Source organism: Thalia democratica, chromosome 3, assembly GCF_965202585.1.
Source record: "Thalia democratica chromosome 3, ktThaDemo2.hap1.1, whole genome shotgun sequence".
NCBI classification, from domain to species: Eukaryota; Metazoa; Chordata; class Thaliacea; order Salpida; family Salpidae; genus Thalia; species Thalia democratica.
This window is the reverse complement of record NC_139167.1, coordinates 72842047-72914135: the sequence shown is the minus strand read 5'-3', so window position 1 is coordinate 72914135 and position 72089 is coordinate 72842047. Positions and strand designations below refer to the sequence as shown.

The window sequence follows — 72089 nt, the reverse complement described above, 5'->3', positions numbered from 1 at the left end:
AACCTGCCTTCTAGGTACGCACTTCCTAGGTACGAGCTGCCAGTAAAGTACATACTTTTAGCCGAAAAACGCTGTGTTCAAAGTGCTTTTTTACTTAAAAAAGAACTTGTAATTAAGATTAAAAATGGTTTCTTTTTAAGTGTTGTTATACATATTTATATTAAAATAGATAGAAACTAAAAAAACCAAAAAGTAAGTTTTGAACTTACAAATCGTTAAACAAACAAAATATTAAAAAATACTGTATTTTATTTTTTAACAAAAAAAAAACGAACATTGCAATTTAGATTTGCAACATAAATATAAATAACATAAAAGTAAACATAGAAGTAATGATATATAAAGTGATATTAATGAAACAAAGAACAATGCAATTGAGATTTTTTAGAACTAAATACTTTCGAAAACATGACTATTGATGTAGTTTGTCGTTTAGGTTCACATACACTTTTTGTTACTCACTAGCTTTCTTAATATTTTTTAAATTTATAAAGCTAAAAGTAGTTTTCTAAATTTGTTACCAGCAGATATTTGCGTATTTTTCGGAGACAGCTCTCCTTCTAGACTAGAATGACATACTTTGTGTAAATGTTATCAAGAATATTGGTAGTCGTAAACTTTGGCTATTTATACAAACATTCAATGGCTGATCCTCATCTGACGTATTGTTCTCTACCTCGTTTAATGACCATACAGCTTTTTAAAATATTAACCACACTAATTAACAATATATGATCAATTTTATTAATGTTAATTTATTTAAAAACAGTAACTAATTATATTTACCATATAAATTCAAAGGTATAAAAATACAAGATAAATTAAAAAACTTTGTTGCTTGAATACAAATATATTTAACTATATACCTAACTATAAATACATACACTAAATAAACTCACAAGCATAGTTGCCAGAATTTTTCTGCTATTTTTGCCCTCATTCAACTTCTATAGGAAAATTGACATATATAATTTTTTAACCGTTAAGTATCGCCCAAGAGCTAAGTTTGGCTTTCTTTGAATTTCAGTAAATGAATTAGTCTACAAATAAAACACTATACTATAGTGCTATTCTTATTAACTTTCAGTTTACTGAAATTAACTTCTTTAGACTAAAATACTAAAAGAATAATTCTTGCAAACTAAAAGTACAAATTCCGGTATTTAAAAGTTGCTTACAGTTTTTTGCTCATACTTAAAATTATTTTTAAATGCAGAAGTCTATAAGTTAGGTTCGAGTTTTTTGAGTTCGCACAGTCGGTTAAATTTGCAAGTATTGAGTTCGCACTGCTGTTTAATTTTGGATTTAGAATTTAAAAAAATTGCTTAGTATATAACTTTTTCAATTTTAAGTTAAGTGAATTTAAGTTTAATATTTACTTCAAAATATTATTATTAATGAGTTTTTTTTTTCTAATTTATTTAAATAAATGTATACAAACATTATAAAATTTAAGAAAAACAAAGAAAAAAAATTTTAAATGTACTAAATGTTCTAATCAAAGAAATCATTTCTTGATTAAGAACATTAATTATATATTTCTGTAAATTCAGTCTCAAAATAGCAGTAATAAACACTTTTTTTTTTTAAAAAAGCAAATTATAAGATTGTTTTTATATTTTTATTAAAAAACGATTCTTTTAAAAATATGTAAATGAAATGGTACTTAATGTTTAGACAATGTTTTTTTTATAACTTACAGTAACTTCAAAATATGTAACCTTTTTGTAATAAATTTTGGTTTAAATTTTAACGATAATAGTGGATAAAAGCTTTTTTTTCTTATTATTAGTAGAGTATTTAAAAAAATACATTAATTTATTATCTAACTGTAATATTTATATAGTTTTAGACTTTTATTTTGAATACAAAGTGAAATTTAGCAAGTGTACTTAATGAAAAGGTTATTTATCAGTTTTATAATAAATTTTATTAACAAAAAAATCTTTATTTATTTAGTTTGTCTATATTCCTACAGTGAACAGAATTTTTGGATAAACTTAAAAAAAAAGATATATTTTCTAATAATTGGACGTATACAAATTCATTACATTTACCTTTAGGATACAGAAAACTTTTAGATGTAAAAACTTCATTAGCTTAAAGTAGCTAGTTTAATTTTTGTAGCTAATTTAAGTATTTTTTCCAATACTTGAAATATATTAAGTAACTTGTTGAAAAAATTTGCAATAAACTAGCTAAAAAAAATATATTAAAAACTAAAGCTTTATCATAGTTAACATATAAAAAAAACAAATAATAAAAACAAATCAAAGTAATTGCAGAAATATTAATTGCAGAAATTGTAATAGTTCACTGTCTAAAATCCTGCAAAACTTTTTACATAACTAAAAATCACATCTTATAAACAGTAAAACTTATTTTACAATATAAAACACCTAGAAGAATTTATTTTAAATTTTAAGCTGGTCTTTTAATCTTTTTTGTTCATCATAATAATGAAAAACAAATGGATTAAAGCTATCAGAATTAAATTGCTTCTATTGGTACTCCTTAAAACTAAACCATAAAAATAATAGGTAGTACTATTTAAGCTTCATAACTAAATGTTTTATGTCATTATTTTAGGTATTTATTTGAAAAATTAATAAGAAAAAGGTCAAAAAACTTCAAATAATCTACTGTGAAATTAAAAAGACTAATCTAATAGATTTTAAAAAAATTCTACACTATTTTTTTTCTAAAAGGTAGTTTTCACATAAAAAGTAGAGCTTACATTTGTAGTTTCAAAATTTCATAAAAGCTTTTATGATAAAAAAAATTATGAATAACTTTAAATTTAGTATGAAGAAAATTAATAGAAAGATACAGCTTAAAAAGCATTTTAAGATCAAAACTACTAAATATCAAAATATTCTATTAAAAACAAAACTTCCAAGGTACGAGGTAAAAATTTAACTTAGTTTTAAACATTCAATTATTTTAAACATCTGAACGAAAATAGAGGTTTAATAAAAATACAATATAAATTTAAAAATATTTTAAAATGTTACATAAGCTTGGTTTATACAACTGATTTGTTTAAGCATTTCTAAAAAACTAGTAAATCAGAAATCAACAAGGCAAAGAAGTTTTAACAAAACCAACAATTCATAAGTTGAAACACTGAATAAAAAACTGTTTACTATTTCTAAAATTTTTAAAAAAGTTTGTATACTAAGTTAGTAAAATTTTACATTTAATGAAAAAATAGTTTAAATAGACTAAAACTAAATAAACTCTTAACTAATAAAAAATAAGTAGAAAAAACATCAGTAATAACATTGTAGATTGTAAAGTTGGCTTAAAACATAAAGAAACTCCAAAGCAATTAAAACAAATTGCTTTAAACAGTAACTGTTTTTTATTTTTAAGCCACTTAATTAATTTTTCTGTCTAAAAAATAACACCAAAATGTAAAAAAAACCATACAAGGAGGAATTTTTTATTGAAACTATCAATCTTTTAACATACATCACTTTAAAAAGTTAACTGCTACAGTATATAATTTTTAAAATGTTTGATCTTTTAATAAACATGACTATAAATAATAACCAAAAATTTATTTTTTTGTTCTAAACTAAACAAATTTAAAAGATCTAATAATACAAAAAAATATTTTTTTGAACACACTTTAATTAAAAAAGAAGTAGTTTATATAATTACTTAAGTTGTTTTGAAACTTTTAGTTCTATATCTTCAAAAAACACAAGAACAACATTTTGTGAACATTTAGAACACAACTAAATTTAATTAAGTGCAAAATTTGTTACATAAAACTGTTGGTAATAAAATAATAAATATGTACTGAACTAATTAAAAAGGTTAAAAAAAAATATTTTTTTAAAGTTTACCTGAAAAAACATTTAGAACAAATTACTTCAAGTTACCCTAGGAGTGAAGTATGTTATTTTTAATGTATTATAATTAAAATTGCAAACAATTAGGAAATGAAATACTTAGTATATAACAAAAATTTATATATTTATAGTTACAAAACATATATAAAACCAATTTATTTTTTTTTGCTTTTAGTTCAAACAATTATCTAAATCATTTTATTGTCTATCATTGTAAATTTAACATTTGTTAAATATTTTTAAAATTAAATGTGCTCTTAACTTCAAACAGCTATATTTAAAAATTAGTTAAATAATTTAAATAAACAACATATAATTTAGTTAAAAATCTACAAAGTAAGATCAAGCTATACATTTTTTCAAAATTCTTTAGCATCTATTAAACTTCAATTCAACCGATACAGTATTCATGAAGTAATATTAAAGTTAACTAAAAATAAAAATTACAGTTCTTTTGATCAGAAAGTTGTATTACATGCCACAAAACAAGAGCAAATTATAACAGAAAATAAAGCATTTTGAGTATTTTCAATCTCTAATGTTTACTTAAACTTGGATTAGCATTCTAATAAAAATAAAAAATTTTATACAAAAGTTTTAAAATTTGTTGATTTTTTTTTGCATTTTAGTAAATTTATATCTAAGTTTAATTGATATATTTTATGTTTTTCGTAATTGCAATAAAAAAAAAAAATTCAAGGATTTTTGCTTATTATTTGTTAAGAACATATAAAAGGTTGTGTAAATTAGTTAAAACTTTTAAAAAATTACTACAAAAGCTTTGTTTTACATATGTTTGTATTTGAAACTTTTTACAGAAATTAGAATTTCAAAAACTTGTTTATCACTCAAAAATAAATTTTTTAATATTTGAAAATCCATTGTAGTTAAATATAATAATATTATACATTTTAAAACGAAGAGTTAGAAAAACAATATAAGTATTATGAAGTGGAAAAATTGGAATCATACTTTTATTAAGTTGAAAAAAAAATTTGAAAGGTAAAAAACTTTTTTTTTTAACTTACTTAAAGACCAAAGTATCTTTTTAATTAGGGAAGATGGTCTAAAAATAAATAAATAGATAAATTACAAACACTGATGAGTTATTTAGAATAAATGAAATATTAAAAAAAACTAACTTAAAGAGATGAGTGCTCCTGGAACAATTAAAATGCTATTTGTTTTACAACTTTGACAGGCACTATCAAATTGGAACAGTCTCTCAAAATCTTAACCAACTTTTTGTGATTGGCTTTACTAAAATGTGCTTCAAGTGATATGAATTCCTGTTAAGCCAAAAAGGTTTTTTTAAATAGGTTGAACTAGAATAAACACATTAATACTAAACAAAAAATATCATTAAAAGTAGAAAGCTATAAAATTTATTCAAGTATAAAACATTAAAAATTAATCAATTTGTACAAATATTTTAATAAAAAAGTTAAATAAAAAATAAAAAACAACTTTGATACAAATACAAAATACACTTTATCAAACTTGATAGATTACTAGAAATAATTGGATGTTTACTGATAATACTTTTAATGTTTATAAAATGTTCGAATAGAATTTAGTTAGATTTAAATTGCTTTCATATGCAAAACATGTACGTGTAGTATATTATTCTTCAATATTAAACATTTTTATTAAATGAAAACTGTGGACTTTAACATACTTTGGAAGAAACAATCTCTCAGTAAAAAAAAATATAAAAGTACTGTTATATAAATATCTCACTAGTGGCCAGTGAATAAAATTAAATTATGTAAGCTTAAATGTAGCAAACTTTTACTTTTTAAATAGAGAAAAATAAGTTGAAAAAACCTAAAATTTTTGTCAAAATTAAGGCCAACATCAACTGCTAAAAAATACCTTAGAAGCTTTTATATAAAAACTTTTTTTAGGTTTTTTGTTTTCTTTGGTTTAGTGTTAAAAAATGTCAGAATTCTTTGAAAAGTTGAAAAAAAGTGTATATTTTCTCAATTTAAAACTTATAATCTTTTAAAAATTTCATTGATGTATTTATGGTAATTACAAAGTATTTCTAAAAGAGAATAAGTATTTCAAATGCTTGGTGCTAAAATATCTTCATTTTTTATGTTTTAGCAAATATGATAAAAATTCTATATACAATTTTACAAAATAAATTATCATTAGGAAATTAACTAATTTTAGGTTTATACAAGCAACATCCTGATGCGTATTTGCACTTTTTTCTTGAAAAAATATCAAATAAAAAAAATTAAGTTAAAAATTTTAAGTTTTTAAATAACTTATTGTGTTTACCAATACTATTTCAACAAAGTTTAAGAAAAATGCTAAAAAAGTTTCTCTAAATTAGTCTTACAGAAATTTTTCTCTAAGATTCTGCAAAAAAATTTTGTCAAAACTATGAAGAATTCGGAGTAGTTTTCAAACTGTATAGTCAAAAAATATTTGGATTTAAACTTACATAACTTCTTAAATACTTTAAGCAGAAAACCAACAAAACCAATTTTAAAACAAAGAAATCAAACTATGTTTAACACTTTGTACAATTTTTTTTTCAGCAAAATTATTTTATTATATCCAATGGCCGCTTTAATCCGTTTTCAGCTTACTGTGTTCAGGTAAAGTTTATACAAAATGATAATATTTTAGAAAACAAGCATGCATAGTCTAGTCCATTTATGAAAAAAATAATGAATAAAACCTGTTACTGAAGTTTTAATCATGAATATCTATAAAAACTACATGCTAATAGTAGATCAGTAGGAAAATTAACTTAGTTATTTTTAAAATCAAGCAGTACTAACAAAATTGTAATAAAAGTATTAAGGGAATAGGGGAGTTAAACACTTTTTCACATTTTGATCTTATTTTATTGAGTTTTTAAGCTACAAGATGATTTTTACTGATTTTAATAATAAAAAACAATTTTTGAGATATATCAGGTCAAAGTGGGAGGCAACAATAGGTTCCTTTTGGGAGGGGAAAACTAAAATAGCAAAAAAAGACTATTTCACTAAAAATCTATATTCTCTTACGTTCTTTGAGATAAATACCTCAAACTTTCAGGATATGTTGTTTAAAGTACTTTAAAAATTTTTCAGAAAGAATGTTTTTAAAATTGAAAAAATAAATTTATAAAAAAATAAACAAAAAACAAACAGTTTTTTTTTTGTTTTTTTGTCACAAATTATTTATTTTTATTTGTTTAAATTCTCTTCATACACAATTTTTTAAAAATTGCAAGGAGCATATTCTTTAAGTTTGTGGCATTTATCTCAAAAACGTAGAAGAAGATAGATTTTTAGTGAAGTAGTCTTTTTCGCTGTTTTAGTTTTCCCCTCCCAAAAGGAACCTATTGTTGTCGTCCAATTTGACCTGCTATATCTCAAAAAGTAATTTGATTTTTTTTAATTTGTAAAAAGCAACTTGTAACTTGTAGTACTTGAAATTCAATATTATAAGACTAAATTGTAAAAATGGTGATCTACATCCATAAGCCCTTAACATGTTTTTAATTGTTATTCAAAATTTTTGGTAGGATGATTAATTAAAATTAACTTTTTGCAAATGTTGGCTAGTATTAGCATGGTATTTAAGACTTGAGCATTTCGCTTGTAATCTCTTCTTACAATATCTACATCTTATGTGGTATGAACTAGAAACATCAGGCATAATCCAGTCTATTAGTAAAATCATATTCTGTATTTAATAGATAAGTCTTATTTATGTAAAGCAATAATCAACTACTTTACCTTTAAACTCAGGAACAGATTTCCATTTATAAGTCTATTTTTGTTTATTGTTCCTAGTAGGTGCTTCCATTTCGACTGTTATCATTTTTAACCAGCTGTGACAAATAAATGTTTAAGTGCTTTATATTAAATAGGCTGTTATAAAGTTAACTATCATAAAATAACAAATAATATTTTTTTAGTATTTTGGATTAAATAAATCTTGGGAATCATAGTTGTACATATTTTTTACTAATATTGTTACTTTTTTAAATTAATCAATTTAAAGTTCTTGACTTAAATGCCTATTTCAATATTTTGTTTTTAATTTTATTTTACTTCCATTTATTTGTTCAATTTTTTTTTCAGATTTGTTAACAACAACTGAGGATCTCCTATATGCAAATATAGGAGTAAAACATTGTTTTGTTAGTAATAAGGTATTAAAATAGATATTAAATATTTTTTTTTACTTAATACTTAGTAAAAATTCATTAGTTAGTTAGATAGATGTTTTTCCTACTTTTTAAACAACTTACAAATGTATACTTTGCTTTTAACTATTCTAACTAATAAGTTGAAGTAGTTATAATTTAGCTGAGTTAATAATAATCAGAATTGCCACTCTTTGAGGCAAAATAGTCAGCCTGTGTTACCTGAGACTAGTTAGAGTTTATAATAAAAAAGAAACAAAACGTTTTGGTTAGCAAATTTTCGAATAAAAATAATACTAGTTAAGTTTAAATACAAAAATATACCTAAATAATTACAAAAGAACTTTAAAAATCAATAATTGTAAGAAATAAAAACTGGTATGAGATACTTAAAAATCAACACTAGCATGAGATTTGAAAAAAAGTTCATACTAGCCTAAGAGTGCCACACACAGTATGTATCTGAAACTTTTTTAAACTGAATATATCTTAAAAGTTAATTGAAACTGTTTTGGTTGTATAAAAAATCTTACTATAGACTTTATGGATGATACTATAAAAAAACTAATCTACTGATGTGAAATTTCTACATGATACAAACAAATTTTAAAACTGAAACATTAATTTTTAGCACAATCATTTTATCTAAAGTCCACCACAAAAATTAATGTACATTTTCATTGACTATTTGAATGCTTTAAAAGACATAATTTTATTTTTTGCTCATATATTGTAGGATATGGGAAATGTGAGCTGAAAATTTTTTTAATGAAGCAAATCCATCAAATTTTTTTAATGAACATTTTATTAAAACTGTTCTTAATGATTCCTTTTGTAACAATTAGATGATTAAGGTCAATTATTTAACTACCATTTTAATATACTTATTACACAAAACTTATTTTTTAATTTTTTAGGATTATTTTACATAAAACTTTGTTAATTTTTTTTAGTTAATAAAAGACATTGTTTAGACTTTGATTTAAACACAGCTGTTTTTAGAAAAATTTGTACACTTCTAAACTTAAGCTATAAAATCATAACTTTCTAGAATTCTTGAAAAACATGATTTATCAAAACCAAAATTGAAACAAAAACATTTATCAAATAACAGAAGAACTTATTTAAGAAATCAAAGAAGAGCTAAATAGAGTAAATAAAGTGTTAAAAATTAAAAAGAAAACATTATATAACTGTTAAGTTCTAAAATAATACTTAAAATGTTTTTTACTAGTCTAAAGTCATTTAGCTAACTCTTGAATAATTAATAAGTATACAGTTAAAATATTTAGTTGTTACTAAAGGAGAGTTTTTGAAGATATTTTTAATAAGAGTTAGCTTATAAAACTGGACTAACTTAATAACACATGTTAACCAATTTTATTATTTTAATGGTTAACACAGTTATGCACATTTGTAGGCTACTTTGTATATGGCTACTATACAAACAGTCCTAGACTTTAAAAATGCGTGGCATTATTAAATTAAATTTTGCAGATAGGTTGTTTCAAGAAATCTTATTTACCCATTTCATTAATACTCAATATGTTGTTTTTTTTTTGAGTAAATAGTGACCAGCAAAAATGTGAAAAAATGATAAACTTATGTTTGAATAAATAGTAATTTGAAACTTAATCAAGTCATTTAAAAATTCATTATAACATTCAAATATATAAAATAGATTACAAAAATTAAACTAAAAAGAAAACTTTTTGATAAAAATCTTTAAGTATTTTAAGACTTTAATTACAATTTATTTTTTATTTCTGGGATATTTTAATTTTTTATGGTAGATAACCTTCAGATTTACTTCACCCTCTATTTTGCTTCTTAACATTAAATTGAACACTTTGTAAATTTAAAAATTTGTATTATCAGTGTAATTAAGAATTTGGAAATGTTTCATAGACAACTTACTAAGCTTAATATTTTGCTGAAAGTCTTATTTGTCTTATTTTCGTTAAACAATATAAAAAAGTTTATATAAGTTTAAATTAACATTTAAATAATTAATTTTCTACCTAAAATAATGAAAAATATATATAACTAACTGAAATTTACTGAATATACTGAATATACTTTTTAATACTGATGATTTTTTTTATAAAAGTTATGAGCATGAGCATTTTTTAAATATTTCCAAATTTAATTTATTTGAAGAGCAGTGTTCCTTTAAAACCTTTTATAATGTTTTAACTTGTCACAGTTTAAATTTATTATTTTAAGCCTTACAACTTGTAGTTACAAGCATTGTTACTACAGTTTATAAACTTTGATAAATTATTTTTCAAAATGTTTAGTACAACGAGATTCCCCTTTACGTTTACGTGACGCCCCTCAAGGCCGTTCTGCTATAAAAATCAAAATTTAGGTTAAAAGAGGTTTATGCTAAGCTAACAGCTATTGTGGAAAATAGCTCATTTTTGAACTAATTTTCCGCGTTTCAGCTACATTTGGCTTCTATGTTTAAGGCATACAAAAAGCTGTACCAAGAGCAAGAAAATTGTTAACTTTACACAAAATTATTTTGAACACTAAAACAACGTTAGTTTGTTTTCATTTAAAATGTCTTTCTCAATGAACTGTAAAACATTTTGCTCATAGAAATTCTGCACTTGAGACTCAAACTCTGTAATTTGAAATTGAAAATAATATCTAGAGAAAGTAAAAAGAAATCTATTCAACAATTAATAATGAAATTTTTAGTCATAAACTGTTCTAGTATCTACTCTAAAAGAACAAGTTTTGTTTTCTCTGTTCGTGCGAAATATATGTTTTGAAAAACTTAAAAGTTTCAAGTTAAAGTACAAAACTACAAGTTTTATATAATTTAATTTAGTACACAGAACTTGTTTTTAAATAATGCAAACTGTAAATATTGTTTAAACTGTTTTTAATTTATTCTATGAGTAATTACCACGTCTTATACATAGGCATATGACACTCTTTTAGATTTAAAAAACATTTAAACCTTTTTCATTAGCAAATATAAAAACACATAGTAGTACTTAACAATATAATAGTGTTTTTTAACATGCTTAATATTAGTTGAAACTCTTTGTAACAAAAAGATAAAGCTGATTTTTTTATAGCTTTGCAAAAAAAAAATTCTAAAAAGAAAAAAAACCTTTAATCAAGTTTAATTACTTCAAAATTAAATAACTAAAACAACATTGATTAAAACATGACTTAAAGCACAGAGTTTTAGTACTTCTCTTACTGATAACATATTTAAACTTTAAAAAAAGGTTTGAATATCTTTGTAGCTGCATCATAAAGTAAATCTATTCATACCTCCTCGAAGAAAAGACTTTAAGAACTTATTTTTGTTTGTTTTTCTGTTTATATTTAATTTTGATACATGCACAGTAGTGTGCACAATGCACACTGGAACAAAGATATGGTCTGAATGCTAGTTTATTTTAACTTAAAGTAGCTTTTTGGCTCAAATAAAGAAAAATTCTGTATGAGTAATATAAGATTAAATTTTCTAAATCATTTTTGACATAAGCATATTGTTTATACCTAATTACTAGTTTATTTAATCATTTACTAGTTGTTACTGCTATTGTTAGTAGTTTACACATAAAACTGTTTATGTAAAAAATTATTTGTATTTATTTGTAAATTTGTTAATGATTTGTAAACCTTAAATTATAGTTTTTAAATACCTTTTTTTTTACAAATTGTAAATAAATTTTAATTTTATCTGTTAAACTTTGAAATGTTCAATAAACAGGTAAAGACCAGGAATGTAGCGTGGGCGAGGTAAGGACAGTGGCGTACGTGTGCCTCCTAAAAAAAAAGACAAAAGAAAAAAGTAAATAATTTATTATCTTCATTTAAGCACTTAACTTCCTACGTATTTTTTTTTCATTTGTGTATATGTAATATTCGAAAATTTAAACAAAATTTTTGAATACCAAATACACAGATCCGGTGCGTAGACAGCATTGTGTACCGGCTTAAATGTAAAATCTTCACAATTATTTTTTTTTAATTTATAAACTCCGTGTAAATTAAGATTCAAAAAGTGCGCAGTGAATTATGTGCACCGTGGTAGTATAATAGTAATAATTATTTTTTTTACGAGGAAAAATATTTTTAAGTAAAGCTATCAATCTAAACCTTACTATAATAATGATAAAAGGGTAAACAAATTTTTATTAAAAAGTAGTTAATAACTTTTTTATATACCATTTGCAACTTAATATCAAAAGATTATTCATTTTGTTTTATATTTTATTACACAAAGCTTTTCAAAACTATACGAGTTTTATTGTCAAGTGATAAATTTTAAATGAAATTTATAAAATTTTTTGGTAAGCATACTATATAAACAGTGTTAAACCTATTTTACAAAAAGACTAAGTTAAACTTAAAATTTGGTAAAAGTAGTTTTTATTCACTTAAAAAGTAAACAAATCAAAAACTGTAAATGTATCAACCGATATAGTTGAAAAGTTCATCAATTTTTGTAACAAATTAATCTACTAGTTTTTCTCACTTGTTTTTATAAAAATTCTCCCTAAGACTCTTAGTTTCTATCAATTAGTTTTGAGTATTAGTTTATTTATTCACTTTCAGCCAATTTTTTTTTAAATCTACTAGTTTTGTGTAAAATACCTAGGTTAGAGTTTTCAATTTGTTTAGTAATTCTAGTACATGCAATTTTCATGTTTAATACTCAAAACTTTCTAAATATCATAAGTTACAATTGCTAATTTACTTGTTTTGTTTTACTTTATATAGTATCTTCCATGTTTTGTTTAACTTTTATTTTTCAGTTTTAAATTGTAACTGAAAATCCTTTAAAGGGTGAAACTTAGTTTTATAAATAAAATTTTGATTAGTTGTTGTTATATAAATAATTAACCTAATTAATAACATCAAGTGTTCTTCAAACTATTGGTACACAACTTTATTTTAACATCTTTATAATATAATTACTCGTTATTGACTCAATTCAAGCAACATTACATTGCATTCTTATCAAATTGTACTTTTTGCACATAACAGCTCGGAAAACAAAGCAGTGTGTTCGAATAACACGGTGATGAAGAGGAAAAGGTTATACAGAGTTATTACGAGCAGCAAAAATGAGCATGTACGGGCGTCCACGAAGACCACAGCTACTAATTGTTTCTGTTCTTCTTGATTTTTTGTCGTTTTTTAAATTTATATCTTACTTTTAGTTATTTTAAAGTTATAATTTAATTAAAAGTGTAGTTTTAAACATTTTTCAACTTCTAATAAAATAAATTAGTTTAAAAAAAACAAAGGAATTCTAGCTTCAACATTGCAAGGTTTTTAAGCAAATCAGTTTTTTTTTGTCTTTTTTTCGTTTAATTTTTATGCTAATAAAGCTCATATCAAGTTGAAATGCAATTGTTATCATTTAATTGCTAAGAAAAGAGTTGTAAAAGTAAAAGGGTTTAATTAAATCATATACTTAATGTGTTAACTTAATTTAAAATTTAAATAAACATAGTTGTATTAATTAATTCCAGATTTTCATTTAATATACATATAAAGATCAAGTTTACACAATAAATAATGTTTTGAAGCAAGGTAAACTACTACAGAGTTTTTCTAAAAATGTTTTTGGCTGTAACCATAAAAGAAAATTATTGATTTAAAAAAAAATATTGTTATCTTATTTTAAATGTAATTATAAATGTATAAATTAAATTTACTTAAATTTAAAACTTAGACACATTTCTTAATAGCACTAAATTAATTGCAAAAGTATTTGCTAAATTACTATAAACTTTTCTGTTTTTTTTTATTTTCTGTTGCTGCATTACAAATGATTTTATTTGTAAATTTACAAAAGCTGACATAAAATTTAAAAAGTCTTTTAAATTTATACATTTATGTATAGTTTAATGAACGACAAAAATGAACGCTGAAAATGTTTGGTCCTAGGACCTGGTGCACAAAAAAAACCTTTTAGTTATCGAGTCGTACACCACAGATACCTTTGAATGTCTTGTATAAGACAAGGTCCAATTTAAAAGTTTTGTGCCACTCTAGTGGTAATTGTCTCTTTTTTACTTTCTTTTTTTTCGCAAGCGATATAAAGTCGATAGTCTCGATTAATAGACAGTTCAGTACGGTGCAGTTTTTCTAGTTGCTACTTCATTGAATGGTCTGAACTCAGAGCAGCTTTTTGCTGCACTTAAGTTTTAATGGTTTCAATCTTGTTGAAGTGATTTCGATTTTAGAATGTTTTTTTAGTTTGGTTTAAACATGTAGTGTTTAGTTTCTGTTATTCTAGTGTAATGTTGTGCAGTTTTTTATCATCTTTTCGTCTCGCAGCTTCATTGTAAATAAAATCATTATCACAAATTCGAACCCAGTTAAATTAAGTAACTGATTTATTAAACATTTAGTAAATAGTAAGTAGTTCATATTAGTTTATTTAAGCAATTATAATTTAAGCGTTATCTTGGGGATTTCTACTTTATATCAGTTAGAGCGCACGTTGCGTATTAAAGCAGGCCAAAAAGATAGTATATAAGTAGAATCTCTCTTGAGATAGCGTCATGATGACCCGGACGTCCAGTTATTTATAGCTGGAATCGAACACAGATACCTTCATTAAAATTTTTACATTTGTTAGATGGTGACTTGAAAACAGAGTAAAATAAACTTTATTAATAATATTATAAATTCGATAAATTAAAGGGCATTTATTTAACCCAGTCATCTGGTCTGTAAAGTTTTAAAAATGAGTTTAAAATTTCTAGTTGGAAAAACAACTAAGTAGTTCGAGTTTGTGAGAGATTTGTGTTGTTTTTTGCAAAAAGTAATTAGCTTTATTATGTTGAATTTTATGTTAAAGTGGTTTGGGAAAAGCTAATAGACATGTGTTAGAACTAAAATGTATTTGTTGTGTAGATATTATTGCAATTTATGTTGAAGCGTTTTTTCAAAATGAGTTTTAAACTTGTACGAGCAAGTTTAAACAAAAGTTTGTCTTGTTTTCAAGTTGTTCCGCGTTTTGTCAAATTAATTAAATATCGCTCAATCGTTTTAAACATTTTATTAAAAATTAAAATGTAACTAAAGGCTTCAAATAATAAAACTTTCTTATAACAAAAAGAGTTTTAAACGTCTATAAAAGTTAGCAACTGTAAAGTTTAATTGTTTTGTTTTTAAACAATCGGTTAATTTGAACTATAATGGATAATAAACTTTTTAAACTGCAAGTAAAAACATTGTTGTTTTTTCGTTCGTCCTTGTAAAAATATTTGTATGAGGTTATTAAAACTTGTTTTCGAGTGCATAATCGGTTATTGAAGTGAAATTTCTTAAGTTTATTAAACTTAATTTAGTTTTATATTTAGCAACAATGTTATGTTCAAACTTTAAACTATAATATTTAAAGTTTTTTTTACAATGACCTTGTTAATTGCTTGTAACAAACGTTATTGGCATGTTTTTTGTAGTTATACACTTCAGCTAACTTATAAAAACACAATTTTAATAAGGTCATTTGAGCTATTAATATCTTATTCAACATTTAAACGCTAACAACAACTTTGTTTTTAACTTTCTTAGAATGTTAAAGTTTTATAAATTAGTATAAAGTTCAAGAGCTATATATTTTTACGGAACAAATTTAAGCTTTTGAAATGAATATAATTGTTTGTTTTGTCAACTAACTCATGTTGAATGTGAAATGTTTTTTATTTTAAAGCTTGTAGAGAATTACTGTATACTGATTGGAGCAAAAAATGTTTTTTCAATTAACTTAAAACATACAAGACTTTTAAGATAAAAATAAATAGACTAATCGACTAATGAAATGTTATTGCTAACTAAAAGCATGTAACTTGTTACTTTTTTATGTTTTAACTTGTTTTTAAAATTGATATAAAGAAGTGTTACGTATTTCTATTTGGACTTTCGCACGAACGGCCCGAGAAACGAATCGGCGAGGAGCGGTACGAGGAGACCGAGCTTCATGTACGAGGAGAGGAACGAGGAGATGTACGGAGAGACGGATCAGAGGATTCCGTAGCGCCAAGAGACCGCTGGTTGAGGCAAGGAGACGGTTCCGTAGGGCCAAGAGACCGCGGGTTGAGGCAAAGAGACGGTTCCGTAGGGCCAAGAGACCGCTGGTTGAAGCAAGGAGACGGTTCCGTAGGGCCAAGAGACCGCTGGTTGAGGCAAGGAGACGGATTCCGTGGCGCCAAGAGACCGTTGGGTGAGGCGAGGGGACGTATCAGCATAAACCGGTCAAACGACGTGGAGATGTACAAGGGCGGAGCGAGTTTCAGCAGCAAAGAACTTTTTTAAAAAAAAAACATTTGTCTGTCATTTAGAAAACTGTATTATACTTTTATTAACTTTGTGTATTTTAAATTAATGTTTTTTAAACTAAGGATATAAAAGTCGGCGGTCGTTTTTTCGTTAATTTTTCTATATAGGGAGTTTTAAGCATTCTTACAAGTGTTAAATAATATGAATAAAAATTAATGTTTCTTTTTCGGAAAACCAAGAAAAATTTTTTAAAGTCCGAGGGTAAGAGGAGAAAATGTGCCACTCTAGTGGTAAATGTCTCTTTTTTTACTTTCTTCTTTTTTTTTCGCAAGCGATATAAAGTTGATAGTCTCGATTAATGGGTAGTTCAGTACGGTTCAGTTTTTCTAGTTGCTACTTCATTGAATGGTCTGAACTCAGTGCAGCTTTGCTGCACTTAAGTTTTAATGGTTTCAATCTTGTTGAAGTGATTTCGATTTTAGAATGTTTTTTTAGTTTGGTTTAAACATGTAGTGTTTAGTTTCTGTTATTCTAGTGTAATGTTGTGCAGTTATTTATCATCTTTTCGTTTCGCGAATTCAGTGTAAATATATTCATGATCACAAATTCGAACTATGTCTAAATTAGTATAAGTAAGTCTAAATTAGTCTTTAAATCTATTAAACCTTTAGTAAATATTAAGTAAGTCATTTTAGTTTATTTAAGTCAATTATAAAATAAGCGTTATCTTGGGGACTTCTACTTTATAAGTTAGAGCGCACGTTGCGTATTAAACCAGGCCAAAAATAGTTATATAAGTAGAACTGTTACGAGATAGCGTCAGTTTTAGTACTGATTTAATGTCTAAATAATGTTTGAGTTTTCTTACTACTTCAAAGTTTTAATTTATAGTCTTAAAAGTTTACGGTAGTTCAAGTTAAAAATGTTGTTGTAAACTATGTTTGAATATTGAAACTAAAGGTTTATTAGCATATCAATAAAACAAAAATTACACAAAAAATTGATTATTTAACATACCAACTTCTCAATATATAAAGCTAAAACTGCATCTGAATTATTTCTGGTATTAAGACTTAAAAATAATGTAATTTATCTTTAAAACATAATTGTTGCTATATTTCTTTTTACTTTTCCTATAGTTTTTAAAACTGTACCTCTAAAATACTAATTAATATTCCAACAGTTTAGTTTGAGAAAGGCTATACTGCAAATTAAACTTAATTTATGATTAATCTTTTTTTTAACTTTTATAAGTTAACTATTTTTAACAGGTTTTTAGTCATATATACTTCATAATTTAATTGAGAATATTTTTCTACTTCATATAATTGTTTTATAAATATTTATACTGTTGTAGATTGATGCAAATTTAAACTATGTTAAACATGTTAGTAGATTTTACTGACTTTATATATATTTAAACCGTAAATTTATTTGGAGCGGTTTAATTTTGGAAACTACTCTTTTAAAGTCATCATTATATGTCAATATTTTAAAATGTAAATAAAAAATTAAGTTCGTTAAATAAAAAATAAGATATTACTTGTTTTTCTGCTTGTTCTAGTATTTTGAGTAATCGCATCGAGAAAAAGTTACAGTACAGAATATTACTCATTTAAAAGTAAGCTAAATTACACTTGATTTTATGCAAACATTGAAGAGATTTAAGTTTTTATCAATAACGATAAATAGTAAACCAACAATTAAAAGATAGTTATAGTTTTAAATATCTGAGGTTGTTTTGTAACCAATTCAATTAAGCTACTGATTTTTTCTTGTAATAAGTTATAAATTAAACTTGGGACTTGTTATTTTACAGCTGTTATTTAACCTGTAAAGTGATGAAGATTTCATTTAAACTCGATGTCACTTTTTGTGAATTGATGGTTGGAGTTATTGGTTTGTCGGCAACAGTTGGTGTTGTTCGTTATTTTTCAGTAAATAGAAGTAAAAATTCTGTTGTTGGTACTGACCGCATTGCTGTTAATAGTAAAACGTCTGCTGAGAAGGTCCGAACGGATCAAAAATCAGAACCAAAGTGTGTTTACAATGTTATTAATAACAAACCAACTGTAGCCAATCGCAGCTCAGTTGAGGATCATTCTGAGATTTTTCCTTCTTCAAATGACGTCACTGATTTTGTGGGCAATTTTGCTCCTGCTTTTTCAACATCAGTTGTGCTGAAAAAACATTGTGATTAAGTCAATCATAATGAGTTGGATGAAATTGATGCATGTGGTAATACGAAAGATGCCAAGGCTCACAGTCAAATTGAGAATGACATTGACTATAATAAAGTAGAAGAGACCAACTTTCCTGTGGCTTCGAGAAATATTGCTGCAGAAAACGAGGAAAGTTTCGCCCGCAGCCATAAAAATCTTTCAATTGAGTATCCCGTTACAAAGAAGAATCAACCAATGATAGAATGTAACTCCAGCACAAACAAACATGCTTGTAATTCTCAAGTTACAGCAATTACAGGTTCCATCAGCCCAACAATATCATTTAATAATACTCAAGTTTGTAAATCAGAGTGTCACAATGATTCTTCTTCTGAACAACTTAACAACGTATTAGTAGAAGAAAGCGGCTTCGTGAAAATTTGCAGTTCTGAAGATTCGGATGCGAATAAATCATTAAACAGTTCTGAAAAAAAATCTGGTTTAAATGTAATGCCAACCAAAAAATCACCAGAGCGAACAACCTCACCTGCATCTACTGAAATTAATGATGAAGATAATGTTGATTCATGCGGTGACGTATCAAAAATTTCATATGGTAACGTTGAAAGTGTCGTCACAAAATCTGATACTGAATTAAATAATGAAGATAATGTTGATTCATGCGGTGTCGTATCAAAAATTTCATATGGTAACGTTGAAAGTGTCGTCACAAAATCTGATACTGAATTAAATAATGAAGATAATGTTGATTCATGCGGTGATTTATCAAAAATTTCATATGGTAACGTTGAAAGTGTCGTCACAAAATCTGATACTGAATTAAATAATGAAGATAATGTTGATTCATGCGGTGTCGTATCAAAAATTTCATATGGTAACGTTGAAAGTGTCGTCACAAAATCTGATACTGAATTAAATAATGAAGATAATGTTGATTCATGCGGTGTCGTATCAAAAATTTCATATGGTAACGTTGAAAGTGTCGTCACAAAATCTGATACTGAATTAAATAATGAAGATAATGTTGATTCATGCGGTGACGTATCAAAAATTTCATATGGTAACGTTGAAAGTGTCGTCACAAAATCTGATACTGAATTAAATAATGAAGATAATGTTGATTCATGCGGTGACGTATCAAAAATTTCATATGGTAACGTTGAAAGTGTCGTATCTAACTCTTCTGAAATGAGAATCTCCGTCCAAGATTCTGACTCTAGCTTCGAAAAAAAACATTCTGGTAAGTTGGTTTCGAGAGAAACTGATAAGACGAAAATGCATGTAGAAAACAGTTGTGTTGCAAGATCACATTTCAAAGCTCCAGTAAAAGTTTTAAAAAATGGTAGTAATAAAAACGAGCTAACTTTTAATGATGAGCTTACGCAAAGCGAAACATCGATTGAAGAAAAGACTGGTCGCAGCGACGTAAAAAAATCTGACACAAACAGAACAGATGCTAAAAACTGCAAAGAAAATACAAAAACTTTAATTTCGTACCTTAAAAGTTTGAGAGATGTTATATCTAAAGTTTTAGATATACTTATCAAATGCGAAAATGTAAGTTCTTCTAAGAGAAATGTTGAAGCCAAAAATTTCATTGTCTCTCAACTGAATAATACTAAAGAAGCTAAGAAAATGCTAGAAAATGCTTTGAATAACAGTCTTTTTGAGATGGAGCTAAGGAAGTTTATTTTCCTGATTCTTAGTTTAAAACAGCTGCTGTTAACAGAAATTGAAAAAAAAATCGGTCAATTCTTAACTCTCAGTAATCTGCAAAGAAAAGAATATTTTAAAGATATTCGATCAGACTGCAATGAAATTAGAAACTTTTTGATGTACTACGCAGTCCAAACAGAACAACTCGAAACTGCGTTGTTTAGTGCTAGTGATAATACACTGAATAAGGATGTATCAGTTTTGAAAACAGAGGTACTTAAGATGAACAAAAATATTGAAGCCTTTTGTGATAAGACGGTTGGAAACATAAAAAGTGAACAAGTTCGGAAATTTGTAGAGATGTTTAAAGCATTGTGTAGTAGTCTGCACAGGAAGTGTTCTGACCTTTTTGAAACTGAATAGGTTTGCTGATTATTCTTTTGATGTTTGACTGAAACAATTTTCTGTTTTGTTTGAGTTATTTGCATGTAGCATGTTTCGGTTATTTAGTTTGATTATTGTATGTTTATTTAATATAAAATCGCTTAGTTTTCGTTGTCAATAAAATAAAAGAAAAAAACAAAACAGCTTGTTATTTTATTTAAATATTTCAGAATAGTTTACTTTTCCTACGTACCTATTTAAAACTCCACAGCAGCGTTATCAACTTATAAAAAACACCATTCTTTATTTAGTTGTAGTGTTTCTACGAGGCAAAACTTGATGTTATTTATCTGAAAGAAAAAGCCTTAAGTGACTCGTAAAACTTATACTAAAAATTTTCATAAATTAAAAGGTTACGTAGTTGTCGGAAAACATTAGCTCAAATTAGTTAAAAGTGTCCTTATTTTAATTTATATAAAAATTAACTGGCACTAGGATGTACACTTAAAGAAATAAAGTTCAAACAACAAACTTAAATCAATTACTTTAAAATAGCTACACTTCAAAAACCTTCAAAATATATAAACTGAGCTACACTAGAAATAATAAATTCCAAAAACGATTGCTTTATCCTAAAGAGTAAAGTTATTAAATTGGTGTTTTGGCCACAATTTTTATATCAGGAGTGCAGTCAATGCACCCGCCAACTTAAGTAAAAATTTCCTAATTATATCATAAAACAAAGTTTTAATTTTTTGTCGAATTCAAGCTAGACTTGAACTCCTCCGCTTTACTGAAACAAAAACTCATCTTATAACATGAATATCGGAGTAACTGTGGTCAAAAAGAACCCTCAAGGAAAAACAGTTTACTTTTGAAAACAGAGTAGCAAAAGTAAGAGAGATGCCCAACAAGCCAGAAAGATAAAAAGTGGGTTTAAAGTTGGGAAACTCTTACTTAAAGTATTAAAAGTCATACCTTTACAGTTTGATCTGTTGACGTAAAAATAATTTGAGCCGCAGCAAATCTACTGATAAATAGTAAGTAACTAATTCCTAGGGGTTCAGGACTTGTCCAGTCCTGGCGAAGGGTTCACGTTGTACAACTGTACAACAATATTAATTCAATACTTTTAAATTTCTAGGTGAGGGGACTACGGCGGCTGATAAGTGGGGATAAATTAGCACGACAACTGGGAAATAAGAACTATGACACTGGTTATTTCTTTAGAAAATATTTAAATACTTTCGGCATTTTAGGCTCAAAAGGGATCTGTGGGCTGGAAATAAATAACTAGCTCTAATAGAAAATCGTAATTTAAAAAGTTAGAACAATGAGTTGTAAACAGTCAGAAATTTCGATAAAAAACCAAAAGTTAATCGTTTAGTTTTATTATAATTAGTTTAGTATATTTTATCTTTAAAAATTAAATTACTCAAAATTTTATACAAGAATATATAAGTTATAATTACATTTCAAAAACGAATAAAATGATTGAGTTTCCATAAAATTAAAAACTTTTAGTTAATCTTTAAGTTAATATTTACATACTAAATTAAATGTATTTTGTATATTACTTTTAAAATAATGTTTATACCTCAGTTGCGAACAAGAACAAACCTTTCATAAATTTAATATACTCACATACATTTAACAACATTAAAAAAGACATAGTTTTACAATATTGATACATGTTTTGTTACCCGAACTACATAAAATTGTAAATTTTTGCAAAACTTAAACATTTAGAAAAGCTTATATAAAAAGTACAATTGAAGTATGTACTAAAGATCGGGACGGTCAAATATGAACAAAGACACTTTTGCATGAAGCGTTAAATATGCACGAAGGGTTGTTTTTGCACCATAGTAGAAAATATTAATAAACATAAACTAATAAAAAGAAAACCAACCGAGGATTAGGGGGTAACAGTGATAGTAATAAAGAATTAAAAAACATAAAAAAAATATAACACTAATAAAAAAAAACATTTACAAGAAAGTTAAAACACTGATTAAGGGTAAGGATTACCAACATTAGTAAAAATTTAAAAAAAAAAATTACCAACCAAGGCTAAGGGGTAACAATGGTAATTTCAAAATCAAAACAAATATATATATAAAGTTACCGACTAAGGGTAAGGATCCGCAGTAAATTTTAAAAAATAAACTCGTGCAAAAGTGTCTTCGAGCATATTTGACACCTAACCACTAAAAATTCCCACCCATAACATTTTGCTTGCAAAAACTTGGATTGTAACTTTATTTTTTATTATTTATTTCTTCAAACTATGCTTTGACTGTTACCCCTGATTATTTGTCGGTACTTAAACACAATTACTATTCTTTACTATGGTGCAAAAGTAATTTTTCGTGCAATTTTGTACGCTCGTGTAAAATTGACAGCTACCCATAAAAATCACCTAAAATTTCAGTTAATTTTGTATGAACAGCATCGTTAAAGCTGCACTAGTTAATTTTCACATTTTATTGTTTATTTCGAACATAGTTTACAAAACATTTTATTATGTTTACAAAAACAATTTCAAAGAGATACACATGACAAATTCATAGTATATTAGTTTGAGACCACTGATAGAAAGAGTCAAAGAACGTTTAAGACGAAAAACAGTTGTATCTGACCATATTAGTAACTTTCAAATTTAAAGAAGTAACTGATAATAATTTTGGTATTTTAAAAGAATATAGGAATAAGTTTGAGACTCTGTTCAGCAAAGCTATATTGACCAAACGTTATAATCCAATTTCAAACAAGCAATTAACTGAACCGGAAATTTTCCACACATATTAAGAATTTTTGATTAGTTGTATATATATATTTTACCATGTGTAAATGTTTATGAGCATAAATGCTATTGCTAAACTTGTAATTTTTAGTATATAACTGTTCATATATATATATAACTTTATCTCTACTGTATATTTAGTTGTTTAATACTTATTTTTTTGCACAGTTTTGTTTTTGACAATGACTGAGGATAAGTCGAAACGGTGTCAACATGAAATATGAGTTTATAATGTGAGCCTCTATGAAATTGTTTTGAAAGCTCAAGTATCCCCTCTTGTTTTTTATTCTTTTATTTATGTTATAAACAAAAGTGAGTACACTCAGTAAAAAAATATTTAACTTTATATGGTTTACCTAAAGGGTAAACTAAAATTTAATAATATAAGTATTTGATCATCCAGTAAAACTAATTTTGCTAGTAAGTTTTTCAGGAAATTCTTTTACAAATTTTATTAGAGTACTACTAAATACACTAAAATCTTAAAATTAAGTCTTAACTCGGCCATAATAAATAAAAAAAAAGGATCGAATGAATAAAAAAAGTTTAAATTGAAAAGTTTTCTAGGTTTTGAGTATACCAGTTTAAAAATAGGTTTCTTATATGTATATACAATCTTTTAAAAAATATGAAACTGCAGTAGTAGTTTAATTATACTTTTAGCATAAAAACAGCATTACTAACATAAACTAATAAAAAAATATACTGTTTAAAAATTTAAACTACAAGTTTTTTGTTACCAGCTTTTTTTTATAAATTAAAATAAACCAACAAAAAAACTTTAGCAGCAATAAAAATTTTTCAAAAGAAATGTTAAAAAGAAAAAGCTAACTAAATACCGATTGGTATTTGAAATATTTCAGGAATAAAAAACCTAAAGAGAATATTACATATTTTTCAATTACACATTTTAAACTTTGTAATTAAAACTTCTTTAGAAACCTTAAAAATACAAACTAGATCAAAATATTTTTCTAATAAAAAAATGCAAAAGACTTTTTTTTTATCCAATTTCAATAACTTAGAGAAAATAATAAAACTTCAATAACAAAATTAAATGCTTTAAAATTTATAGTCTAGTTTAACTATTTTTTTTTAACTTGACATTAATCTCTTTAAATATACTTAATTACTTTACTTGAAAAAAATAAAAACTCTACAAAATTATCTCTTCAAAGAAATATTTTGATATTTAAAAAAAATTGAGATTTAGAAAGTTCAAGATAATTTTTGACTTTAAAAAACAACTTTTACGTAACATTAAAAACATTAGTTTTTTTAAAATTTATCTCTGCGATGAAGGGACAAACACAAAAATACAACAACAAACTTCAATTTAAAATTTATAATTCACTTTTTTAATTTTCACATCCATCTTTTTGAGTATAACTTACTGATTTTTACTTCAAAAAAAATTATCTCTGCGAAGAAGGGTGGTAGGCGTTCAAATTCCTGATGACTTTCTTCGGCGGCGATTGGCTGGTTTTGATCGGCTCTCCACCAATCAGCGCCTTCCTTTCGCTCTCGATAGCGTCTTCGTACTGAGAGTGGTACAACGCGATGTTGCTTATTCCGAATGTCTGTTTAAAAACAACCATTTTATTGTGATATCGTAAATAAGAACATTCGTTCGTGTCAGCAAATAGCTTGTAGACTTTAGTTTCTAATTTTTCTAGACCTAGGTAGGGCAAAGTTTTTAATTGTAAGGCTAGATCGGAAAAAATTTAGTCCTTAGTGGGCCAGAGCATTTCGAATTATTGATTTACCAATTAATGCGAATATTACAAATTATTAATGCCTTTTTAGATCTGGCTCTGGCCAGATCCTAATTTGGAAATATTATCTGGATCCGACTGGGTACTAATTTTAAGTCAAGATCTGGATCCGGTCGGATTCTTATTTACATAAAAGTCTCGTATCCGGCTAGAATCTATATTTATGGATACGGTTGATTACTTTTTTGAATCTTTCTAATTCAGAAAAATTCCCAATTGTGACAACTTGAGATGTAGATTGAGACATGTCACATGCTAATATAATATTTATAAATAGATTTGACAACGTTATTGACAAAGGTAGGTGTGTAAATAATCATAACTAAATAAATACTTTGCTTGAGGTAAATTGACTATAGAATATTCCAATTAAGTTGGAATAACACAAAACATTAGGACAGAATAAAGTTTTTATCAGTACACATTAAATTGAACAGCCGTTTCTAAAGTCATGTTTTTAAAGTCTAACTCCTACAGTTTTGTTTTGTAAAAATATGATGCAAAATTTAATAACAAAATTTGTAAAATTGACCTTTACCGGCCTGTAACTCCAATCGTGGGCCAGTCATTTTACCCCGCGGACCGTACCTTGCCCACCCCTACTCTAGAGAAAATTAACAAATTAAATGCAATTAAATTGGAAATTAAAACAATATTTTGATACTTGTTTCAAATAAATTTTTCTATAAATGAAATCTAAAAAAATTTCATAAAAAATATTCAAAGCTTAAAAAATGTAATTACAAGCCAAATCATTTTCTATATTTTTTACACTGCTTAGGGACCATAGCCTTGTGTTAGTATTAAAACAATAACAAAGATTGTACTAACAATAATTATATTTTTTAATAATCAACAAGTAGTAACCGTTCACCTGGGCAACGTGTTCGAGAATTTTTATTTTGCTCACTTCCAAATCAGCCCTCACTCCCCAACTGTACTCGAACTGGGTCGGGTTGGTCGTTGGTATCTTCGTCTTTTTCAGGTATCTGAAAAAAAACACATATTAGTTTATTCTCTTGTTGAAGTATCTGAATAAAAATGTTTATTTTCATCCAGTTTAGTTTTATTTTGTGTTTTTCAGGTGTCTGAATTGTAAATAAACACACATATTGGTTTGTTCTCATGTCAGAGTTAAGATCTAAATACTAAAAAACTTTGAAACGTCTTAAGCAGATGTTTGTAAAACATAAGAAAAAGTATTTGAAAATGTAAGTTAAGCAGGATAATATAAAAACTGGCAATAAATAAATTTTTTGATAAAAAGCTTTTAAAAAAACATAGAAAAGATGTTTTTCTTATTAAAATATTTGAATAAGATTTGACAATGTTTATTTTTTCATAAACGAAAGATCTTTTCAAAGTGTTTGTAAAAGACTTGTAGACAAAGATTTTTTTTGAAGACTCCGACCATCTTTTGTTTTTGTATAAAAAAAAGGAAACCTTTTGGTTGAAAAACTAATGTAGAAATAAATAAAAGTGTACTTGTAAAAAAACAGTAAATTTTGTTAGATTCATATAAACTAGACATAAAGATTGTAAGGGACAAAGTTTTTTAGCATTTTGTAACTCTAAGTTAATATATTAAGCTTATATTTCGGTATAACAACTCAAATAAAAGAAATATTACTTATAGTTAGATTTCATATTTGAATTAATTAACTGTGAGTTAACTTGTTTGTTTAATTTTTTTGGGATCAACATTAAAAATAACAAAAAATGTACATAATTAACTATATTATTAGATATTTACTTTACTAACTAGGAATGAGGAGCAATGCAAAAACTTGTTTAAAGTTGTTCAACTTATCAAATATATAATTGTAAAAACTAATTCAAGTGCGAGTCATCATAGACAAGCGGTTAAGGTGGTGGACCATAAAACTTTTTTGGACTATGGTCTAAAGTTCGAATTCTGCTATTTGCACAATATTTAAGTTTTTTTTTTCTTTTTATTCCATCATATTAAGCCCTATCCTAAAAGAAAGCTATAAAATTACATGTAGGACCAGGGATTTAAAAACTTAACTTAAACAGCAAAACATTTTTACTTAAATTCAAAATTTTCTTTAGTTATTGAGATAATAGGGTAAACAGATGAAAATTTCAATGAGTTCTATAAAGAAGGACTTAATAAAAAACAATTTTTATATTTTTTTTCTTTAATAAAAAGTTATAACTTATCAGCATTTATAACAGGGTTGCCACTCTTTAAGCCAAAAAATCTTCCCTGAGTGACCGAAAATTTCCCTGAGTAACCTTAAATTTCCCTGAGCTTCCCTGAGTATTTTTCAAATCTTAAAAAAAATTTTCTCTTCTAACACAAATTATTAATACCTCATTCTCATTTTTCTTCTTTAATAATAAAAGGAAGGTTGTATGTGTATGCTTCTGCATTAAATTTATGAAAAAACTGTTTTCAAAAACTCAATCTTAAAAGGTTTAAACCAATTAAAAATTAAAAACTAAATTTATGTACAACTTTGTGTAAACTTGTTAGTTAACTTTCTACATAAAAGAATAAAGTTTAATTTGTCTGACATTTACAATTTACATATTTGTTTGACATGAACAAAACTGTTTTTTTTTTAAGACATCTTTAAAAAAAGGGGCTATACCAAAGTTTGTTATATATGAATATTTGGTTCTATTCATGCAGAAATTTTTTGCAATTTCACTATCAGGAAACATGGTAGTGAATAAAGTGTTATTATTATCGCAAGAGTTTCCTGACCAGTTTTCTTTGGTACACTTGAGAGCCCAATAAATTTCAGCAGCTGTTGAAGAAGTTGCAGCTGATATACTAGTTGAACTATTAGCCCCACCAAAATAGGAAGTAATTGCATTATTTTTACTCTTAGAGGCTTTCAATTTAAGATGTTTTTTCAACATACTGTGCGATTTAAGTGCCCTTATACCCATGTTGGATAAGGCCATTGGTGTATCATCACCACACCATTTACATTTAAACTTCTCTTTGTCTACATCCTCAAGTAACTAATCTTTGAAGTCTTCATGGTTAAGCCAACTTTTTTTAAACAAGGTTTTAAACTGTACTTTACTCATAATACTTAAAAAAGCTTTTAAATTAAATCTGCAAAAAAGTTGTAAAGTATATTAAAACATTCACACTAAAAAATTAATTACCATTACTGCTACTACTTTTGAAATTATTATTTATAAACAAAAATTTAAAAATTTAAATTTTTTTAACAAAAGTAATACAACACTAATCTGTATTCATTTTAATTTTTTTTACTGAAAACAAGTAGTTGTAAACAAATAACAAATAACTTTATTATTTAAAAAATAAGAACTAATAGTATAACATAGTGTTTTCTAAACTACATAAGTAACTAAAAAAAAAAAAGTTTATTAGAACTTTTCAATGAATAGTTAACAACAACTTTCATTTCTCTAAACTGTTTGATTTTACTTAAGTAAATATAAATTTAAAACTTTAAAAAACTACAATGTTAATACTAAGAATATTGAAGAACTAGCCGCAAGGCTAAAAAAATTCTAAATAACCACTTAAATAATAAAAATTACTACTTTTGAACAAAATATTGAAACTGGATTAACTAAACATGGTTGCCACTGATCAAGCTGAGAAAAATTTCCTGACTTTTCCTGATATTTTACCAAAATTTTCCTGACTTTTCTAAATCAAACTCTTAAATTAAACTTATTCTAAAAAACATAATCTAACACTTGAAACTATATAAAGCTTTCAATCTCATTTTAATACAGGTTAAAAACAACAGTTTTTTGCAGAATTTTATCATAAAACTTTCATTACATCACTTAAATCATCTGTATATGATTGATGTTTGCAATAAACAGTTTTGTCAGCAAAATACTTGTATTATTATCTAATAAACACAGATTGTCTGAAAAAAGACAAAATTTTTTAGTATTTCCTAGCATAAATGTATCTAGATAATCAAACGACACATAAGGAACTTTAATTAGTCTGAATTTGAAAACCCAATACATAAAGTAACAGTTTTCTGTACAAATAATTCTAATTTAATACCTTAATACAAAAAATAAGTTTACTCTCTACCAGTAATAAGCTACCTGTAATATTTATCTAACTAAAAAAGTAAACTTTAGTCAGACTTTGCATATAAGTTGTAAAACAACGTAGAAGTTAAAAATATCTAATAATAAAAAGTATTTACTTAAAAGATGTTTTACTTATCTAAATTAATCACTTAGTTTAATAAAATACTACCCAAACTATTTAATATAAAATCCTTAAATTAAAAATCAGTTCAAAAAGAATATACTTAAGTAACTGAAAAAAAAGGTATAAAAAAGTAAACTATATATCTGTTGTATAAAATATTTCCTCTTATCATTTAGTATATAATTTGTAACAAATAAATATACTCTTACTTACTTTAAAAACTACAAAAAATACAAATAATAAGTAAACTTAATCTTGGCATATACCTCTCTTATAGCTTGTTTTATAAATTTAAACAACTATGAAAAAATTACAGAGGTAAAGTAAACACATTAAGGGCATGGGGTGGTAAACATCCTTTTTTGGATTTTGATCTTATTTTATATAGTTTTTACTAAGCTACAAAATGCTTTTTACAGATTTAAAAAATTCAAAGTATTTTATGAGATATAGCCGGTCAAAGTGTCAAAGTCGGAGGCAACAATAGGTTCCTTATGGGAGGCACAAACTAAAACAGCAAAAATAGACTATTTCACTAAAAATCTATCTTCTCCTACGTTTTTTGAGATAACTACCTCAAATTTCAGGAAATGTTCCTTAATATATTTAGAAAATTCTGTCTAAAGGAATTTTCAAAAAATTAAAAAATAAAAAATTAATATAAAAAATAAACAAAAAAAAGTTTTTTTTTTTATTATAAAATTTTTATTTTTAAAATTTTTTTAATTCTGTTCCGACAGAATTTTTTAAATATTGCAAGGAACATTTCCTGAAAACTTGAGGTAGTTATCTCAAAAAACGTAGGAGATAGATTTTTTGTGATTTTTAGTTATTTGCGGTTTTAGTTGGTTGGCGCCTCCTATAAGGATCCTATTGTTGCCTCCAACTTTGACCGCCTATATCTCAAAAATTATTTTGAATTTTTTAAATTTGTAAAAAGCATCTTGTAGCTTAGTAAAAACTATATAAAATAAGATCAAAAACCAAAAAATGGTGTTTACCCCCCCCCCCCTATGCCCTTAACTTGTTACATAAAATACTAAACTAACTGCTTAGTTATGAAGAACTCAATTATTTACTTAAACAAAAAACATATTGATTCTAAAATTATGCTAGATTATCTTTTGTTTATATATCACAGTTTCAATATGGAAGTTTCCTTGCTACAGATCATCAATACGAAAAAGCTTACAAAATCTGCTTGTTTAAGTAGGGTATTTTTTCTGACTTTAAAGGACTTTTAATTAATTTTTACTATTTCAAGGCTTTAGAAAGAATTTTGTAAATTTAAACTGACAATATCTGACTTTTTTTTTTAATTTTATCAAATTTCCTGACTTTTCCTGACTTTTATTCAAAACCCCCTATTTTTTCTTGACTTTTCCTGACTTTTGTCATTTTTTTAAATTTTTCCTGACTTTTCCTGACCGAGTGGCAACCCTGACTAAACCTCATTCTAGATCTAGAAAAAAAATTTCTGAGATTTTCAAAAACTTCCCTGAAATTTAGAGAAAAAATCAAAACTTCCCTGAGTTTCCCTGAGTTAAAAGAAAAATGCTTAAATTCCCTGAGTTTCCCTGAGATTTTCTACAGTTTGAAAATTCCCTGAGTTCCCTGAGTGTTAGCAACCCTGTTATAAGCTTAAATATATTTAATAGTGTCAAATTTAGAATTATCAATTAAAGAATTTTGGTTTATCAATAAAAAAAATATGAAGGGCATAGGGAGGAGGAAATTTTTTTTTGAAACTTAGTCTTATTTTTTACATAATTAAATAAACTACTTGTTACTTTTTACTGCTTGTTTTAATTCAAAGCAACTTTTGAGATATAAGCAATCAAAGTCAGAACATTCAATAGGTTCTTTATGGGAGGTCCAAACTAAAAGGGTAAAAACAGACTATTTCACTAAAACTCTATATAATCCTTAAGTTTTTGAGCAGTTATTTTAAAAATTTTTCAGAGTAGTCTTAATTAAATTTTAAACAACATGTACTACACAGATTTTTAAATATTTGTAAAAAGAAATTCATTACAAAAAAAAAACAAGTTAATTTTTATAAAAGATAAACTAATTTTTTTATTATTATTAATCTTAGTCATAATTTTTTTATGTTTTTTAATTAAATATGCTTGCTACAAATTGTTTATGATATTGAAAAAAACATTTCCTAAAAATTTGAACTATTTTGCTTTGAAAATGAAGGAGAATATAGACTTTTAGTGAATTTTTTAAAGTTACTAGAAAATTGATCTTAAACAATTTCAATTCCATAAGGTTGTATCCGAACAGTTAGACTCCCCTATGCCCTTTAACAATAAAAGTTGATAAAATTGTTTTAAAGAATGAAATAAAATCAATTCCTGAAAATATGAGGTCAATTTATTAAAAAACTAAGAAGACAGAATTTTAGTAATTTTTATTTTTAATTTAGAAGAAATCACAAATGAAAAACTGTTCTTTTATATTTTCTATAAAATTTAAATACAAAAGACTTAATCACAAAAGTTAGTTAGCAATTTTCATTCTGTGAAAAATAACTTATGGTAATTAATTATCTTATGATATATAATTTTAGATTTCATAAATATATTTAAATCTAATAAAAAAATTTGGTAAAAGGTTCAAAAAGCATAAGGGTGGTTCCAGATTCATAAAAAAACTTAGTACTGACCTTGGATTGAAAAAGTTTCAAGTCTAAGTTTTTTGTTTTGTTTCTTTATAATTTGTTAAAAAAAAAATCAGTAGAAAGATCTAATATATCTAATCAGCTGATATAAAGCAGGGATAATTGAAATTACACAACTGAAATTTTAAAGATACTAATTGTAATGGTTAAGTTCTTCCACTTTAGTTTGACTTTTCCTAATAAAAAATATAACTTTGCTGTAAAACAGAAACAATGTGGCCACTTGGTTTTAGAAAAGTTTTATAAATTACATATTTATTGTGAATTATTAAAAAAGATTTATTTCATTTAAATTCTATTTATTTATAAATTTATGTAAAGTAAAAAGGGGAGACAGTATGTAAAAAAAAAGTTTTGAATTTTTAAAATTCATTAAAAATCATTCTCATTCATTTTTTTTAAGCAATATACTTTTTATGATTTTATGAAGGCAAATTTAAATTGTATGAGCAAAGAAACAAACAAACTGTTACTAAGACTATTATAGGGAGGGTGAATATGGTGAATACTTAAACTAAACAAATGGACTTTGAATACTATAATATACACATTATTATCACATTAATGTGCAGGTTAACTTTGTCACCATTACTAATGTTTATAAATTCAAATATTACAAGATTTTATTGTTTGACTGAAAAAAGTTTATGTTATATAAGACAGTTGTGATGTGTAGACAGATTGTGATGTGTAGGTCTTTACTTTATAATTGTCCTGGTAATGAAAGAGTGATTGTTATAAATTATTGTAATAAATTTGTTTATTGTGAGTAATTTTACTTGTTTTTATTTTGTTATTGTGTTAGATTTAAAATAGTTTTTTATGTTTTTTATTAGAAATTAGATGTATAAGTATAAATTTGATTCAAAATATATTTTTTTTATTTTTTTGATTAAAATTTTTTTTTTTTTTTTTTTTTTAAATTTTAGTTTTTTTTTTTATAATTTTATTTAATATTTTATTTATTTTATTTTTACTTATTTTATTTGTTTATTTTTTATTTTATTTTTATTATTATTTTTTGAGTTTTGTACAAACTTAATACTTACAAATTTTAAAAACTCTTATTATTTATTGACTTTATTGTTGATATATATGTATATATTATTATCCATACAAGTAGTTTTTTTTTTTTTTTTTTTTTTTTCATACTACAGTATCTCTTTATTCTAGTTAGTTTTTTATGTTTTTAGAACTAAATACTTTTAATTAGATATTTGTTTATTTGAGTTTGCAACAGCTGATTGTGAGTTCACATTGGTGGCGGTGATCACATGATTGGATTGTTGAGGTGTTTTTTGTTGTAGCGTCGCAAATACTTACTTGGGGATTTGAGCTTCATGATTTTCCCACACTTTGTGGTTTTTAGTGTTGAGATTTTAACCTTGTGAGTGTTTGCTAAATGACTATCACCAAAGATTTTTTCAATAAAGGGTTAGGATTAGTTTTTATTTCAGTTAGTTAAATTTTTTTTCTTTTATTATTACATAGACATTTTTATTTTTAGTTAAAAGGTAATTTTTTTTCTTAGTAAATTTAAAGATAGGGCAGGTAGAATAACATGTGATGAGCTCAAACTCACTTGCTTGACCTTCAGAAAACGTTTATCGTTGCAGAGGGGAGAGTGAGTATTTTCTGATGTTTTTCTACCTTAAAAAAAAAAAAAAAAAAAAAAAAGTTTAGCTCTTAGCATCAATTTATACAGTTAAATGATTTTATTTCATTTCAAAAAGCTATATTTCATATTTCTTAGTCAACATAACTTAGGGGATTTTTTTTTTAATTTGGAAGTTTTTGATCACATCCTAAATATCTACAAACAATTTTTTTCTTTTCGCAAAATTAAATATTTTTTGAGATATGGCTTAAATAAAGTGAAAAACATAATTATTTTTAGTAATCTTAAAAAATCTTAAAGAATATTTAATAACTTGCGAAAAAAAAAGTAGCTTGTAGATATTAATCAAATTTACGTATATATCTTTTATTTTATTTCAAATTTATATAACTTATTGAGATATAGTTATTTTTATACTTTTTAAGAATTTTAATTGTCGGAATTTGAATTGTCCAAATTTTAATTGTCATGTAACCTAATTTATCATATTTTTTAAATGCTGTGTCTGCAATAAAACTATTAAATTTTAATACAAAATGCTTGCTCTATTGACAAAAGACAGAGTTAAAAAACTTACAACTATTTTACTTAAAAATAAAAAAGAAACCATAATAAGTATAAATTGTGCAAACTAACAAGATTTGTTTTGAAATAATTAAAAAAACGCTAAATACCAAAAAGAATTAAAAGTTTCGCTTTATCGAGAAAAGACAGAATAAAACAATATTTTATCTAAAAATTATATAAACACTTCAAATATTTTAAACAGTTTACTATTTATAATAGTAGTAGATATTGAAGCCAAAAAGACATCAGCACTTTAGTTTGTGGAGTAAGAGACAAAAAATATGAACTTAACAAACAAGTTTTAGAAGTCAAAATTCATAGTTTTTAAGTTACTGAAGAAACCTTGAAACCACATATAGCCTTGAACTTAGCTAAAATTAAATCTGATATGGTTGCTGTCGGTGATAGTACGAAAAAAAATGAAAAGTTAAATAAGTTTTAACTATTGAATTTTTTCGGAAGAAAATAATTAGTGTGTTTGGCAATCATGATAAAAGCCGTTTTGTTAAGCCCCATTATGTTATAAAACATTTTAGACAAACTTTTTTTAGATGTAAGGTGAAATCATTTAAATTCTTAACTGAATATTAAATTAAAATAGTTTTTTTTTTATTTTTAAAGTTAGCTTATGTTAGATTTTTTTAGTTTTTAAGTCAAAATTGTTAAAAAACTTTTAAAACTGACCACTTCAATAAAAGATCTTTACCATTGCTTGAGTAACATTTCAACATTTTATTCTAACTAAATATAGTTTGAATTCCAGTGTTTCAGAAACTTTTTAAAAATCATCTAGGTTTCCACACACTCAAGGTAACTCAGGCTAGTTTTAAAAAAATCACACTAACTCAGGATAATTTAAGTTAGTTTAAACTAGGGTTTCTTAAAGTGGACTAAGTGGCCTCCTTGGGTGTTAGGACAGAAATTCAGAGGGCAATGGGTAGTAAAGGGGGCATAGGGAGGCCAGGAGGTCATAATTTAAAACTGACACTAGATATCCTGGAGTTGATGATGAAAAGCAAAAAAAAAAAAACCTTAGGTGTATTTAATAATGATTTTAAAAATTACACCAGGTATTTTTAGGTTGAGGGAGCCATAACTTTAATAATTTATTTAAAGAGGGCATTTTGAAAAAGAAAAAAACTAGTTAAAGCATTGTTTAAACTTTGTTGAATAGAGCAGGCTGAAACACACTACTTGCATCGGTTTGATACTAACTTTTAACTTGCATTAATATACCTCCGTATATATTAGTTATAGTTGATACCTACAATATACTACTTTTGAGTTGCAACCCTTAAAAAATATGATTTTGAACTGTCGTCCACCTCTGTAAAACAAATGTTATTAATTTTTTTAAAATTTAATCATTATTGCATACAAAATTTGTTTAGTTCATCAGTTGAATTTTTATTTACTTATAATTATTATTGATTTAGCTTACATTCTAAAGTTATTAATAAATATATATATAAAACTTTAACTAAGGAAACAAAAACTTAAAATAACCAACCTTTTCGAGGTCTTTAAGATCCACTTTTTTAATTGTGGCTTATGTCTTAAGGTCTTTCTCAACACCAATTTATAACCATAGTTATGAAAAAGTAATAAATTTTTTCTTGGTTGTTGTTTATTCATAAAAGGATTGTTTGCACTTATTTAATGAATATTTAATAAAACTTAGTTAAATGATCATAAGTGAAAACAAAGCTTAAAAAAGTGAAACACAAGTGCTAAACTTAGCTTATACTTTAAACAAATTTACTTATATTAATAATAAAAATATTTAAAACAAGGTAGCTGACGGTTTTTGAGATTTATTTTTCTAGATTTTCTGAATTCCTTCAAGTTTTTTAAAACTTTAAGTTTCTGGGTCTATTTTTAGTATAAAATTAAGTTTAAGGTAAAAAATTGACTTAATTAGTGTAACAAAATAGAAAAGACACTGTAAAGCTTTATCTATGTATATATATATGTTATCTTTAAAACAAAAAACAATAACAAAACAGCTTTATCTATATCATAATATTTTTATCAAATCAAAATTTCATTACTTTACATGTAAAATATTAGAATTCCAGGTTTTTTAAGACTTGAGTGATTTTTCTGAAAGTTCCAGGTGTTTTTTTTTCAAAATTCTAGGTTTTCCAAATTTTTCGGCTTAAAGTGTCATTATTCCATGTTTTTTAAGTATTTTAAGTTTTTTGTCAACACTTAAAATTACTGCCTTAAAATTGCGTGCACCCCTAAATAAGTTACATATACCATATTAATTCAGGACACTTTGAATTAAGTGCATTGGACTGTGTACATGGGTGAACAGCAGGGTTGTTAAAATACTAATTGTTTCTTGTCTAATGAGTAGTGAAGCGTATAAACTTTAGTTTGTTTTATGTTAACAATTTCATGTTGTTTAAAAATATTTTTTAAATATTAAAGAAAATGAAAAAGTGGCTTAACAGAAAACCCTAAGTTAATTTCAATAAAGTTTTTTTTTAGTAGAATAGTTTTAATATTAGTAATTGAGTATAAATCAAAAACTGAAGGAGATATGTTTTTATGACAGGTTTTACGCCTTTTTAGTTTGCAGTTTCCAAAAGGCAACTTCTTGCCATTTTGGTTCGATAACACTCATATATCACTTTAAGTTTTGTTAAGCTATAAAAAAAAGACTGTTAGTTATAACATTAAAAAAGGACCATTAACAAAAAGCAATAATTAAGCCAAAGTAGTTAAAAAAAGCTATGATAGGTACGAACTAGTTTTGTTTTGCATTCCTTTAAACAAGCTAGCAAAGTATTTCACGTGTTCTAAACTTGAAAAAAAGGCATTCAAAAGATACATGTCAAATGTTGTAAGTTAGTAGGTTTGTTATATAAAGAGCGTTCCTAAAAATCAAAAGAATTCTAGGTTTTAAAATATATTTAAGAAACATAATTTTCCACACAAGGGCCTAAATACAACTAACATTTTAACACTAAAAGTTTATTGAAGTCTTTCAGGCAAATTTGAATTTATATTTTAAGCTCTTAGCTAAAATCATTTAGAGGAAATACATACTTAATGATCTTTTTCGAAAAAAGTGTTTGTAATTATGAATTTTTATGCTAAGTATAGTTTTTTAGATCCTTTAGGTTTTTATATGTATTTTTGTTGTTAAGTTAAGTTTAAAGTAGATTTTAAACTTTTAAACATACTTTGTTTACTACTTTATTGTTTTTTATATGCAAAAAAAAAGTTGAAGGACATTAAATTATTGATGATACTTATACTTATTGAGGAAATTACTGATGAAACTAAAACCTATTAATATTCTGTAGTAAAAATGTATATTATCCAACTGTACTCAATAAAGATTGTTGTATCTAAAATATCTGGGATAAAAAGCGTAGTATGCAAAACTGGTTTTGGACAAAATAAGATTTTGGGTAATGTACTACCGGATCCACTACTTAGGATCCGGCCAGATCGGGATCCGGGATTCTTAATCAAGATCCAGCCAGATCTAGTTAAGAATCATATTTATAAATTAAAATCCGCTCGGATCCTAAATGTTTTATGTAGTATCAATAGAGAAAAAACTTTAATTTAATTATTGTGGTACTACCTTTAATTAGTAAAAATGATTAAAAAAAAAACACAATGTTGTTATTTAAGTATTTTATTGTAAAACTAGGAAAAAGGACGTTGTAAAAAAATTACAATTATACGAAGTCTCAGTTTAAATGTAAAATTTCAAGCCAAGTATACACTAAACTTGAATTTTGTACATTGTATGACGTAAAAAAAAAGTTAAATGTAACAATGCTTTTAAAAATAACGAGCTTTATTTATATTAACCATGTTAAGCATTACATTATACTTATATTTATAAAAGATCAAACTATAGGATGAATAATAACTTATTTGCAACTGAGTATTTTTATATGTATATAAAGGTGAGTAAATTTTAGTAAAAAACATTTACTCATATCAATGCCATTCAGTTAAAAAAACTGTTCTTATTTTTTAAGTTGTTATGAGGCTATAAAAGTTTTTCTCCAGTTTTTGGAAGCAATCGACTTCGCTCTTGTTCATACAAGTTAACAGCTTCTGAAAATAACCTAACAAAAAAAAAACAGAAGATAGTGGTGCAGAAAGAAATATCCTTGCAAACCTAGCAAGATGTGTGTTTTTTTGTTTTAGTTCCACCAAGACAAGACTTCAGCTTCTTTAACTTCTTCAGCAGATAACTTATTTACCCCGAAGAAAAATCTTAAAACTTGTATCAATCTCTTGTTCAACTGAACTTTCTTACTCACTTTAGTGAATGTTTGCACTTGTTTATGATATAAATGAATAATAGAACGATAAAAAAAAATTTAAGAACATTGTGTTTTTTTTATATTTTTATTAAACAATTTTTAGTAATTAATGGTATTATAATAACTAAGTTTTACAAGTTTGTTTTCTTTTGAAACTACATGAAACTTAAAACATATAGGATCCAGCCGGATCTTAAACTAGAAAAAAGATCCGAAACCAGATCCGACCGTATCTTAAATTAGAGAAAAGATCCGGAACTAGATCTGGCCGAATCCTAAGTAGAGGATACAGTAGATAACTACATATTGAGTGACTGGCCGATTGGTGTGGTTTAATGTTCACAAAGGATATGGTTTTGTTCATCGAAAAGATAAGGACAATGACATATTTGTTGATCACACTGACATTACTAAAAACAACCCTAAGAAGTTATTAAGGTCACTTGTGCAAGGTGAGGTTGTTCAGTTTGATGCAGTAATGACTATAAAAAAATCCACAGGCCACAAACGTGACAGGTCTAAGTTGCAGACCAGTTCAGGGTTCCAAATATGCCCTAGACAAAAGTTCAAGCTATAAAAAGCAGTTCAAGAGGTAGCAGAGGCCTCAAGCAACAAATTATCAAAAAAAAAATTATATAGTAGAAGGTTATTGTAAATTGTGGACCATCAACAGTATAGGGGTAGACCAAATAAAAATATGAGCCTGACCCCAAATAAAAATAGATATATTGTAATGTATGAATCTGACTCTAATTACCATGAACATAAGAAACAAGTGAATCTTGATATGACACAGTTAACGACATATGTTTTTCAATTATTATATTCCTAGACCAATTAACTTTTAAAGTATATATATAAGGCTTAAACAGGCATGACACTTAAGTAATGTTTTTGTATAACTAAACAATTTTTCATTTTTTATAATGCAAATATTATGGACAAAAAATCAATTTATACTATTTGTTAGATATTTATTTTGAGTTTATTATTATGGCAATGTTATTATTGTTATGGTATAAAGATTTGATAAGACTTAGGATTGAAAACTAGACTTTTTTTATTGAGTAAAAACTGCATAAAAATTTATTAGTGTATATTTATAATTTAAACAGGGCTGCTAAATTTTTTTGGATAATTTTCCTCAGGTTTTCAAAGTTTCTTCCAAGTTTAAAAATTACACATTTTAAGGTCGAATTTTAGTCTAAAATCAAGTTAAAAAACTGTGTTAAATATTATAACAACATTTAAAAGATATGTTGAAGCTTCTTTGAATGTGTTTTTTTATAAAAAAGTTTTGCTGATGGTAAAACTTTTTTATCTATACGACAGATTTTTTGTGTCAAATCTAAGGTTTACTACTTAACATGTATAAGTTATTAAAAACTCAAGGTTTTTAGATGATTTTTGTTTAAAACTCTTTTTTTTTTTCAAAAGTTCTCAAATTCTAGGTTTTTCATGCTTTTTTAGCTTAAAATTTCTAACTAAATGTATTTCCAGGTATTCCATGATTTCAGGTATTTTGGCAACCCTGTTGAAATATAAGAATTATTGTTTAGACAATATTTAAGAGTTTTAGTGTTCTTTAAACATTTAATAGATCAAATTAGTTAAAGTTTTTTTTTCACTTAAATAGTTTTTAAGTTTCATTTATTTCAATTTATTTAGAAAAGTAACTTATGTTATTGAAATACTGTTGTTATTAAAGTGTTTTGTGGTTCATTTTATATTAGATATATTGTTCAAACTGTCCCATCTGATTTTTATACAGTAGTCTCAAATAGAACGTAGAATCTACTTATATTTATACTAGTAATTGAATAAGTAGTAATTGAATAAAGTAGGATTTAATTATGATGAGTAGTATCAATAAAATAAAACTACCAACTTCAATACCTTACTAAAATATTTTAGCCAATACTGGTAAGTGATTATATATTAATACTTATAAATATATTTACAAAGTTACTCTTTACCTTTTTTTAAAGATTTTTATGGAATTAATTTGCTTATGTTATAGAAAAACTACATGAAAATATATTAAATAATGGAGTTTGAATGCAGTGTTTGCCTAGATAAGTTAGTAACAGTAAATAATGATGTTTCTGTTACTCAATGTGGTCACATGTACCACAAAAAATGTTTGGAAGATTGTATGAAAATTAACAAAAAATGTCCATGTTGTAAAACTGAAATTACAAATGTTGTAAAAAAAATATATCCAAATGTTTGTGCTGATCTTGATTATAGTTGTTGTTCAAATGAAACAAAATCATTTATTGACAAAATTTTTGACGAAGAAAAGGAAAAAAGAATAGTTTTACTCAAAATAGTTAAAAAACTTGACAAAGAAAACGTTAGTCTTAAAGAAACTAACAAGTGTTATCAAAAAAATATTGAAATTGCTAAGGTGTTTCTTGAATGTTTTAAGAAAAACAACAAAGGCATCCAAGAAAAAATCAATTTATTGGAACTTAGGAATGTTACATTATTACCTAAAATAAAAAACCTAAATGATAATAAAGTGAATGACAATGTTAATGAAAATTCAAACTTGAAATATGAAGTTCAAACTGAGAGTGATTCGTGTAGTATCAGTTGTTCATTTTTTGAAACTTCAAATAGTGATGGTTTGTTTTGTTTTATAATATTTTTCTATATATTTGTATTCAAAAATTCATTTATGTTTGATGTGCACTTTTATTATCTAAAAAGAATCTAATTTGTGGTCACAAAATGAAAGTTCAATTTCTTAAACTTATTTTTATATAGTTATTTGCCTTAGCTAAAAAAGAATGCTCAATTTACTGGGATGTAAAGAGCTTATTTAATAGATTTATGCAAATTGTATATTTTATTCGCGACCGGTTTTATTGCAGACACAGAAACAAATTTTTATTAATAAACTGAAAAGCAGACAAAACTTAAACCAAACCATAATTAAAGTACAAAATAGGTTATTTTCTTGATTTTTTCATTGAGTTTTTGTTGACATTTGGCTTAAATTAAAAAAAGAAGTTTTTTTAAATAGTTCTTAATTCAACTTAGATAAATTTTTAGAATTTCTTTTAGATAGTTCTTAAACTTGTTTAAATTTTGAATGTTATGTTAACTTAACACAAATTAGATTTTGATATCTTCAGCGATTTTAAGTTTTATGAATGTTTTGTTGACTCTTGGCTTAAAATCACAATTTGAGACAATTCTTAATTTTATTTAGATAAATTTCAAGGTACTAATATTTTATTATTATTTAGAAAAAAAAAGAGCTCTAAATTTTTTTCTTTGACTCATTATATTAATATTAATTCAATTCGTTTTTTTTCAAAACTAGTACCAATTTTAACTAAATGTACTCTGATATGCTTGAATTTTCGAATACGCACACTTTTGTTTTTGTTTATATTCTTCACGCATGAATAAGTTTTTAAATAACAGTATAATTAACTAACATTGTTTTATGCAGCTTCATATTTTATTTTTTGCTTGAAAAGGTCGCAATCTCTTGTCACCGAAACCGGTCGCGAATAAAATATACAACTTGCATAAATCTATTTAAACTTATTTTTTAAATTTTCAACTTTTACTAAAGCAAGTTTGTTTGTTTTTTACTGAAAATAACTTTAATAACAAAATAATATATTATGCTCAAAAAAAAAAACTAATAAAGTTTTAGATGACATACAATACAATAAATCAGAGACTGCAGATTTTCAAAAACGTTTTTCAAAAGAAGTAAAATCGCAGCTAAAAACAATATCTGATTACCAAAGCAGAATATTTGAACTATTGTTAAAAACAATAAGCGAATTAAAAAATACGAATGAAGTGTTAAGATTACAAAACAATAACTCTGAAATTAAGTTGAAAGAATTACAAGGTTCACTACAAAACGCTAAAAATGATGCTAAAGTTTTAGAAGAAAAGTATAAAATTCTGCAGAATATCAATAAAGTTCTTTTGGCTAAGTTGAATTACAGTAAAATTTTGAATAGCACATCTAAAGCTGAACAATCTGAAGAACTACTAAGAGATGAAGAAGACTCAGTAAAAGAAAATAAACACAATCTTCCTTTAAAAAATACTTTTAAAAATTATGGTTTGTAAATAATTTGATTATTAAAAGTTTTTTATTAGGTTACATCTTTGTAATTTTTTTCATTATATTTTCTTTAAACCACTTACTAAATTATAACACAATAATTTAAACAAAAAACAACTCTTTAGATGGAAAAGATAGTGTAGTCATAAGCACTGGAGTTACTAGAAAAGATAATTCTGATTCTCTTGTATACAATAATTTCATTTACAACTTTAACTTTAAGACATCTAAATGGAAGATGTTTTCAGAAGTAAACTCATCAAGATGTGTTCATCAATCTACTTTAGTTGGAGATAATCTCTGTATAATCGGTGGTTATAGATATGGTACCTCTTTTGCCGATACTAAGGTGATATCAATGAATGATAAGGGGAAAAGTAAAGCACTGACAATACCCCCAATGCATAATAAAAGAAGCAATTTTGGAATGTGTTCGTTTGCTGGTTGTATTTTTGTTGCTGCGGGAGCGGGAAGTTGTGAGACCAAAAAATTTATTGCAAAATGTGAAGTTTACAGTACTGCGTCTAGTGAATGGACTGAAGTTTCAAGTATGAATACAAAAAGGTGTGATTTTTCTTTGAGTTATTTTCAAGAAAAAATCTGGGCAATTGGTGGTTTTCTAAATAATGAAAGCATTGATACAATAGAAACATATGATATAATTCACAATAAATGGACAACTATTGATACCAAGCTTAAAACAAATCGACACGGTCACAGTGCTGTAGTTCACAACAAAAAGCTCTTTGTAATCGGTGGAAGATGCGATGATAAAGATATATCATCAGTTGAAGTTTACTCTAGCGAAACAAATCAGTTTAGTTTTGTGACCCCAATGAACCAAGTACGTTCATACTTTGGTATCAGTATACTTAACGATAAGATATTTGTTTTTGGGGGACATTTGTCATTAAATCTAATAACTGACTCTGTTGAAACTTATGACATTGAAAAAGACATTTGGTCCGAAGGTCCAAATTTACCCCTTCCATTGGCTCTTTTCGGATGTTCAACTTTTCTGCATTAAGAGCGTTGTATTTGTACGTATTAAAAAATTTCATAAAAAATATTTAAAAATTTACAATAAAAGTCTCTATAATATTTATTATTACACGATATTTATAGTTCTTCTAACTTAAAAACTAAATTAATATTTTCTTTTAAACACGTTTAATATTTTTACGAAGTTTTAAAATCCTTTACTTAAATGTATACGTAAATATTTTTTATATGGTTTTAATATTAGAACAAGGATTATATAAACATGTATTTAGATTTTAAGAGATAATGAACAAAATTATTTTGAATTTTCAACCATTCAATAGATAGACATAATTATTGACAGAAATGTTATAAATGTTCTAATCTTATGACTAAACTTTCTATGTGTTTTTAAATGTTAGTTGTTTACTTAGTCGTGAAACTTATTTATTGTCTTTGAATAGAACAATCTATAAAAGTCTAGTGTTATAAGTTATTATTGTCAAGAATGTTATAAGAACTAATTTATTTAATTAGTTAAAATTTATTTAATGCTTCAACCTTTGGTAATTGTCGAATAGTCATATATTACATAGCTTTTACATAAAGATGTAAAATTAAGACAAAAGTACAACATTCGCCAATTATAAGTTTTTATATGTAAAGTTGTGTAAATGATTTAAAATTTTGTTATTTTACTTAATGTTTGGTAAATAAGAAGAAAAGTGTTCATTTAGGAAAAACTTTATGTTTATAGAAACCGGAATGGTAATTGAAATAAAGCTGTAGTAATCTATTGGGCAACGGGTCTAAATTCGACGAAGACAAAATTGCTCGAGGGGACTAAATTGCACGAAGACAATTTTGCATTAAGGGTCAACTTTGCACGAGTTACATTTTTGCACGAGAGTAAAAAAATAAAAGAAAACACAGAAAAAATTAATAATAAATAAAAATAATGATAATGAAAAATTAAATAAGAAAAAAAGAAAAAAACCTGACCGAGAGTAAGAATTAGGGGTAATCTAGATTTTTCTAAGCCTTAATATAAAAATGATAATAAAGGTATAAAAAGCCTCGTGATCTACCAAATCTACAATTTCGGATCCGAACCATCCCAAATCTAAAAAAAAAATATCACAATAATATCCAGCCGTACCTGGATAATTTTTTCAAACTAAAATCCGGTCGGATCCGAGTTGGGATAATATTTTCAAATAAGTCGATGGGTCAATAAGGACATGGAATAAGTCCATTGGTGTTGCTGGAATAATTCTTTTTTAAAACTATCATAAATACGATCGTCTATAAAAAAAATCTAAATACTTGGTTATTTTTTTAAATGCACGCAAGCCATACTAACGATCAATTTGTATTTTTATTATTTGTATTCGGTATAAGAAATAAAATATCGACTTTTTTATGTGTAAAATATAAAACGAACCGCAAAAATGTTTAGAATATCTCAAGTTCAACTTAAGACTAAACTTTTACTCTTAAACATACAAATTAGACCATTTACTTTCGTAAGTTTTTAAAATTATAGATCAGGTTATAAAAAAATAGACAAAAACCGAAAATTTTATCCAAACAGAAATAGGTTCGTGAGTAAAGATAATAACAAATTGGTGATAAACTAATTGTGTGATAAATAAGTAAGTACGGTTATACATGTAGCTGAGATTAGAGCCTTTAATAAATACTTAGTTTTATTTTACAATCCAACAAAAAAATATCATAGTGAAAAGCTCTAAACCAACAGTCCAAAGGCTTTTATAAGTCATAGAACTAGAAATTTTCCTTATGAAAATTAAATTTAGGCCGCAGTTACCTAGAATAAAGCATAATACTTAATTCATAGTAACAATGGTATAATGCTAAATTGTAAATAATGTGAGTATTGTCAAACTGCACTTTAAAAATATTTCTGTTAATTATTTCTAAACTTTCTTAATTTTTTTTCTATTAAAAGTACAAATTAAAATATATTAAAAAACTTGATATTTCTAAAGTTTTTAAACTATGTAAAGTATATACGCTTCAACTTTTTACTTTCGTTTTTATAAAGTTGTGAAGTTTGTTTTCATATCCTATATGCATTATTATATTCTTCACATTAGTACCTATTTTTGTAACCTTTAAACTGTAAAATACAATAAATAAAGTGTTTTTACAACTAATAAGACGCTAAAGAGCGGTTGAGACTTTTGCAGTCTAGATTTTTCTAAGCCTTTATACAATAATATAGGTATAAAAAGCCTAGTGATCTACCAAATATACAAATTTCGGACCGACCCGAATCCAAAAAAAATTATCACAATAATATTCGGCCGTATCCGGATAATTTTTTCAATCTAAAATCCGGTCGGATTCGAACTGGGATGATATTTTCAAATAAGGACATGGTCATATCCGAATAGGGATAATATTTTCAATAAGGACATGGTCGGATCCGATTTGGGATAACATTTTCAATAAGGACATGGTCGGATCCGAATTGGGATAACATTTTCAAATAAGGACATGGTCGGATCCGAATTGGGATAATATTTTCAAATAAGGACATTGTCGGATCCGAATTGGGATGATATTTTCAAATAAGGACATGGTCGGATTCGAATTGGGATAATATTTTCAATAAGGACATGGTCGGATCTGAATACTTGAATCCGGTGGATCACAAAGTAAGAAAAATAAACTGTATTTCTTATTATCTCAAAAGTTACATAATTTACAAAAACTTTGATAAAACACAACATAAAGACAAAGTAAGTAAAATTGATAGTCATTTAGTTGTCTTCTGGCTTGTTGTCCTCAGGTTTCTTGTCCTCAGCCTTCTTGTCCTCAGCCTTCTTGTCCTCAGGCTTGTTGTCCTCGGGCTTCTTGTTCTCGGGCTATTTGTCCTCTGGTGGTTAATAGAGGCTATGGCACATCAATTGGATCATTGACAACGACTTGTTCTTTTAGAAAACATTTGACTTTCTGTCTTCTAGCTGGTTTGTTGAATCAGCAAAACACCAGATCGATTGGCTTTGGAAATAATGACAGCAGGAATTTTTGATTGTGACGTCACAAAATAAACACAAAGTATTCATACTGTCTTTTGTCTATTGTCGTACTTAGAAACATAAAAAACTTTTAAAGTTTTATGCAGTAGTAAGGTGTTAGGTGTGCTTAAAAGCTGCGTTAAACGACAAACAATTATTTGCTTCAAACAACGTTCAAAAAGATACAAACGCAGCAATTTATTTAACAAGCGACGACTGCTAAATTTAAGGGAAATTTATTATTTTTATTATTATTAAGCTGCTAAATTATTTTTGATTTCTTTCAACGGAAAAATTTTAACACAATTTTATACTTGAACTTGAAACGAGTAACAAAATAAGGCAAATGACTTTCTATTTTACGACTAAGAAAGATGAAAACTCATTCAAACATATTTTTAAACTTCAGCAACATTCTGATTTAAAACAAATACAATCTATACTTTAGATCAATCAATCAGCAGACCAAAGCAATAAACTAGTAGTAGTAAACAAATAGACAAATTTGTTTTATCAGCTAAAACTCAGACGTTATTGAGAACAACTATTCTGCTGTTGTAATTCTAAATTTTAATGCGGTTCTTACTTTACATTTCTATGCTTAGAAAAATATTTATATTTTGCTCTCTTGGTAACTTATAAAATGCAATTTTGCACTAAGATACTGCGTCCCCTGACGACTTATGTAAATTGCAACATCTTCAGAAGAACATTGTGCACTTGAGTTAAAAGACTGTGCTTTTTATCATCGAAATACTGCGCCCCCATACGACTTATGTTAGTTGCAACTTGTATTTTGCCCTTAACTAAAAAGATTAAGCTTTTTAGGATTGAAGTACTGCGCCCCCATGCGACTTATGTTAGTTGCAACATATATTGTGCACTTAAAAGAAAAAATTATGCTCGTTACCAAGTAAAATGTGCACCTAAGCACTAAAAAAGCATAAGTAAAAATTACCGCAAAAATCATATAGTATTTTTAGCAAAACATTCTTGACATCAAGCTTCTCTTTTTATAAAACTCAATAAACCACTACTACACACTTGTATAATATTTGTAAACTTGCTGTTTCAAAGTACAAAGATTTTCACACAATTTTTCTTACTATTATCATAGTGAAATGACGCAAAGTAAAGTATTATCGCAAACTTTACTGTCAAAATTTTAAACTCATTAAAAAGTTGTTTAGTATTTAACTAAAGTTTTTTTTTTTTCGCTGCGTTTTTTAATTGATAAGGCACCTGATTCCTTATAGAAGATTCCTAAAGTTCAGGTCACACATGGTCTCTAATTATCCCGTTACAGAGATTTTATTATGGGGGGGGGGTAATATGGATTAGTAAAGTAGATTAGTGTACAACAATCAAACAACAATTATATTTTATTTACATAAACTAAACAACACAAAGATACAATTACATCACTCTATACGAGAACTAAAGTTAAACACACATAAAAACATTAGTTCTTAAATCTAACGTGTTTAAAAATGCATATTAACTTAAAGCACACTAATAACTGCCGAATTCTCTGCCAAAACTGCTACTGCAAGTAAATGTAAGTAAAATTTCGTTTTATAAGCACTGAAACAAATGTAACTCCTAACAATAAAAAATGTTTTTGTTTTTACAATACTGGAAGCACGTCACGAAATCTGCGTAAAACAGTTTACAACATCCGCTTTAAAACAAGAAAATGAAATGTTAATATCATTACAATTTTACTAAATGTTTAGTAAATAAAAAGAAAGATGTTCATTTAGGAAAAACATTATGTTTATAGAAACCTGAATGGTAATTCAAGTAAAGTAGTAATTTACTGGGGAACGGGTCTAAATTGCACGAAGCCAAATTTTCACGAGGGCACCTAATTGCAAGAGGGAACAAAACTGCACGAGGGGACTAAATTTCACGAGAACAAAATTGCACGAAGACGATTTTGCACCAAGGGTCAATTTTTCACGAGTTAAATTTATGCACAAGAGTAAAAAAATACAAAAAAAAAAAAAATTTTAAATAATAAATAAATAATGATAATAAAACATTAAATAAAAAAAGAAAAAAAGTTACTGACCGAGAGTAAGGGTTAGAGGTAACAGTGATAGTAAAAATAAAAATAACTAATAAAAATAAATTAATTAAAAAAAAAGATAAATATATATTAAAAAAAAAATCTACTGACCGAGGGTAAGGGTTAGGGGTAACAGTGATAGTAAAAAATGAAAATAAAAGTTTAAGAAATATTTTTTTTTTAGTCAAAATAATAATAAAACTAACTTAACGACCGAGGGTTAGGGGTAACAGTGATAGTAAAAGATAAATAAATTAAAAGTAAAGAAATTAATACAGAAATTAAAAATAATTACCCGTGTAAAAATGTCTCCGTGCAAAATTGTCTGCTCCTGCAAAAGCATGTTCGTGCGATTTTGTGCCTTCATGCAAATTAGTCTTCGTGCAATTTTGTCCCCTCGTGCAATTTTGTACGCTCGTGCAAATTAGACAGCTACCCATCTACTAAATCAACTAATTTCGGATTTTGCTGGATCCGTATATCTTATAATTGGAATCCTAAAGATTTAATTTGCTAGTAATTTTAACATGCTTACAAATAATATGTAATACTGTACTACTTGTTTAGTAAAATAAATTCTTATGTGTTTATGAATAAGTCCATTGGTGTTGCTGGAATAAATCATTTTGAAAACTTACATAAACACGATCAAGTTTATGATCAAGCTAAATACTAAGTTTTTTTTTAAATGCATGCAAGCCATACTAACGATCATTTTGTATTTTTATTATTTGCATTCGGTATAAGAATTAAAATATCGACTTTATAAATGTTAAAAATACAAAACGAACCGCAAAAATGTTTAAATGTCTCAAGTTCAACTTAAGATTAAACATTTACTCTTACAACATACAAATTAGACCATGTACTTCCGCAAGTTTTAAAAATTATAAAAAAGATTACAAAAAAGATAGACGAAAAACGAAAATTTTATTTGAACAGAGTTAGGTTCACGAGTAAAGATAAAAACAAAATGGTGATAAACTATTTGTGTGATGAATAAGTAAGTACGGTTATACATGTAGCTGAGATTAAAGCCTTAAATAAATACTTAGTTTTATTTTACAATCCAACAAAAAAATATCATAGTGAAAAGCTCTAAACCAACAGTCCGAGGCTTTTATAAGTCACAGGCCTAGAAATTTTCCTTATAAAAATTAAATTTAGGCCGCAGTTACCTAGAATAAAGCATAATACTTCATTCATAGTAACAATGGTATAATGCTAAATTGTAAATAATGTGAGTATTGTCAAACTGCACTTTAAAAATATTTCAGTTAAATATTCCTAAACTTTCTTAATTTTTTTTCTATTAAAAGTACAAATTAAAAAATATTTAAAAACTTGACATTTCTAAAGTTTTTAAACTATGTAAAGTATATACTCTTCAATTTTATACTTTCGTTTTTGTAAAGTTGTAAAGCTTGTTTTCATATCCTATATGCATTATTCTATTCTTCACACGAGTACCAGTTTTTGTAACCTTTAAGCTGTAAGATACAATAACCAAAATGTTTTTTTCAACTAATAAGACGCTAAATAGCGGTTAAGACTTTTGTAGTCTATATTTTTCTAAGCCTTAATATAATAATGAAGGTATGAAAAGCCTCGTGATCTACCAAATCTACAAATTTTGGACCATCCCAAATCCAAAAAAAATTATCACAATAATATCCGGCCGTATCTGGATACTTTTTTCAAAGTAAGATCCGGTTGGATCCGAATTCGGATAATATTTTCAAATAAGGACATGGTCGGATCCGGATTCGAGTCCGGATACTTGAATCAGGTACATCACAAAAACTAGTAATCATATAAACGTAAAACATTTATAGTAAACAATGTTGTACATCAAATAAAAATAGTTTTTTAAAATATTTGAACTCGTATTATTCTTTAAAAAATATACTGATCTAAAAACCTTAAGGTATTACAAATAAAGGCATATAAAAAACTAGTCATAATTAGGTAAAGTAACGTTCAAGTTAAACTAAACGTTTTTAAGTAGTAAACACAAAGTAATTTACATAAAAAACTAGCAAAAAATATAAATACTTATATTAACATTTGATTAGAATTAGATCATGGTTTTGAAGGCATTCGGCGATCGTGTGTCAAATTTCGAACATAAAAATATTTGCAGGCTTCAGAGTTAATTTTACTTTTTTGTCTTTATTTCAAACCCGAAATATAGATGATAAATTATTTTAGTTTTCTTTATATTTTCATACTTAAAAAAGTTTTAAATATTGTTATAGATAATCAACGTTGTTCAGTTTACTATTTTATAAATATTTGACCAGGTCGAAATTTATTCCAACCGAAACTTGGTTGTGAATAGAACAGTTAATTTGCACTAGTATTACTATTTATGACCATTTAATATATTAAATTGTAAATTTCAGACACATATAACCAAAAAAATTTAAGTTTAAAACTAAAGTAACTAATTGAATAAATTTCAATAAATAATTAATTTGAGTTTTTTTTTGTTCCATTATCTATCTCCCATAAAGTGCCTCTGTTTCACATAAGATAGTACAGGGATTGGCAAATTGCCGCCCTGCGGGCCACACACGCCGCTCAAAGCTTAAACCTGAGGCCTTCAAGGTACTTTTCATCTCATAATATACCTTTATATAAAGTAATAAGAAAAGTTTTAGTGGTAAAAGCCTACAATTATATAATAACATAATAAGTACTTATTAATAATTATATACTTTTGCTTATTTTGTTACAGTTTTGCTTAAACTAGTGTTTTTATGTAGGTTATAAAAATATTTTAAAATAGCTGCGGCCCGTAGAAATTTTCTTTTTTAGTGCCAATTGTGTAGAAAAACTGACCGGTGACTTATAAAAAGACTGTCGAACCCTGAGATAAAGCATAAAAAATATTATTAGTGGAATATGCAAAATGTAAATGTTTACTAAGCTCAGTTTTTAAAACTGTTCAGCCTTATAAACACATAGGATTTTTAACCAATCAAAAGAGCCCAATAATGAATACAAGTTTTAATATCATGATAAAGATTTTTTAATTAGTTCATTTATAGATTGAAACGTTAAAGTATTTGATTTAGTTAGTTATAGGCTTTTTGAGAATAAATTTGTATTTTTTTTCCAAGGTAAGTTTAAACTCAATTTCTAAAAAACACAATATAATCAGAGACAGACAGTAACAAGACTAACTGAAACACTAGTTGTAATTTTACACCCTAAGTAAAACTTTAAATGTTAGATTTGTGTAAATTTAAACCTTTTTAGATTTAAATTATTGGCTTGCTGTATTAACACAAAACAAAAACAACAATATTATGAGTTTAACCTTTGATTAAAGGGTACAAAGTAATAAAGTTTGAAAAAGTTCATGAAAGATTAAAATTAAGTCCAAGTTTAAACAAGAAAAAAATATCATCAAATTTGCTAATTTTACCCTTTAGCTAAAATATATTGTTTGTTTAAGACACCAGAGCCATGTATCATGATTCAGAGTAAAATTTCAAAAAGTACATAGAAATGTCTAAATAAGTTAAAACAATTGAAATAGTACTGAATAAGTTTTGAAACTTGCAGCTTTTTGTAGAAAACTTCTACTTCTTAAATTCGGAATATAAATGATTGTTTTGCATTATTGAACAAGAGTTTTGCTTTTAATTACAAATTTTACTAGTTTTCATAGTACCTGTATTGTTGTCTTTTAAAACTACTAAAATTCTAAATAAAACTATTTTGTTAAATACTTGTTTAGCGATTAAAGAATATTTATAGTTTACTATGATAGTGAAACAATGTTTTATTTTAATAATCTGCAAAAATCAAACCTACATTTGTCACTAATTAGTTGTTTAAATTTGTCACCAACATAAAAGTGGAATTTATTTATTTATTTCATGTTTAAAATTTTGCTAAAAATCAAAAAATATAATTAAGTTTACTTAATTGTATACATTAGTACTAAGATATTAAAGAAATATTAGCTAAATTGTTTAAAGTTTCACTACGCCCAAAAAATATGAAATTATTTTATGTGTTTATTAAACTTCTTCATTGTTTTTTATATTTTATTTTCTGTTTGAAGCACAAATTTTATTTTTCTATCAAATAAAATATAAACTAAAGATAGATAAAAAAGGTTATTCAAGTAGTTTAAAACTATCTTTGAAATATTGTATTGCTATTGTACATGTTTTTTATTCAATTGAAACCTGTTTAAATTTGTTTTTATCGAAAACTTAACGAAAACTTAAGTGTTAAAATGTTAACAATTTTTACAATTATCTTACACAAATAATCTTAATATATAGTTGAATGTTTTTAATACATCTAAACCTTTAAGTAAAGAGTTTAAAAAGAAATTTAAATATTTAACAGCATTTAAAATTAGTACACATGAATGAGTCAAATTGTATTGGCTGGGGTTGTAATGAAGCGGAGTTAGTTCAAAAAGAAATTGCCGAGGGCATCCAACCGGGGGATTACCTATTGGAAAACGATTACTCGGCGGGCGCGATTGATCACATGAAGTCCAAAATCTACGAGATCTCTCACACCGCCAACGGTTTGTTCATCCATTTGCACTGGCCTTCCTCTGCAGCGCATGTTCGCCAGTTTATGAGCTCCAAAGTTTCTGAATTTGAGTCTCAAGTTGTTTGTGTGTTCGAGTTCAAAGAAAGTTGCAAGCATTTAGTAACAACGTTGAACTACGCAGCAATGAAGTCGCACGGCGTTCAAATCGCCATGGTAAATGTTTCGCTTATTTCTCGCGATTATTTTCGCCAGATTGACATGCATTTAGGAGACGACCACAACCCTTACTTGATGGTGAGGAGAAAAGGTCACGGCTGGCTTATTTACAAGCTTGTCGACCCTGAAACTTCAATTTTGTGCTTTGCAAAGCATTTGATTGATGAAGGTATAAGTTCGGAGCGTATGAGACATGAGTCTGATGAAAATACTAGTCAATCTAACTCTTCTGAAATGAGAATCTCCGTCCAAGATTCTGACTCTAGCTTCGAAAAAAAACATTCTGGTAAGTTGGTTTCGAGAGAAACTGATAAGACGAAAATGCATGTAGAAAAAAGTTGTGTTGCAAATTCACATTTCAAAGTTCCAGTAAAAGTTTTAAAAAATGATAGTAATAAAAACGAGCTAACTTTTAATGATGAGCTTACGCAAAGCAAAACATCGATTGAAGAAAAGACTGGTCGCAGCGACCTAAAAAAATCTGACACAAACAGAACAGATGCTAAAAGCTGCAAAGAAAATACAAAAAGTTTAATTTCGTACCTTAAAAATTTGAGAGATGTTATATCTAAAGTTTTAGATATACTTATCAAATGCGAAAATGTAAATTCTTCTGAGAGAAATACTGAAGCCAAAAATTTCATTGTCTCTCAACTGAATAATACTAAAGAAGCTAAGAAAATGCTAGAAAATGCTTTGAATAACAGTCTTTTTGAGATGGAGCTAAGGAAGTTTATTTTCCTGATTCTTAGTTTAAAACAGCTGCTGTTAACAGAAATTGAAAAAAAAATCGGTCAATTCTTAACTCTCAGTAATCTGCAAAGAAAAGAATATTTTAAAGATATTCGATCAGACTGCAATGAAATTAGAAACTTTTTGATGTACTACGCAGTCCAAACAGAACAACTCGAAACTGCGTTGTTAAGTGCTAGTGATGATACACTGAAAAAGGATGTATCAGTTTTGAAAACAGAGGTATTTAAGATGAACAAAAATATTGAAGCCTTTTGTGATAAGACGGTTGGAAACATAAAAAGTGAACACGTTCGGAAATTTGTAGAGATGTTTAAAGCATTGTGTAGTAGTCTGCACAGGAAGTGTTCTGACCTTTTTGAAACTGAATAGGTTTGCTGATTATTCATTTGATGTTTGACTGAAACAATTTTCTGTTTTGTTTGAGTTATTTGCATGTAGCATGTTTCGGTTATTTAGTTTGATTATTGTATGTTTATTTAATATAAAATCGCTTAGTTTTCGTTGTCAACAAAATAAAAGAAAAAAACAAAACAGCTTGTTATTTTATTTAAATATTTCAGAATAGTTTACTTTTCCTACGTACCTATTTAAAACTCCACAGCAGCGTTATCAACTTATAAAAAACACCATTCTTTATTTAGTTGTAGTGTTTCTACGAGGCAAAACTTGATGTTATTTATCTGAAAGAAAAAGCCTTAAGTGACTCGGAAAACTTATACTAAAAATTTTCATAAATTAAAAGGTTAGGTAGTTGTCGGAAAAAATTAGCTCAAATTAGTTAAAAGTGTCATTATTTTAATTTATATAAAAATTAACTGGCACTAGGATGTACACTTAAAGAAATAAAGTTCAAACAACAAACTTAAATCAATTACTTTAAAATAGCTACACTTCAAAAACCTTCAAAATATATAAACTGAGCTACACTAGAAATAATAAATTCCAAAAACGATTGCTTTATCCTAAGAGTAAAGTTATTAAATTGGTGTTTTGGCCACAATTTTTATATCAGGAGTGCAGTCAATGCACCCGCCAACTTAAGTAAAAATTTCCTAATTATATCATAAAACAAAGTTTTAATTTTTTGTCAAATTCAAGCTAGACTTGAACTCCTCCGCTTTACTGAAACAAAAACTCATCTTATAACATGAATATCGGAGTAACTGTGGTCAAAAAGAACCCTCAAGGAAAAACAGTTTACTTTTGAAAACAGAGTAGCAAAAGTAAGAGAGATGCCCAACAAGCCAGAAAGATAAAAAGTATATTTAAAGTTGGGAAACTCTTACTTAAAGTATTAAAAGTTATAACTTAACAGTTTGATCAGTTGACGTAAAAATTATTTTGAGCCGCAGCAAATCTACTGATAAATAGTAAATAACTAATTCCTAGGGGCTCAGCACTTGTCCGGTCCTGGCGAAGGGTTCGCATTCCTGTGGCTCCTAAAGTCAAGCCCGATTCACAACTGTACAACAGATGTTCAGTATTGCCAAATACCGCTTCGTCTCACCTATTGGTTCCGGTAAGCGCCTTCCTCGTATCCGAAGTCTTGGTCACGACCCCTTTGCATTTTACTTGCAGGTCTGACGTCACATGACAACAAGTGGAGCGTGAGCTCCTTGGCACTTTTGCTAATGTTCGTGTACTTTACTATGACCAAAGACAAAAGTTAGCTTATAATTACGTTGCGTCAATAAAAAAAAAGTAATGAAAACTTTGTTAACAGCTTGTTACAATCAGTGCAAACTATTGTTTCTTAAGTTATTTTACATCAGACTAGTAGGTAAAATAAATCAATTTCTCAAAATTAATTCAATATTTGTAAATTTTTAGGCGAGGGGACTACGGCGGCTGATAAGTGGGGATAAATTAGCACGACAACTGGAAAATAAGAATTATGACACTGGTTATTTCTTTAGAAAATATTTAAACACCTTCGGCATTTTGGGCTCAAAAGGGATCTGCGGGCTGGAAATAAATAACTAGCTCTAATAGAAAATCGTAATTTAAAAAGTTAGAACAATGAGTTGTAAACAGTAAGAAATTTCGATAAAAAACCAAAAGTTAATCATTTAGTTTTATTATAATTAGTTTAGTATATTTTATCTTTAAAAATTAAATTACATAAATTTTATACAAGAATATATAAGTTAAATTTACAATTCAAAAACGTATAAAATGATTGAGTTTCCATAAAAATAAAAACTTTTAGTTAATTTTCAAGTTAATATTTATATACTAAATTAAATGTATTTTGTATGTTACTTTTAAAATAATGTTTATACCTCAGTTGCGAACAAAAACAAACCTTTCATAAATTTAACATACTCACATACATTTAACAACATTAAAAAAGACATAGTTTTACAATATTGATACATGTTTTGTTACCCGAACTACATAAAATTGTAAATTTTTGCAAAACTTAAACATTTAGAAAAGCTTATATAAAAAGTACAATTGAAGTATGTACTAAAGATCGGGACGGGTCAAATATGAACGAAGACACTTTTGCATGAAGCGTCAAATATGCACGAAGGGTTGTTTTTGCACCATAGTAGAAAATATTAATAAAAAGAAAACCAACCGAGGATTAGGGGGTAACAGTGACAGTAATAAAGAATTATAAAACATAAAAAAAATAAAAACTAATAAAAAAAAATTACAAGAAAGTTAAAACACTGATTAAGGGTAAGGATTAACAAAATTAGTAAAAACTAAAAAAAAAAAAACATTACCAACCAAGGCTAAGGGGTAACAATGGTAATTTAAAAATCAAAACAAATATATATATATAAAGTTACTGACTAAGGGTAAGGATTCACAGTAAAAGTTAAAAAAAAACCGTGCAAAAGTGTCTTCGTGCATATTTGACACCTAACCACTAAAAATGCCCACCCATAACATTTAACTTATAAATACTTGGATGGTAACTTTGTTTTCTTACTATTTATTTGTTTTCTTTAAATTATGCTATCACTGTGACCCCTGATCATTGGTCGGTACTTTATTATAATTACTATTCTTTGTTCTGGTGCATAAGTAACTTTTCGTGCAACTTTGTACGCTCGTGTAAAATTGACAGCTACCCATAAAAATTACAGTTAATTTTGTATGAACAGCATCGTTAAAGCTGAACTAATTAGTTTTCACACTTTTTTGTTTATTTCGAACATAGTTAGTTTACAAAATATTTTATTATGTTTACAAAAACAATTTCAAAGAGATACACATGACAAATTCATAGTATATTAGTTTGAGACCACTGATAGAAAGAGTCAAAGAACGTTTAAGACGAAAAACAGTTGTATCTGACCATATTAGTAACTTTCAAATTTAAAGAAGTAACTGATAATAATTTTGTTACTTTAAAAGAATATAGGAATAAGTTTGAGATTCTGTTCAGCAAAGCTATATTGACCAAACGTTATAATCCAATTTCAAACAAGCAATTAACTGAACCGGAAATTTTCCACACATATTAAGAATTTTTGATTAGTTGTATATATATATTTTACCATGTGTAAATGTTTATGAGCATAAATTTTATTGCTAAACTTGTAATTTTTAGTATATAACTGTTCATATATATATATAACTTTATCTCTACTGTATATTTAGTTGTTTAATACTTATTTTTTTGCACAGTTTTGTTTTTGACAATGACTGAGGATAAGTCGAAACGGTGTCAACATGAAATATGAGTTTATAATGTGAGCCTCTATGAAATTGTTTTGAAAGCTTAAGTATCCCCTCTTGTTTTTTATTCTTTTATTTATGTTATAAACAAAAGTGAGTACACTCAGTAAAAAAATATTTAACTTTATATGGTTTACCTAAAGGGTAAATTAAAATTTAATAATATAAGTATTTGATCATTCAGTAAAACTAATTTTGCTAGTAAGTTTTTCAGGAAATTCTTTTACAAATTTTATTAGAGTACTACTAAATACACTAAAATCTTAAAATTAAGTCTTAACTCGGCCATAATAAATAAAAAAAAAAGGATCGAATGAATAAAAAAAGTTTAAATTGAAAAGTTTTCTAGGTTTTGAGTATACCAGTTTAAAAATAGGTTTCTTATATGTATATACAATCTTTTAAAAAATATGAAACTGCAGTAGTAATTTACTTATACTTTTAGCATAAAAACAGCATTACTAACATAAACTAATAAAAAAATATACTGTTTAAAAATTTAAACTACAAGTTTTTTGTTACCAGCTTTTTTTTATAAATTAAAATAAACCAACAAAAAAACTTTAGCAGCAATAAAAATTTTTCAAAAGAAATGTTAAAAAGAAAAAGCTAACTAAATACCGATTGGTATTTGAAATATTTCAGGAATAAAAAACCTAAAGAGAATATTACATATTTTTCAATTACACATTTTAAACTTTGTAATTAAAACTTCTTTAGAAACCTTAAAAATACAAACTAGATCAAAATATTTTTCTAATAAAAAAATGCAAAAGACTTTTTTTTTATCCAATTTCAATAACTTAGAGAAAATAATAAAACTTCAATACGAAATTAAATGCTTTAAAATTTATAGTCTAGTTTAACTATTTTTTTTAACTTGACATTAATCTCTTTAAATATACTTAATTACTTTACTTGAAAAAAATAAAAACTCTACAAAATTATCTCTTCAAAGAAATATTTTGATATTTAAAAAAAATTGAGATTTAGAAAGTTCAAGATAATTTTTGACTTTAAAAAACAACTTTTACGTAACATTAAAAACATTAGTTTACATTTGTGTTTTTTTTTAATTTATCTCTGCGATGAAGGGACAAACACAAAAATACAACAACAAACGTCAATTTAAAATTTATAATTCACTTTTTTAATTTTCACATCCATCTTTTTGAGTATATCTTACTGATTTTTACTTCAAAAAAAAAAAAATTATCTCTGCGAAGAAGGGTGGTAGGCGTTCAAATTCCTGATGACTTTCTTCGGCGGCGATTGGCTGGTTTTGATCGGCTCTCCACCAATCAGCGCATTCCTTTCGCTCTCGATAGCGTCTTCGTACTGAGAGTGGTACAACGCGATGTTGCTTATTCCGAACGTCTGTTTAAAAACAACCATTTTATTGTGATATCGTAAATAAGAACATTCGTTCGTCTCAGCAAATAGCTTGTAGACTTTAGTTTCTAATTTTTCTAGACCTAGGTAGGGCAAAGTTTTTATTTGTAAGGCTAGATCGGAAAAAATTTAGTCCTTAGTGGGCCAGAGCATTTTGAATTATTGATTTACCAATTAATGCGAATATTACAAATTATTAATGCCTTTTTAGATCTGGCTCTGGCCAGATCCTAATTTGGAAATATTATCTGGATCCGACTGGGTACTAATTTTAAGTCAAGATCTGGATCCGGTCGGATTCTTATTTACATAAAAGTCTCGTATCCGGCTAGAATCTATATTTATGGATACGGTTGATTACTTTTTTGAATCTTTCTAATTCAGAAAAATTCCCAATTGTGACAACTTGAGATGTAGATTGAGACATGTCACATGCTAATATAATATTTATAAATAGATTTGACAACGTTATTGACAAAGGTAGGTGTGTAAATAATCATAACTAAATAAATACTTTGCTTGAGGTAAATTGACTATAGAATATTCCAATTAAGTTGGAATAACACAAAACATTAGGACAGAATAAAGTTTTTATCAGTACACATTAAATTGAACAGCCGTTTCTAAAGTCATGTTTTTAAAGTCTAACTCCTACAGTTTTGTTTTGTAAAAATATGATGCAAAATTTAATAACAAAATTTGTAAAATTGACCTTTACCGGCCTGTAACTCCAATCGTGGGCCAGTCATTTTACCCCGCGGACCGTACCTTGCCCACCCCTACTCTAGAGAAAATTAACAAATTAAATGCAATTAAATTGGAAATTAAAACAATATTTTGATACTTGTTTCAAATAAATTTTTCTATAAATGAAATCTAAAAAAATTTCATAAAAAATATTCAAAGCTTAAAAAATGTAATTACAAGCCAAATCATTTTCTATATTTTTTACACTGCTTAGGGACCATAGCCTTGTGTTAGTATTAAAACAATAACAAAGATTGTACTAACAATAATTATATTTTTTAATAATCAACAAGTAGTAACCGTTCACCTGGGCGACGTGTTCGAGAATTTTTATTTTGCTCACTTCCAAATCAGCCCTCACTCCCCAACTGTACTCGAACTGGGTCGGGTTGGTCGTTGGTATCTTCGTCTTTTTCAGGTATCTGAAAAAAAACACATATTAGTTTATTCTCTTGTTGAAGTATCTGAATAAAAATGTTTATTTTCATCCAGTTTAGTTTTATTTTGTGTTTTTCAGGTGTCTGAATTGTAAATAAACACACATATTGGTTTGTTCTCATGTCAGAGTTAAGATCTAAATACTAAAAAACTTTGAAACGTCTTAAGCAGATGTTTGTAAAACATAAGAAAAAGTATTTGAAAATGTAAGTTAAGCAGGATAATATAAAAACTGGCAATAAATAAATTTTTTGATAAAAAGCTTTTAAAAAAAAATAGAAAAGATGTTTTTCTTATTAAAATATTTGAATAAGATTTGACAATGTTTATTTTTTCATAAACGAAAGATCTTTTCAAAGTGTTTGTAAAAGACTTGTAGACAAAGATTTTTTTTGAAGACTCCGACCATCTTTTGTTTTTGTATAAAAAAAAGGAAACCTTTTGGTTGAAAAACTAATGTAGAAATAAATAAAAGTGTACTTGTAAAAAAACAGTAAATTTTGTTAGATTCATATAAACTAGACATAAAGATTGTAAGGGACAAAGTTTTTTAGCATTTTGTAACTCTAAGTTAATATATTAAGCTTATATTTCGGTATAACAACTCAAATAAAAGAAATATTACTTATAGTTAGATTTCATATTTGAATTAATTAACTGTGAGTTAACTTGTTTGTTTAATTTTTTTGGGATCAACATTAATAATAACAAAAAATGTACATAATTAACTATATTATTAGATATTTACTTTACTAACTAGGAATGAGGAGCAATGCAAAAACTTGTTTAAAGTTGTTCAACTTATCAAATATATAATTGTAAAAACTAATTCAAGTGCGAGTCATCATAGACAAGCGGTTAAGGTGGTGGACCATAAAACTTTTTTGGACTATGGTCTAAAGTTCGAATTCTGCTATTTGCACAATATTTAAGTTTTTTTTTTCTTTTTATTCCATCATATTAAGCCCTATCCTAAAAGAAAGCTATAAAATTACATGTAGGACCAGGGATTTAAAAACTTAACTTAAACAGCAAAACATTTTTACTTAAATTCAAAATTTTCTTTAGTTATTGAGATAATAGGGTAAACAGATGAAAATTTCAATGAGTTCTATAAAGAAGGACTTAATAAAAAACAATTTTTATATTTTTTTTCTTTAATAAAAAGTTATAACTTATCAGCATTTATAACAGGGTTGCCACTCTTTAAGCCAAAAAATCTTCCCTGAGTGACCGAAAATTTCCCTGAGTAACCTTAAATTTCCCTGAGCTTCCCTGAGTATTTTTCATATCTTAAAAAAAATTTTCTCTTCTAACACAAATTATTAATACCTCATTCTCATTTTTCTTCTTTAATAATAAAAGGAAGGTTGTATGTGTATGCTTCTGCATTAAATTTATGAAAAAACTGTTTTCAAAAACTCAATCTTAAAAGGTTTAAACCAATTAAAAATTAAAAACTAAATTTATGTACAACTTTGTGTAAACTTGTTAGTTAACTTTCTACATAAAAGAATAAAGTTTAATTTGTCTGACATTTACAATTTACATATTTGTTTGACATGAACAAAACTGTTTTTTTTTTTAAGACATCTTTAAAAAAAGGGGCTATACCAAAGTTTGTTATATATGAATATTTGGTTCTATTCATGCAGAAATTTTTTGCAATTTCACTATCAGGAAACATGGTAGTGAATAAAGTGTTATTATTATCGCAAGAGTTTCCTGACCAGTTTTCTTTGGTACACTTGAGAGCCCAATAAATTTCAGCAGCTGTTGAAGAAGTTGCAGCTGATATACTAGTTGAACTATTAGCCCCACCAAAATAGGAAGTAATTGCATTATTTTTACTCTTAGAGGCTTTCAATTTAAGATGTTTTTTCAACATACTGTGCGATTTAAGTGCCCTTATACCCATGTTGGATAAGGCCATTGGTGTATCATCACCACACCATTTACATTTAAACTTCTCTTTGTCTACATCCTCAAGTAACTAATCTTTGAAGTCTTCATGGTTAAGCCAACTTTTTTTAAACAAGGTTTTAAACTGTACTTTACTCATAATACTTAAAAAAGCTTTTAAATTAAATCTGCAAAAAAGTTGTAAAGTATATTAAAACATTCACACTAAAAAATTAATTACCATTACTGCTACTACTTTTGAAATTATTATTTATAAACAAAAATTTAAAAATTTAAATTTTTTTAACAAAAGTAATACAACACTAATCTGTATTCATTTTAATTTTTTTTACTGAAAACAAGTAGTTGTAAACAAATAACAAATAACTTTATTATTTAAAAAATAAGAACTAATAGTATAACATAGTGTTTTCTAAACTACATAAGTAACTAAAAAAAAAAAAGTTTATTAGAACTTTTCAATGAATAGTTAACAACAACTTTCATTTCTCTAAACTGTTTGATTCTACTTAAGTAAATATAAATTTAAAACTTTAAAAAACTACAATGTTAATACTAAGAATATTGAAGAACTAGCCGCAAGGCTAAAAAAATTCTAAATAACCACTTAAATAATAAAAATTACTACTTTTGAACAAAATATTGAAACTGGATTAACTAAACATGGTTGCCACTGATCAAGCTGAGAAAAATTTCCTGACTTTTCCTGATATTTTACCAAAATTTTCCTGACTTTTCTAAATCAAACTCTTAAATTAAACTTATTCTAAAAAACATAATCTAACACTTGAAACTATATAAAGCTTTCAATCTCATTTTAATACAGGTTAAAAACAACAGTTTTTTGCAGAATTTTATCATAAAACTTTCATTACATCACTTAAATCATCTGTATATGATTGATGTTTGCAATAAACAGTTTTGTCAGCAAAATACTTGTATTATTATCTAATAAACACAGATTGTCTGAAAAAAGACAAAATTTTTTAGTATTTCCTAGCATAAATGTATCTAGATAATCAAACGACACATAAGAAACTTTAATTAGTCTGAATTTGAAAACCCAATACATAAAGTAACAGTTTTCTGTACAAATAATTCTAATCTAACACCTTAATACAAAAAATAAGTTTACTCTCTACCAGTAATAAGCTACCTGTAATATTTATCTAACTAAAAAAGTAAACTTTAGTCAGACTTTGCATATAAGTTGTAAAACAACGTAGAAGTTAAAAATATCTAATAATAAAAAGTATTTACTTAAAAGATGTTTTACTTATCTAAATTAATCACTTAGTTTAATAAAATACTACCCAAACTATTTAATATAAAATCCTTAAATTAAAAATCAGTTCAAAAAGAATATACTTAAGTAACTGTAAAAAAAGGTATAAAAAAGTAAACTATATATCTGTTGTATAAAATATTTCCTCTTATCATTTAGTATATAATTTGTAACAAATAAATATACTCTTACTTACTTTAAAAACTACAAAAAATACAAATAATAAGTAAACTTAATCTTGGCATATACCTCTCTTATAACTTGTTTTATAAATTTAAACAACTATGAAAAAATTACAGAGGTAAAGTAAACACATTAAGGGCATGGGGTGGTAAACATCCTTTTTTGGATTTTGATCTTATTTTATATAGTTTTTACTAAGCTACAAAATGCTTTTTACAGATTAAAAAAATTCAAAGTATTTTATGAGATATAGCCGGTCAAAGTGTCAAAGTCGGAGGCAACAATAGGTTCCTTATGGGAGGCACAAACTAAAACAGCAAAAATAGACTATTTCACTAAAAATCTATCTTCTCCTACGTTTTTTGAGATAACTACCTCAAATTTCAGGAAATGTTCCTTAATATATTTAGAAAATTCTGTCTAAAGGAATTTTCAAAAAATTAAAAAATAAAAAATTAATATAAAAAATAAACAAAAAAAAGTTTTTTTTTTATTATAAAATTTTTATTTTTAAAATTTTTTTAATTCTGTTCCGACAGAATTTTTTAAATATTGCAAGGAACATTTCCTGAAAACTTGAGGTAGTTATCTCAAAAAACGTAGGAGATAGATTTTTTGTGATTTTTAGTTATTTGCGGTTTTAGTTGGTTGGCGCCTCCTATAAGGATCCTATTGTTGCCTCCAACTTTGACCGCCTATATCTCAAAAATTATTTTGAATTTTTTAAATTTGTAAAAAGCATCTTGTAGCTTAGTAAAAACTATATAAAATAAGATCAAAAACCAAAAAATGGTGTTTACCCCCCCCTATGCCCTTAACTTGTTACATAAAATACTAAACTAACTGCTTAGTTATGAAGAACTCAATTATTTACTTAAACAAAAAACATATTGATTCTAAAATTATGCTAGATTATCTTTTGTTTATATATCACAGTTTCAATATGGAAGTTTCCTTGCTACAGATCATCAATACGAAAAAGCTTACAAAATCTGCTTGTTTAAGTAGGGTATTTTTTCTGACTTTAAAGGACTTTTAATTAATTTTTACTATTTCAAGGCTTTAGAAAGAATTTTGTAAATTTAAACTGACAATATCTGACTTTTTTTTTTTAATTTTATCAAATTTCCTGACTTTTCCTGACTTTTATTCAAAACCCCCTATTTTTTCTTGACTTTTCCTGACTTTTGTCATTTTTTTAAATTTTTCCTGACTTTTCCTGACCGAGTGGCAACCCTGACTAAACCTCATTCTAGATCTAGAAAAAAAATTTCTGAGATTTTCAAAAACTTCCCTGAAATTTAGAGAAAAAATCAAAACTTCCCTGAGTTTCCCTGAGTTAAAAGAAAAATGCTTAAATTCCCTGAGTTTCCCTGAGATTTTCTACAGTTTGAAAATTCCCTGAGTTCCCTGAGTGTTAGCAACCCTGTTATAAGCTTAAATATATTTAATAGTGTCAAATTTAGAATTATCAATTAAAGAATTTTGGTTTATCAATAAAAAAAATATGAAGGGCATAGGGAGGAGGAAATTTTTTTTTGAAACTTAGTCTTATTTTTTACATAATTAAATAAACTACTTGTTACTTTTTACTGCTTGTTTTAATTCAAAGCAACTTTTGAGATATAAGCAATCAAAGTCAGAACATTCAATAGGTTCTTTATGGGAGGTCCAAACTAAAAGGGTAAAAACAGACTATTTCACTAAAACTCTATATAATCCTTAAGTTTTTGAGCAGTTATTTTAAAAATTTTTCAGAGTAGTCTTAATTAAATTTTAAACAACATGTACTACACAGATTTTTAAATATTTGTAAAAAGAAATTCATTACAAAAAAAAAACAAGTTAATTTTTATAAAAGATAAACTAATTTTTTTATTATTATTAATCTTAGTCATAATTTTTTTATGTTTTTTAATTAAATATGCTTGCTACAAATTGTTTATGATATTGAAAAAAACATTTCCTAAAAATTTGAACTATTTTGCTTTGAAAATGAAGGAGAATATAGACTTTTAGTGAATTTTTTAAAGTTACTAGAAAATTGATCTTAAACAATTTCAATTCCATAAGGTTGTATCCGAACAGTTAGACTCCCCTATGCCCTTTAACAATAAAAGTTGATAAAATTGTTTTAAAGAATGAAATAAAATCAATTCCTTAAAATATGAGGTCAATTTATTAAAAAACTAAGAAGACAGAATTTTAGTAATTTTTATTTTTAATTTAGAAGAAATCACAAATGAAAAACTGTTCTTTTATATTTTCTATAAAATTTAAATACAAAAGACTTAATCACAAAAGTTAGTTAGCAATTTTCATTCTGTGAAAAATAACTTATGGTAATTAATTATCTTATGATATATAATTTTAGATTTCATAAATATATTTAAATCTAATAAAAAAATTTGGTAAAAGGTTCAAAAAGCATAAGGGTGGTTCCAGATTCATAAAAAAACTTAGTACTGACCTTGGATTGAAAAAGTTTCAAGTCTAAGTTTTTTGTTTTGTTTCTTTATAATTTGTTAAAAAAAAAATCAGTAGAAAGATCTAATATATCTAATCAGCTGATATAAAGCAGGGATAATTGAAATTACACAACTGAAATTTTAAAGATATTAATTGTAATGGTTAAGTTCTTCCACTTTAGTTTGACTTTTCCTAATAAAAAATATAACTTTGCTGTAAAACAGAAACAATGTGGCCACTTGGTTTTAGAAAAGTTTTATAAATTACATATTTATTGTGAATTATTAAAAAAGATTTATTTCATTTAAATTCTATTTATTTATAAATTTATGTAAAGTAAAAAGGGGAGACAGTATGTAAAAAAAAAGTTTTGAATTTTTAAAATTCATTAAAAATCATTCTCATTCATTTTTTTTAAGCAATATACTTTTTATGATTTTATGAAGGCAAATTTAAATTGTATGAGCAAAGAAACAAACAAACTGTTACTAAGACTATTATAGGGAGGGTGAATATGGTGAATACTTAAACTAAACAAATAGACTTTGAATACTATAATATACACATTATTATCACATTAATGTGCAGGTTAACTTTGTCACCATTACTAATGTTTATAAATTCAAATATTACAAGATTTTATTGTTTGACTGAAAAAAGTTTATGTTATATAAGACAGTTGTGATGTGTAGACAGATTGTGATGTGTAGGTCTTTACTTTATAATTGTCCTGGTAATGAAAGAGTGATTGTTATAAATTATTGTAATAAATTTGTTTATTGTGAGTAATTTTACTTGTTTTTATTTTGTTATTGTGTTAGATTTAAAATAGTTTTTTATGTTTTTTATTAGAAATTAGATGTATAAGTATAAATTTGATTCAAAATATATATTTTTTATTTTTTTGATTAAAATTTTTTTTTTTTTTTTTTTTTTAAATTTTAGTATTTTTTTTTTTAATTTTATTTAATATTTTATTTATTTTATTTTTACTTATTTTATTTGTTTATTTTTTATTTTATTTTTATTATTATTTTTTGAGTTTTGTACAAACTTAATACTTACAAATTTTAAAAACTCTTATTATTTATTGACTTTATTGTTGATATATATGTATATATTATTATCCATACAAGTAGTTTTTTTTTTTTTTTTTTTTTTCATACTACAGTATCTCTTTATTCTAGTTAGTTTTTTATGTTTTTAGAACTAAATACTTTTAATTAGATATTTGTTTATTTGAGTTTGCAACAGCTGATTGTGAGTTCACATTGGTGGCGGTGATCACATGATTGGATTGTTGAGGTGTTTTTTGTTGTAGCGTCGCAAATACTTACTTGGGGATTTGAGCTTCATGATTTTCCCACACTTTGTGGTTTTTAGTGTTGAGATTTTAACCTTGTGAGTGTTTGCTAAATGACTATCACCAAAGGTTTTTTTCAATAAAGGGTTAGGATTAGTTTTTATTTCAGTTAGTTAATTTTTTTTTCTTTTATTATTACATAGACATTTTTATTTTTAGTTAAAAGGTAATTTTTTTTCTTAGTAAATTTAAAGATAGGGCAGGTAGAATAACATGTGATGAGCTCAAACTCACTTGCTTGACCTTCAGAAAACGTTTATCGTTGCAGAGGGGAGAGTGAGTATTTTCTGATGTTTTTCTACCTTAAAAAAAAAAAAAAAAAAAAAAAGTTTAGCTCTTAGCATCAATTTATACAGTTAAATGATTTTATTTCATTTCAAAAAGCTATATTTCATATTTCTTAGTCAACATAACTTAGGGGATTTTTTTTTTAATTTGGAAGTTTTTGATCACATCCTAAATATCTACAAACAATTTTTTTCTTTTCGCAAAATTAAATATTTTTTGAGATATGGCTTAAATAAAGTGAAAAACATAATTATTTTTAGTAATCTTAAAAAATCTTAAAGAATATTTAATAACTTGCGAAAAAAAAAGTAGCTTGTAGATATTAATCAAATTTACGTATATATCTTTTATTTTATTTCAAATTTATATAACTTATTGAGATATAGTTATTTTTATACTTTTTAAGAATTTTAATTGTCGGAATTTGAATTGTCCAAATTTTAATTGTCATGTAACCTAATTTATCATATTTTTTAAATGCTGTGTCTGCAATAAAACTATTAAATTTTAATACAAAATGCTTGCTCTATTGACAAAAGACAGAGTAAAAAAACTTACAACTATTTTACTTAAAAATAAAAAAGAAACCATAATAAGTATAAATTGTGCAAACTAACAAGATTTGTTTTGAAATAATTAAAAAAACGCTAAATACCAAAAAGAATTAAAAGTTTCGCTTTATCGAGAAAAGACAGAATAAAACAATATTTTATCTAAAAATTATATAAACACTTCAAATATTTTAAACAGTTTACTATTTATAATAGTAGTAGATATTGAAGCCAAAAAGACATCAGCACTTTAGTTTGTGGAGTAAGAGACAAAAAATATGAACTTAACAAACAAGTTTTAGAAGTCAAAATTCATAGTTTTTAAGTTACTGAAGAAACCTTGAAACCACATATAGCCTTGAACTTAGCTAAAATTAAATCTGATATGGTTGCTGTCGGTGATAGTACGAAAAAAAATGAAAAGTTAAATAAGTTTTAACTATTGAATTTTTTCGGAAGAAAATAATTAGTGTGTTTGGCAATCATGATAAAAGCCGTTTTGTTAAGCCCCATTATGTTATAAAACATTTTAGACAAACTTTTTTTAGATGTAAGGTGAAATCGTTTAAATTCTTAACTGAATATTAAATTAAAATAGTTTTTTTTTTATTTTTAAAGTTAGCTTATGTTAGATTTTTTTAGTTTTTAAGTCAAAATTGTTAAAAAACTTTTAAAACTGACCACTTCAATAAAAGATCTTTACCATTGCTTGAGTAACATTTCAACATTTTATTCTAACTGAATATAGTTTGAATTCCAGTGTTTCAGAAACTTTTTAAAAATCATCTAGGTTTCCACACACTCAAGGTAACTCAGGCTAGTTTAAAAAAAATTACACTAACTCAGGATAATTTAAGTTAGTTTAAACTAGGGTTTCTTAAAGTGGACTAAGTGGCCTCCTTGGGTGTTAGGACAGAAATTCAGAGGGCAATGGGTAGTAAAGGGGGCATAGGGAGGCCAGGAGGTCATAATTTAAAACTGACACTAGATATCCTGGAGTTGATGATGAAAAGCAAAAAAAAAAAACCTTAGGTGTATTTAATAATGATTTTAAAAATTACACCAGGTATTTTTAGGTTGAGGGAGCCATAACTTTAATAATTTATTTAAAGAGGGCATTTTGAAAAAGAAAAAAACTAGTTAAAGCATTGTTTAAACTTTGTTGAATAGAGCAGGCTGAAACACACTACTTGCATCGGTTTGATACTAACTTTTAACTTGCATTAATATACCTCCGTATATATTAGTACTAGTTGATACCTACAACATACTACTTTTGAGTTGCAACCCTTAAAAAATATGATTTTGAACTGTCGTCCACCTCTGTAAAACAAATGTTATTAATTTTTTTAAAATTTAATCATTATTGCATACAAAATTTGTTTAGTTCATCAGTTGAATTTTTATTTACTTATAATTATTATTGATTTAGCTTACATTCTAAAGTTATTAATAAATATATATATAAAACTTTAACTAAGGAAACAAAAACTTAAAATAACCAACCTTTTCGAGGTCTTTAAGATTCACCTTTTTAATTGTGGCTTATGTCTTAAGGTCTTTCTCAACACCAATTTATAACCATAGTTATGAAAAAGTAATAAATTTTTTCTTGGTTGTTGTTTATTCATAAAAGGATTGTTTGCACTTATTTAATGAATATTTAATAAAACTTAGTTAAATGATCATAAGTGAAAACAAAGCTTAAAAAAGTGAAACACAAGTGCTAAACTTAGCTTATACTTTAAACAAATTTACTTATATTAATAATAAAAATATTTAAAACAAGGTAGCTGACGGTTTTTGAGATTTATTTTTCTAGATTTTCTGAATTCCTTCAAGTTTTTTAAAACTTTAAGTTTCTGGGTCTATTTTTAGTATAAAATTAAGTTTAAGGTAAAAAATTGACTTAATTAGTTTAACAAAATAGAAAAGACACTGTAAAGCTTTATCTATGTATATATATATGTTATCTTTAAAACAAAAAACAATAACAAAACAGCTTTATCTATATCATAATATTTTTATCAAATCAAAATTTCATTACTTTACATGTAAAATATTAGAATTCCAGGTTTTTTAAGACTTGAGTGATTTTTCTGAAAGTTCCAGGTGTTTTTTTTTCAAAATTCTAGGTTTTCCAAATTTTTCGGCTTAAAGTGTCATTATTCCATGTTTTTTAAGTATTTTAAGTTTTTTGTCAACACTTAAAATTACTGCCTTAAAATTGCGTGCACCCCTAAATAAGTTACATATACCATATTAATTCAGGACACTTTGAATTAAGTGCATTGGACTGTGTACATGGGTGAACAGCAGGGTTGTTAAAATACTAATTGTTTCTTGTCTAATGAGTAGTGAAGCGTATAAACTTTAGTTTGTTTTATGTTAACAATTTCATGTTGTTTAAAAATATTTTTTAAATATTAAAGAAAATGAAAAAGTGGCTTAACAGAAAACCCTAAGTTAATTTCAATAAAGTTTTTTTTTAGTAGAATAGTTTTAATATTAGTAATTGAGTATAAATCAAAAACTGAAGGAGATATGTTTTTATGACAGGTTTTACGCCTTTTTAGTTTGCAGTTTCCAAAAGGCAACTTCTTGCCATTTTGGTTCGATAACACTCATATATCACTTTAAGTTTTGTTAAGCTATAAAAAAAAGACTGTTAGTTATAACATTAAAAAAGGACCATTAACAAAAAGCAATAATTAAGCCAAAGTAGTTAAAAAAAGCTATGATAGGTACGAACTAGTTTTGTTTTGCATTCCTTTAAACAAGCTAGTAAAGTATTTCACGTGTTCTAAACTTGAAAAAAAGGCATTCAAAAGATACATGTCAAATGTTGTAAGTTAGTAGGTTTGTTATATAAAGAGCGTTCCTAAAAATCAAAAGAATTCTAGGTTTTAAAATATATTTAACAAACATAATTTTCCACACAAGGGCCTAAATACAACTAACATTTTAACACTAAAAGTTTATTGAAGTCTTTCAGGCAAATTTGAATTTATATTTTAAGCTCTTAGCTAAAATCATTTAGAGGAAATACATACTTAATGATCTTTTTCGAAAAAAGTGTTTGTAATTATGAATTTTTATGCTAAGTATAGTTTTTTAGATCCTTTAGGTTTTTATATGTATTTTTGTTGTTAAGTTAAGTTTAAAGTAGATTTTAAACTTTTAAACATACTTTGTTTACTACTTTATTGTTTTTTATATGCAAAAAAAAAGTTGAAGGACATTAAATTATTGATGATACTTATACTTATTGAGGAAATTACTGATGAAACTAAAACCTATTAATATTCTGTAGTAAAAATGTATATTATCCAACTGTACTCAATAAAGATTGTTGTATCTAAAATATCTGGGATAAAAAGCGTAGTATGCAAAACTGGTTTTGGACAAAATAAGATTTTGGGTAATGTACTACCGGATCCACTACTTAGGATCCGGCCAGATCGGGATCCGGGATTCTTAATCAAGATCCAGCCAGATCTAGTTAAGAATCATATTTATAAATTAAAATCCGCTCGGATCCTAAATGTTTTATGTAGTATCAATAGAGAAAAAACTTTAATTTAATTATT

At 26.0% G+C, this 72089-nt stretch overlaps 2 protein-coding genes across 2 annotated transcripts; one reads left to right on the top strand and one right to left on the bottom strand.

Moving 5' to 3' along the window:
* Nucleotides 1-24424: 24424 nt before the first annotated feature.
* Nucleotides 24425-28016, bottom strand: LOC145832530 (uncharacterized). Its single transcript, XM_082939844.1, has 3 exons — nucleotides 27784-28016; nucleotides 25969-26083; nucleotides 24425-24899 (listed from the first exon to the last, which is right to left on the bottom strand). The coding sequence occupies exons 1-3, from the start codon at nucleotides 28014-28016 to the stop codon at nucleotides 24735-24737; spliced, it is 513 nt and encodes a 170-aa protein (XP_082795970.1). The 3' UTR covers nucleotides 24425-24734.
* Nucleotides 28017-42804: 14788 nt separating this feature from the next.
* On the top strand, nucleotides 42805-43593 carry LOC145832529 (kelch-like protein 41b). The gene has a single exon (XM_082939842.1). It carries the CDS (start codon nucleotides 42805-42807, stop codon nucleotides 43591-43593), a length of 789 nt encoding a protein of 262 aa, XP_082795968.1.
* Nucleotides 43594-72089: the final 28496 nt, after the last annotated feature.

Excerpts from the sequence above, each read along its gene's own strand:
- LOC145832530 (XM_082939844.1), bottom strand. The coding sequence starts at position 28,016 with ATGGGTATAAGGGCACTTAAATCGCACAGTATGTTGAAAAAACATCTT. Across the intron at positions 26,084-27,783 it reads AACACTTTATTCACTACCAT|ATACCTGAAAAAGACGAAGA; the intron begins GTTTCCTGATAG and ends GTTTTTTTTCAG. Across the intron at positions 24,900-25,968 it reads TTCTCGAACACGTTGCCCAG|ACATTCGGAATAAGCAACAT; the intron begins GTGAACGGTTAC and ends GTTTTTAAACAG.
- LOC145832529 (XM_082939842.1), top strand. The coding sequence starts at position 42,805 with ATGTTTTCAGAAGTAAACTCATCAAGATGTGTTCATCAATCTACTTTA.